The sequence below is a fragment of the Ursus americanus genome, chromosome 14 (genome assembly GCF_024610735.1).
Source record: "Ursus americanus isolate L20-20 chromosome 14, mUrsAme1.1.p, whole genome shotgun sequence".
Lineage (NCBI taxonomy): Eukaryota > Metazoa > Chordata > Mammalia > Carnivora > Ursidae > Ursus > Ursus americanus.
In genome coordinates this window covers 11,193-82,526 of record NC_142140.1, presented here as the reverse complement: position 1 = coordinate 82,526, position 71,334 = coordinate 11,193, and the positions used below count along the sequence as shown (strand labels likewise).

The window sequence follows — 71,334 nt, the reverse complement described above, 5'->3', positions numbered from 1 at the left end:
TACCTCCTTCCCAGTGTGTGGGTGGGGGGGCGGTGGGTAAACTCGATGGCCCATCGATGCCACACCGCTTGCACTCTGGTTAATAGAGGGCAGGAATAATGGGAGGGGGCGACATGGGAAAGAAGAGCTGGGGGTGGGGGAGAAGAGGCCACATTCATGGGCAAGGGAGAGGGAGGACCCAGTTCTGTGCAGGCAGGGGCGTGTTGGAAGAGGAAGTGAAGTGGGGACTGCAGCCTGAGGTCAGTGAGGGAACAGAGTAGTCTTCAACTGAGGTGGGGGATGGAGGGAGTGTTGGGAATGGGGCCAGGGCCAGCTGGGGGAGAATCATCAATGGATGGGAAGAGCAGAGATGTGGAGGAAGTGGTGGGTAAGGAAAGGGGACAGATGGGGTGGTGTGGGGGGTTGGGGATTGGGGGTTGGGAAAGGAGAGGCTCAGCCCAGAGCAAGGGCAGTTTCCTTTAAGACCTGAGCCTGCCCAAGCTGATTTCTCTGGCCTTGGGTGGGTGGGGTAGGAACCAGGTTGTATTACTGGGGACAAGATGATTCTCTCAAACCTTCTAGTAGGTAGGAGGGCATTCTAGACTGGCAGTGCCTCTCACCTGTCACCCTAACCACTCCGAAGATCAGTCATCCCTTCACTCCCTCCAAGCTGAGTGTGAGGCTGGGATAAATGAATGATTTGAAAAGACATTGTGGCCATTAAAAGGCTCCTGGTTGCATAGGCCTGCCGTGCTCCTGTTGGAGGACAGCATGGGAATGTATAAAAGGAAACCAGGCAGAAGGAGTTAAGATGGTGGAGGAGTAGGGGGCCCTAATTTCACCTGGTCTCTGAAATTCAGTTAGATATCAAATCATTCTGAACATTGGTATGCAATCAACCAGAGATCTCATAAAAGAATTGCTGCAATTCTACAAATAGAAAAGTGACCACTTGGGGTGCCTTGGTGGCTCAGTTGGTTAAGCAACTGCCTATGGCTCAGGTAATGATCCTGAAGTCCTGGGATTGAGTCTCACATCGGGCTCCCTGCTCAGTAGGGAGTCTGCTTCTCCCTCTGAGCCTCCCCTCTCCCATGCTCTCTCTCATTCTCTCTCAAATAAATAAAATCTTAAAAAAGAAGAAAAGCTACCACTTTTTGCAAAGTAGGAGGTGCAGAGAAGTGAATCCCAGGCGATATATTGGAAGATAAACCATGGGTAGAGGGAGCCTCTATAAGTTGGGTAATGGAAAGTGTTATAAGCAGTGGAGCACAAAATTGGAACCTTTAGAAGTCTGTGTGAAAGATGTTCAGGTAGTGAAGTTGGAGGGAATCCCAGGTGGGAGAGCATGGTCCTAGAATCCCCAGGGTGAAAAAAGAAGGAGGGTTCCAGAGTGTGGTACAGTCCCCAACCATTGGAGAGGAAAAGCTAACTGAAAACAGCAAGTTCCAGGATCAGCTTACAGATTAGTATTTCCATAGACCAAAAGTCATTGTACAGTTGGGCAAATATTATCAAAGCAGAGGCCCAACAAGAAAGAGAACTGTGGCAAGACCTTCAACTTAGTTCTGGCACTACCCGGCCCCAAATAGTAATTCTAAGGAATGACTGGATTAGGGACGCAAGACTGGTGCATGACAAATACCCCAAGAATACAGAAGTAAGCCATGCCATGGGAAACACTACAGTGAAGCTAATAGCATGGTTCTAGCAAAAACCTAAGCCTCCACCCCATAATGTGCCTAGTCCCTGAAACCAAAACTTAACCCTGAGCTTCACCCTAGAGCTCATGCTCAACTCAGACCTCAGAGCAGTTCTCCACACTGCTATCAGATTGACTCCTACTATGTCCCAGAAAAGAACCCTAACCCAAACCCTGGCTGTGCAACTTTTTGTACTTGAACCCAAGTTATGGGTGGGGGGGAGCACAAAACATTGGGTCACCTGACTGATACCAGACTCTTGAGTCAGGAACACAATGGGAAACCATGCCCCTTGCAATCCTGGGATGATGCTGGAGAACAAGATCATAGGGAAAAAACAGAAACTCAACAACCCTAGGATCATCCCCCTGAGGCCAAACCTGAAGACCGAGACTCACCCTAATGCTAGCCCTCCACTCAGCCCTCAGGATAGGACTCGGCACTGCCATCAGATTGATGCTTAACGTCTTCAGGACTATAACCCTAATCCTAGCCCTAGAGCTGGCCCAAATCAAACCCAATTCCGAGATGGGAGGGTCCAAAGGACTGGACACGTGGGCAGTGCCAGGCTAATCAGTCAAGAACAAAGAAGTAAACCAGGAGACTTGCAACACCTGGGTTGTGGCCGGTGACCATGATTGTACCGAAAAGCCAAAACCTCAGGAACACTAGGAACATCTCCCTGAAGTCAAATGGGAAGCTAGATTCTCAACCTACTGCTAACCCTCAACTCAGCCCTCAGGGCACTTCTATGCACCTCCACTGGTTAGATGCCTACACTCTCCTGGTTTTTCACCCTTACCATAGGTTTGGCTCTGGCCCTGCCCAGGCCCCAGTTGTAATTCTGAGGAATGATGGAATTTGGGACACACGACTGCTGCAGGGCAAATCCCCCAAGAAGACAGAAGCAAGCCATGCCATGGGTAACAACAGCAGTGAAACTAATAGCATGGTTCCAGCGAAGACCTGACACTCCACCCCACAATGTACCAAAACCTTGAAACCAAACCCTAACCCTGAGCTTCACTCTAGAGCTTAACCTGAACTCAGGTCTCAGGTTAGGTCTCCACACTCCCATCAGATAGATTCCTACTATCTCCCTACCAGAACCCTAACCCTGGCCCTTGCTGTGCAATGTCATGTGTCCGTACACAAGTTCTTAGGGCACAATCAATTTGGTACACGTGACTGATGCAAGACTCATCAATCAGGAACACAGACGGAAACCGTGCCTCCTGCTACTGGAGAACATGATTCTAGTGAAAAACCTGAAACTCAGCAACACAAGGAATGACTGGATTTGGGACACAAGACTAGTGCACGACAAATACCACAGAATACAGAAGCAAGCCATACCATGGGAAACACCGCAGTGAAGCTAATAGTATACTTCTAGCAAAAACCTAACCCTCCACCCCACAATGTGCATCGTCCCTATGACCAAACACGAATCCTCAGTTTCACCCTAAATATCACCCTCAGTTCAGGCCTCAAGGCTAGTCTCCACACTGCCATCAGATTGACTCCTACCCTCTACCAGACCATAGCCCTAACACTAGTCCTGCCTATAAAAAGAGCCTACTGTGCCCGAACCCTAGTTCTGAGAGTGTAATGGATTTGAGTCACCTGATCTATGCCAGACTCATCTGTCAGGGACAGAGAAAGAACCCATGCCACTTGGAACCCAGAGATATTGCTGGAGAACATGATTCTAGCCAAATGCCTGGAACTCAGCCTCACCAGGAGCATCCCCCTGAGGCCAAATGCAAAGACTGAGCCTCACCCTAATGCTAGCCCTCCCCTCAGCCCTCACGGTAGGACTCTGCATTGCCATCAAATTGGCCTCTGGTCTTCAGGACTGTAACCCTAACCCTGGCCCTGGATGTGGCCCTGACCAGACCCAAACCTTAGTTGTGTGCATCAGATGGATTTTGGACACCTGGGCAGTGTCAGGCTAATCAGGCAAGAACAAAGAAGGAAACCGGGTGACTCGCGACCCCTGGGATGTGGCTGGCAACCATGACCGTATTGAAAAGCTGAAACCTCAGGCACACAAGGAGTCTCTCCCTGAGGCCAAACGGGAAGCCTGATACACTTTTTTTTTACACTCCATCAAGAATGAATATATATATAATTGTGTTCAGTTAGCCAACATAGAGTCCATCTTTAGTTTCTGATATAGTCTTCAACAATTCATTAGTGTGTATAACACCCAGTGATCATCACAACACATGCCCTCCTTAATATCCATCACCTGGTTACCCCATCCCTCCCACATCCTCCCTTTTGTAACCCTAATTTTATTTCCCAAAGTCCAGAGTCTCTCATGGTTACTCTCCCTCTCTGATTTCTTCCCATTCAGTTTTCCCTCCCTTCCTCTGTGGTCCTTCACAATATTCCTTATGTTCCACATATGAGTGAAACCATATGATAATTGTCTTTCTCAGCTTGACTTATTTCACTTGGCATAATCCCTTCCAGTTCATCCCTGTCAATGCAAATGGTAGGTATTCATCCTTTCTGTTGGCTGGGTAATATTCCATTGTATATATGAACAACATGTTCTTTATCCAGTCATCTGTTGAAGGACATCTCGGCTCCTTCCACAGTTTGGTTATTGTGGACATTGCTGCTATGAACATTGGGGTGCAGGTGCACCTTATTTACACTACATCAAAGACATAGAATTCAAGTTTTAACTAATATCTTGTTTCATGAAGATAGAAGCGTTGACAAATGTATGTGTGGAAGCATAAGGCAAGTGGCATATACTTAAAATCTAATAAACAACACTAGAGAAACTGGCTTTCCACTAATTTCTCCTTACCTGAAGATAGAAGCATTTTCAAAAGTGTGTTGGAAAGAATAAGGAAAGTACCATATACTTAACTCTGAGAAACAAGTCTGTGTAGAATGCAACTTTCACTAACCTCTTGTATCATGAAGATGGACGGGTTTACACATGTATGTGTGGAAGCATAAGGAAAAGTGCCACAAACTTAACTCTAAGAAAGATTACTGTAGAGAAACCGTGTTTCAACTAACATCGTCTTTCCTGAGGTAGAAGCATTTTCAAAAGCATGCCTGAAAACATAAGGAAAGTACCATATATACTTAACTCTGAGATACAAGTCTGCTTAGAATGTATCTTTCAACTAACATCTTGTTTCATGAAGAGAGAAGCATTTTCAAATGTATGAGTGGAAAGTGTAAGGAAAGTGCCCTATATGTAACTCGAAGAAATAACACAGTAGGTGAACTGTCTTTCAAATAACATCATCTTTATGGAAGATAGAAACATTTCAAAAATGCATGTGAAAGCATAAGAAAAGTACCACATACAGAACTCAAAGAAACAACCCTGTAGAGGAACTGACTTTTCACTAACATCTTATTTCATGAAGATAGAGGCATTTTCAGAAGTGTGTGTCAAAACATAAGGATAGTGCCATATACTTAACTCTGAGAAACAAGTGTGGGGAGAAAGCAACTAGAGGTTTCTTTAGGTTCAAAATGAGTCTCCTGTAGACAGCATATGGATGGGTCCTGATTTTTTTTATCCAATCTGAAACCCTGTGTCTCTAGATGTGAGCATTCAGCCTGTTCACACTGAAAGTAACTATTGAAAGATATGAATTTAGTGCCATCGGATTGCCTGTAATGTCCCTGTTACATTGTCTGTAGAGTGTCTCTGATAATTTCTGGTCTACATTACTCTTAGGGTGTTTCTTCTTTTATAAGACCTCCTTAACATTTCTTGAGGGGCTGGCTTGGTGGTCACATAATCTTTCTGTTTCTCCCAGTCCTGGAAGCTCTTTATCTCTTTGTCCATTCTGAATGACAGCCTTGCTGGTAAAGTACTTTCTTTTCTTTTCTTTTTTTGTTAATTTATTTTTTTTAATTTAAATTCAATTAGCCAAGGTATAGTACATCATTAGTTTTTGAGGTAATGTTCATTGATTCATTAGTTGACTATAACACCAAGAGCTCATCATATTACCTGCCCTCTTTAATTCCCATCACCCAGTACCTCATCCCCCCACCTACTTCCCTTTCCACAACCCTCAGTTTTCTTCCTGGAATCAAGAGTCTCATACGGTTTCTCTTCCTCTCTGATTTCTTCCCGTTCAGTTTTCCTTCCCTCCCCCTATTGTCCTCTGCACTATTCCTTATGTTCCATATATGAGTGAAACCATATGATAATTGTCTTTCTCTGCTTGACTTATTTCACTTAGTATAATACTCTCCATTCCATCCATGTCAATGTAAATGGTAGGTTTTCATCCTTTTATGATGGCTGAGTAATATTCCATTGTATGTATGAACCAATATTCTTTATCATTTCATCCATTGAAGGACATCTCAGCTCTTTCCACAGTTTGGCTATTTCAGAAATTGCAGCTATGCACATTGGGGTGCATGTGCCCCTTCTTTTCATTATGTCTGTATCTTTGGGGTAAATACCTAGTAGTGCAATTGCTGGGTCATAGGATATCTCTATTTTTAATGTCTTGAGGGACCTCCATACTGTTTTTCAGAGTAGCTGTACCAGCTTGCATTCCCACCAACAGTGTAAGAGGGTTCCCCTTTCTCCACATCCTCACCAATATTTATTGTTTACTCTTTGTTAATTTTAGCTATTCTAACTGGGATAAGGTGGTATCTAATTGTGGTTTTGATTTTTATTTCCCTAATGACAAGTGATGTGGAATATTTTTTCATGTGTCTGTTGACCATTTGTATGACTTCCTTGGAGAAGTGTCTATTTACATCTTCTGTCCATTTCTTGACTGGATTATTATCTTTTTGTTTTGTTAACTGTTTCCTTCACTGTGCCAAAGGTTTTTACATTGGTGCGGTCCCAATAGTTTAATTTTGCATTGTTTCCCTTGCTTCAGGGAATGTATGTAAAAAAATGTTTATATGACCAATGTCAAGAAATTACTGCCTATGTTTTTTCTAAGACTTGTATGGTCTTAGGTTTTACATTTATGTATTTAAAACATTTTGAGTTTATTTTTGAATATACTGTAAGAAACTGGTCCAGTTTTATTTATTTCTTTATTTATTATAATAATTTTTTATTATGTTATGTTAGCCACCATACAGTACATCCTTAGTTTTTGAGGTAGTGTTCCATAATTCATTATTTGTGTATAACACCCAGTGCTCCATGCAATATGTGCCCTCCTTAATACCCATCACCAGCCTATCCCAACCCCCATCCCCTCCCCTCTGAAACCCTCAGTTTGTTTCCCAGACTCCACAGTCTCTCACTGTTTATTCCCCCTTCTGTTTACCCCCCCTTCATTCTTCCCTTCCTTCTCCTACTGATCTTCCAGCTATTTCTTATGTTCCATAAATGAGTGAAACCACATGGTAGTTGTCTTTCTCTGCTTGACTTATTTCACTTAGCATAAACTCCTCCAGTCCCGTCCATGTTGCTGCAAATGTTGGGTAATCATTCTTTCTGGTGGCTGAATAATATTCCATTGTATATATGGACCCACATCTTCTTAATCCAGTCACCTGTTGAAGGGCATCTTGGCTCCTTCCGCAATTTAGCTATTGTGGACAATGCTGCTATGAACATTGGGGTGCATATGGCCCTTCTCTTCACTATGTCTGTATCTTTGGGGTAAATACCCAGTAGTGCAATTGCTGGATCATAGGGTAGCTCAATTTTCAACTTTTTAAGGGACCTCCACCCTGTTTTACAAAGCAGCTGTACCAACTTGCATTCCCACCAACAGTGTAAGAGGGATCTCCTTTCTCCACATCCTCTCCAACATTTGTTGTTTCCTGCCTTCTCCATTTTTGCCATTCTAACTGGCATAAGGTGGTATCTCAATGTGGTTTTGATGTGAATTTCCCTGATGGCTAATGATTTTGAACATTTTTTCATGTGTCTGTTAGCCATTTGTATCTCTTCATTGAAAAAGTGTCTGTTCATATCTACTGCCCATTTTTTGATTTGATTATTTGTTTCTCATATATTGAGTTTGAGACATTCTTTGTAGATCTTGGATACCAGTCTTTTATCTGTAGTGTCATTTGCAAATATCTTCTCCCATTCCGTGGGCTGCCTCTTAGTTTTTTTGACTGTTTCCTTGGCTGTGCAGAAGCTTTTGATCTTGATGAAGTCCACAAGTTCCTTTTTTCTTTTGTTTCTCTGCAGCAACATGGATGGGACTGGAGGAGATTATGCTAAGTGAAATAAGTCAAGTAGAGAAACACAATTATCATATGGTTTCACTCACTTATGGAACATAAGAAATAGAAAGATTGGTAGAAGAAGGAAGGGAAGAAGAAAGGGGGGTAAAGAGAAGGGGGAATGAACCATGAGAGACTATGGACTCTGGGAAAACAAACTGAGGGCTTGAGAGGGGAGGGGGGTGGAGGAATGGGATAGGCTGGTGATGGGTAGTAAGGAGGGCACGTATTGCATGGTGCACTGGGTGTTATACACAAGTAATGAATCATGGAACTTTACATCAAAAACTTGGGGTGTACTGTATGGTGGCTAACATAACATAATAAAAAATTTTTATTAAGAAAAACTGTGGTTTTGGACATCTAGGTGAAAGGATGCTGGGTTTGAGTGTGAAGATTAAAGTATTGCTTCTGGCTGCCCCTAACACAGTACTTATGCTGTAGGGAAGAGCACCGATGGCCGTCTGGAAGAAGCAGTGCCTGTGCTTTCTGAATAACGGTCATGCTCCTCCAACACATGCATGAGGAACACAGACTAACATGTCCTTATCTTGGGGCCCCTGATGCTCAAAAGGCACCTTGGGCCTGCATCTCTTTAATCAGCCCCTGGCTATGTGATTCCTAGAGTGCTTGCAGAGTGTGTCCTAGGTCTTTATTCGTATCATCAACATTATTGTACAAGGTGCTGAAGGAAGAGATTAACTCTTATGTAAGTACAGATGGAGCTCAGCACAATACCTCCTAGTAACATAAGTGCCAGTATCGCTTTTTCCTCCCTTCTTAGTGCATCCTCCTGATCTAGGGCTCTTATCTCAGTCCCCACAAAGAGGAAAGAGATAGAGGCCTCCTGTTCTCATCCTTCAGAACCTCGTTTTGTTTGCCTTGCCAGCTCCCTTCTCTCCTCACTCTCCACACCTGTGCCTGCCTTCAAAGTTATTCTCAACAGCCTGGTTGCCTTTCATGCCGATGCTGAGCACACTGCTCCCACTGCCACCATTCCACTCCTTCTCCACCCTCCCCTCTCCACACGTGACCTCTGTGGTCATGGGGTTGCTCTCCTGCTCACACTCACCAGGGCCTCTCTCTACCCTGCGGGACAAATGCAAATCCTGGAACCTGAGAGGGAAAGTTACCTCTCTCCCAAATGAGAAAGGAAAAGGGTCCATGTGCCATAACGCACTCAGCATCCCCAGCCAGTCCCGCAGCTGCATCCACAAATCCAAAACATTGAGATCATTGGGGCAAAATACCTAGAACCCTGGGTCAGTTTTAATTTAGAAAGAGTCTACATGGGTTCTCTTTAGTCGAATCATGTTTGCTGTTATTTCCATTATGGTGCCATCTTCAAGAAGAAAGCAGGCCCTGTGAGAGATGTATGAATTTAGAATTGAGGGCTTCAGAGGGGAGGGGGTGGGGGATTGGGATAGGCTGGTGATGGGTATTAAGGAGGGCACATATTGCATGGTGCACTGGGTGTTATACGCAAATAATGAATCATGGAACATGGCATCAAAAACTGGGGATGTACTGTATGGTGACTAATATAACAAAATAAAAATTATTTAAAAAAAAAGAATTGAGGGAAGGAAGATACATGGAATTGTGCCTGGAGACAGTGTTATGTTTCTTCAGCAGGACCCATCACCCTTCAGGTGAGCAAAGAGCTGGAAGGAACCAAATAGGCTTGACCTTGTTCACTGCTAAGTTTCCAGGCTAAAAGGGAAAGTGATCACCAGGCACCTTGTACACAAATCCATCAATAGATACAAACATGTGCACTGCTTTATGGGAAAAGTGCAGTATTCTCTAGGGGCATACCAGTCATGCATCTTAATGTATGACAGGAGGATAAGATTCCATGATGGAACAACATTTAAGGTAGATGTTGACTTTCGTGGTCTTATCATCATTCTGTAAGGCCTACTAAACCTGTTTACTTCTCAGGCAGCACATACGGATGGAGGCAGGAGTCCAACCTACATTGATCTTGACCTTGACCTTGACCTTGTACGGAAATACAACATGTCCTGTATCACACACTTTGGAGTGGTAATCCTGCAAGTGGCAATGGTTTACACTGGCATATGCATGTGGAAATTTTAAAACCCTGTTGAAATTTCCTTTGCCTTGTTCCCATTGAGAAATGTGCTTTAAATTGGCAACACTCTCTTCTTTATACTATCATGTTCACTTGTACTGTTTTTGGGGGTTGGGCACATATCTTCCATGGCAAGTTCTCACCACCACAGGATCAGGATGGGTGTGATTAGGTGTAGAATCAGGATCCAGAGCACACATAATCCCAGAGTGTTGGGTATCTGAAGCATGTTTACAAAAGCATTGATTCTGTGTTTTCACCCAGCCTGCTGGTGAACACATATTCTTTTTTCTTCATTGCTCTGAGAATAACCATCCCTTCACTTCCAGACAGACAAGGGAAAATGTTCAGGGCATGCACACAAATGAGCTACCCTAATGTATAGATTTTGCTGTGTACAGGAAAAAAAAAGAACATATGTCACACAGAGGGTAAGAAAATGTATATAATTTGAGAATCATATGATGAGACAGAGTAAATAGGACATTTAAAACTCAAATTTCTACTAATGCTTATTTTTTCCTCTGGAATACATTTTAATTCTTTGCTCTGGAAATATCTGGTAGCTCAGGAATAGGGGAAATGGGTGGAGATGGTGTTTTAAATCCAGAAGGTATCTTCTCCTTATTCTCCACATGCCAGCTTTATCCCCTGAATCACAATGAAATTTTCTGTCAACTCTATTTGGGGGGCAGGACATTTTCTCTCATAAAACTTTTCTTAAACACAATAACAACGTGTGGGCATGGAATCAGTTTGTGAAACAAATCTGTCCTCCTAAATGCCACACATGCCCTTTTTTTTTTAATTTTTTAATTTTTATTTTAATAATGATTTTTTATTATATTATGTTAGTCACCATACAGTACATCCCCGGTTTTCGATGTAAGGCTCGATGATTCATTAGTTGTGTATAACACCCAGTGCACCATGCAATATGTGCCCTCCTTACTACCCATCACCGGTCTATCCCATTCCCCCACCCCCCTCCCCTCTGTAGCCCTCAGTTTGTTTCTCATAGTCCATAGTCTCTCATCTCATAGTCCATAGTCTCTCACACACATGCCCTTCTATACAGACACTAGTCTCCACAGCAGCACCTGGACCCCTACTAGGTAGAGGAACAATCACCCTGAATGTTTTACAATGACCGGTTGCCATATAAGGATGTGATGCTGCACCTGAGGGTGTTCATGTTCCCCCTTCCCTGGGGTGGGGGTGCTTACCTGGTGGCCCATCTGCGGCTCCAGAAGCTTGATCTGCTGAGTCACTTGCGACTTGAGCTGAGGAATTGATAAAGACAACAGAATGAATGCTGGAGGTTGTCTGTATCATTTGGACTCAGACAACTCCGTGTAGCTTTCGAACTCTTCACCTGTGAGGCGATATTTTCTGAACGTGCAAACCCTATCATAAGTGGTTCTGGGAAGGTAATGAAAATTCCATAAACTTATCTGTAAGAAACAACAGTGTACAGAAACACTCTTAGCCCTAACATCATCATTGTGCTTTTGGTACCATGATTTAACCCGACAAACATAGCACTGAGAAACAAAATTTGGGAGAAACCTGCTTCCAATGAAAAATATTTTCTTAACATGCAAACCCTATCATAAGTGGTCCTGGCAATGTAATGAAAATGCCATACACTTATCTGTAAGATACAACAGTCTACAGGTACTGTCTTAGCTCTAACATCATCATGGTGCTTTTAGTACCATGAGTAAAACCCGACGAATGTAGCTCTGAAAAACATTAGGCAAAAACCCAATTCCAACAAAGAATTTTTTTTTAAAGATTTTATTTATTTATTTGACAGAGATAAGACAGCCAGCGAGAGAGGGAACACAAGCAGGGGGAGTGGGAGAGGAAGAAGCAGGCTCAGAGCAGAGGAGCCTGATGTGGGGCTCGATCCCATAACGCCGGGATTACACCCTGGGCTGAAGGCAGACACTTAACCGCTGTGCCACACAGGCGCCCCAACGAAAAATATTTTCTTAACGTGCAAACCCTATCATAAGTGGTTCTGGCAATGTAACGAAAATGCCATACACTTATCTATAAGAAACAACAGTGTACAGTGACTGTCTTAGCCCTAACATTATCATTGTGCTTTCGGTACCATGATTTAAACCCCACGAACATAGTACTGAGAAACAAAATTTGGAAAAAACCCGCTACCAACGAAAAATATTTTCTTAACATGCAAACCCTATCACAAGTGGTTGTGGCAAGATAACGAAAATGCCATACACTTATCTGTAAGATACAACAGTGTACAGGAACCTTCTTAGCCCTATCATCATCATTCGTGAATATGGAAGTATGAACCAAAGTGATCTTGGAAGCCTAACGAAAGTGCCAAACACTTATCTGTGAGACAACACACTATACAGGGAAAGACCAATGAACATCATCTTTCACGAGTAGGAAGCATTAATGAAAAGGTTCTGGAATTTCCAGGACTCTGACCCATCCTTATTGGTAATAAACCACCGGGTACAAGAAAACAATTTCAACTAACTTCAGCCTCCTCAATGCTGATCCCGATTCCACATTTGGTGTGAAGGCCTAGGGAAAGGTCCACATCCTTATAGCTAAGACAGTCGGTGTCAGGATAATGCCCTTCAAGTCACATCAGCCTTCCTGAAGACAGAAGCAGGAATCAAGGTGGTTATGTTACCATGAGGTAAGGAAGATGAGCATATAAGTGAGAAACAACAGTGGGCAGGACCTCTCTTCCAAGGAACAGTATCTTTGCTTAATGTTGAATCCCTATGGTAAGTGGTTGTGGGCACTTGTGATGTCAAAATCTTAAGTGTTTTGTAAAACCTCTGGGTCATTCACAGATGAGACTAAGGTAGTTGGGGACTTCTAGGCAGTGATTCATCCACTGTCGAAAATATGAAAAGATAAAAGAGACAGATGAGGTCTCCTCAGGCATTGTCCTTTATCCTCATCCTCCATGAGGATGGCCATCTCTGGACAGCTCAGTGGCAGGGTCTCATTCACAGTGGGGGCATCTGTTCCTCACAGACATCAGGCAGGGAAATGGATTTGGTTCTCTGTGCCAGCCCAGCCACAGCTGAGTGTCAAAGCACCCTCTCGTGGGCTCATAAGAGTTTCACTGTCACCAGGCAAGTCATTGTATTTGATAAACCACTGTGAGATTTTGCAATTGCCTTCATCTGCAACCTCCTAGAGGCAAATGCAGATCTCTGGTACCATGTGAAGTCATGTGAAGGCATCGTGAGAAAGTGTCCTTTTGCTTAAAACATGGCTGGGGCTCCTGGCTGGCTCAGCCAGTTAAGCATGTGCCTTTGGCTCAGGTTATGATCCCAGGGTTCTGGGATCGAGCCCGGGCTCCCTGCTCAGCAGGAAAGGAGGTAGGGAAATAGCTTAGAACCCACAGAGAATCTGAATAAAGGGGAGTGAAATGGAACTTGTTCTGTGTTTTGCTTTAGGGATTGGAAGTTAGTTTTTTCTCAATTGTGACTGTTCTTGAAACAGAAAAGCTGTATTGGTCTTTTTTTTACCTTTAATTTTTTTTCTAATAATAATTTTTTATTATGATATGTTAGTCACTATACAGTATTTCCTTAGTTTTTGATTTAGTGTTCCGTGATTCATTATTTGCATATAACACCCAGTGCTCCATGCAATATGTACCTTCCTTAATACCCATCACTGGCCCATCCCAATCCCCCACCCCTCTCCCCTCTGAAGCCCTCAGTTTGTTTCCCAGAGTCCATAGTCTCTCGTGGTTCATTCCCCCTTCTGTTTAGGGTCCATTGTCTAAAGGGGCAGACAGTGGAAGTTCACCAAATATAAGATCGAAATTTCATTGTTCATTATAGATGCCGCCAAGTAGTTCCCAGACATTTCATTCTACTGTAGTAATTCATTATACCTGTGCAGGTGCACGTGGAAGACAATTGATGCATGCATAGTGGTAATAAAACATGCCCCTCAGTAGTAGAATAATAGAGGATGCATATGTGTAAAATTATTCGACTACAGCTTCCATGCTTTCCCTTTGGTTCCTTATTATCTATGAAATTGGACAATTTTTGTTCTCTAGGCTTAAAACTCATTGTCAGTATTTAGAGTTTTTCAATGCTGATCTTCTCCTGTATGAGTTACCAAAAACCTAAAATATGTATGAACTTTAAAAAATGCTATATTGAAAATTACAACAGGGAAGTTCCATTTTGTGAATATTGTGTCGATGGCTCTCTATTTTGACATCAGTGTTCATTAGAAATGATGACATTTCATGTGAGTATAAATATCAATCTGAAAAAGAAAAGGTAGGAAGAACCTTGAATGTTTAAGTAATTGGTGAAATGACAGCTGTGCGTGTGTGTGTGTGTGTGTGTGTGTGTGTGTGTGTGTAATTGATTTTCAGTGAATGGTTCAGCTTCTTGTAGGGCTGTAATTGGAGTCTTAAAGTTGCTTTGGAAATGCATGAAATCATTGCATTTCCTAAAGCCCAAGCCTTGGAGGGTCTGAGAGCAGCTGACCTTGCCTGGAACCAGGCACACCCCAGCAGGGAGGGCTGGTGCAGAAAGGGCTCTGAGGGTCTTCTGCAGCTAGAGGGTTCCCCCGGAAGGGGTCAGGTGTGTGAGTGGGGCCCGGCCCACGACCCCACCCATGCCTGCGCTGGGTGTTGGGGCAGGGAGGCGCCTCCTGGACCCCCTGCACTGGCAGGGTTGCAGGGCGCCAGGGCGGGTTGCCCGACATCCAAGGGGCTCGGGCACCACCCTCCCCGACCAATCACTGCGTGGGGGTGGAGCTACGTCTCTGTGGGCGGTCCTGGAGTTGCAGCGGGTTGCCGACCTGGGGCAGAAGAAGGGGCGCTGGGAGAGAGAGAGTTGCCCTGCGGAGTTCCCCGCTGGTGAGTGAGCACTGTGCACTGGCGTGGGGGTCCGGGGGTAGGGTGCACCCCAGGTGGGAGGCGGGGTTCTGGAAGGGCGCGTGGAGAGAGTTCATCGTGGGGATTCAGGTGAGTTTTCTTTTTCCGTTTAAAGTCTCTTCTGCCCGATGTCCGTCAACTGGCCGTATTCCCCAGACCCGTGAACTCCAGGGCACCCGCTCACCTGAGCTTTTGTGGGATGGGTTGCAGAATGTCAGGGTTTCCCGTGTTCCCCGGGAAGAGTGTGAGTAAGGGCCGCACACAGTCCCCATCTTCAGTGGAGTGTCTCCCGGTTCCCTGACACAGTGCAGGTGATGGACCTTGAGCAGTACCCCGAGTTCAGCAGGGTGTTCCCTGTTCCCCCAAGCATACGTTTGGTGGTAACAAGCCCCAGAGCCATCCCCCAACTTCAGCATTATGCCCCGTGTGCCCCCAGGTTAGTGGTAATTGGCTGTTAGAATCGTGCTGGAAAATCCTCCAGGTGGGGGCCTGGAGGCGGGTGTAAACCAGTTGCATTTGGAATAGACGAATTGAGGGCTTCTTTAGAAGAGTAAGTCCGCTTTCCAGAAAAGGCAAGGTCATTGTCTATTTAGAATGAAGATAATTGCTGCTAAACAACAAGCATGTGTTGCCCCTTCTCCCAGAAACCGAAGCAGGTGTGCAGGCTTTAGGTCAGAGGTGCCTTCTTCTCCCCAGCTGACAGCACTTCTCTGCTCTGGCTCCAGGAGACCCGAGGCTTTGAACGTCAGCATCTGAGTCAGGCAGCTTGTCACAGGACGCCAGTGTTCAGAGAAAACACAGCTATTTTGGCATAATGTCCTATCTATGTCAGGACTGGAGGTAAAACCTCTCATTATCCCAAAACCTCCTGGGCTTTTCTCTTTTCTCTAGTTGAGCCTCAAAGTAAAACTTAAGTAGCTGTCAGCATTCTGGGTTTGGTGCAAGAATTACTTAGTTTCCCTGCAGGTAGAACTTTGCAGGGGATGACAATTTCTTTGTCCATTTATTGCTTACAAATGTATTTTGAACATCTGTTTCCTAGGAACCCTCTTATTAGAAAGGGAAGGTGAGATTCACTCTGTGCGTGTTTGTAACATCTAATTTGTTCCTTCATCTAACAGTGTTTATTCAGTTGGGCCTAAGATATGGTTGAGTGGCCAGCATCTAGAGTTAGGTGGCTTTTTGTCATCAGATACAGACTTGGATGATGTCATTTGTCAAAGGTGATGTTTCATCATTGATTAGTCTTTTCATTGGAAGAGTTACAATTAGGGTCGCGGGAACATTCAAAATTATCCAAAGTGGACTGTTCCTGTTTAAAAGTTGAGCTTGACTTTCTAGTTTTACTAAATGTATTATCTCGATATTTTGAGGTGCCATATTCTCTCTGTAGTTTCTTTGGTGGTGGAGTCAGAAGGAGAGTCTGGGAATTCTTTTGGATAGAGGCATGCTGGTGGTTTCAAGGGGCTTGGTGTCAGGAGCCCTGGGGTGAATTGTGCAACTGCTTGCCTGACCCTGGGTGTATCTCACAGAATTTTTGGTTCCTCTTATGAAATTGCCGGCAGATAATGTTCTGCTTAAAGGGGAACCCTCCCATCCTGTTGGTGGGAATGCAAAGTGGTGCAGCCAGTCTGGAAAACAGTGTGGGGGTTCCTCAAAAAGGTAAACATTGAACAACCATATGATCCAGCAATTGCTCTCCTAGGTATTTACCCAGAGGATACAAAAATGCAGATTTGAAGGGGGTACATGCACCGTGATGTTTATAGCAGCAATGTCCACAGTAGCCAAACTATGGAGAGAATCCCAAAGTCCATGCACTGATGAATGGATAAAGCAGATGTGGGATACATATATATAATGGAATATGCCCCAGCTTCAAAAAGAATGAAATCTTACCATTTGCAAGGATGTGGATGGATCTAGAGTGTATTAAGCTAAGCAACATCAGTGAGGAAAGACAAATATCCTATGCTTTCACGCTTGTGGAATTTCAGAAAGAAAACAGATGAACAGAGTGGAGGGGTGATGAGAGAGGCAAACAAGGAAATAGACTCAACCTTGGAGAACAAACTGAGGGTTGCTGCAGGGCAGGGGCGTGGGGGGAAGAGTTAAATGGGTGAGGGGTATTAAGGAGGGCACTTGTGATGAGCACCAGGTACTGTATGCAGATGAGGAATCACTAAATCCTACCCCTGAAGTGAATGTTACATTGTATGTGAACGAACTGGAATTTTAGTAAAAGAAGAAAGGAGAAAGTGTTCCGCTTCCTGAAGAGTGAGGTAAAAATGTAGTGATTTGGGCTGTACTATTCTATAGATGATAGTTGTAAAACACCCTGTTGTAGGATACGCTCATTTCTTATTGCAGAAGGAGTCCTCGGAAAGCTGCAATGAAAGATCCAGATCTCAGAGCATATTCATGCTCCATTGATATGTACCAGTTTGCACAGGTAGGAAGGAAGGTGGAGAGAAATGCAACAGAAGGGGAAAGTAGGTGTGAACCTTTCATTAGTTAGCTTTGTAGCTTTCTCGTGAAAGCCTTGCGCCAGTGTGATTTTAGAAGAAGAGGGGGAATCCTGGAGCTTTGCAGGAGACGGGGGAGTTCCGGGTCTGGGTAAAGCTGACAGGGGTCCCAGAGGAGAGCTGAGTGCATTCTGCAGCAGGGTGTGGGCAGGGTGGGCTCCAGGGGTGGCTGTGGGTCTCCTGTGTGAGAGTTGTGACAGGTGAGGGCTGTGTGCGAGTTCCTGGCTGAGGACAAGTGAGGCACAGGTGGAGAGCTGGCAGAGAACCTTCTTCTGGGCCACCAGCCTCACCCAACACAAACAGCCTCATCGTGTGTCCCTGTCACTCCAGTTCAGACTGTCAGAGTTGCCAGGCCAGATGTTTGGTGGTGCTGCTTTCCTTGCATGCGTGAGAAGTTTCAAACCTGAGGAGATGGACATGGTGGGTCCTCAGAACATCTGTTACTCTTTTATTTCCTGCTCTACTTTTGATCAGTGAAGTGAATCGGACCTGCTAGTGGAAGGGGCTATCTGTGCATTTTTATTTCGTGGTTTAATTAAACAATGGGAAAAGTCTTCTGAAATATTAAGAGAATCCTTTGTGGGTGTTCATGTTTTTCTCTTCTGCGAGCCACATTCCGATATGAGAAATTATTTGTTAAAACAGCCTCAGAGCTGTCACAGGGTTTGGTGGCCTTTGTGGGAGGGAGAAAGGGAGAAGGAGTGTGGGTTCTTTAGGAGCTCGGGGAGTGCCACATTGTGCTCCCAAAGGAAATCGAGCCCCCCCCCATTACCTTTCCCGGGGTGGGGGCGGGGGGGTTGCTGCTTACCTGGAGGCCCATCCTGGGCTCTGGAAGCTTGACCCAGTGAGTCACTTGCGACTTGAGCTGGGGAATTGACGAAGAAAACAGAATGAATGCTGGGGGTTGCCTGTACCCTTTGGACGCAGACAACTCCATGTAGCAAAGGAACTCTTCACCCATGAGGTGTGTCGGGATCCCTGAGGATGTGGGGTTTACTTCATGGGCTGAGGTTGTGTCTTCATCCTTATCTGGACCAGAGCCATGTTGTCTGGCTGTGGTGATCCTAACCCTTAGGTGACCATGTCATTATTATTATTGATGTTTTAAGAAAGTACTACAGACATTGACTTTGAGATACACATAGCAAAAGGAACAACACAAGGTCAAATATATAAGTCATGATTGAACTTGTGGTGTCTCTCACTGGTGTGGGTCTTGTAGGGCTGCCCGAATGAGAAAGACCAAGGAATTCTATGTGGATAGAAGTGTGCTGTGCACAGGGAGTGTTTTATTCCATCAGTTAACTTCTCTCTCTGAAGGGAAACTAGAGTGGTGTCTGGAGCTGGGTTTCTGATTGGAAGGACTGGGAGGCCAGTGAATGGAAAGAGCAGTGCTCTTGCTGACATGGTGCTTAGTGCCCAGTGAGCGAGGGTTGGAAGCTTGGACTCAGAAGCGCTGGTGTTCAGGGAGGATGTTGTCCGAGTTTGCAGCACATCAAGTCACTTGCCTGGTCTGCCTAATCGGGCCAGTTTCTTCCTTTCTAAGGGCAGCTTGAAAATGGCTTGCAACCCTAGGGCATCTGCGGTGTGGTCTGCATGGAACTCCTGTGTGGGCCAGTGTAGACACAACCCAGGGAATTCCAGAGCTAATGATGAACACGTTTGTGAGGCTGGAGATTGCTTCTCTGTGAGAAGGATTGAGCTGGAATGGAAAGAAGTCTCTGGGTCTTAGGACTCACTGAGCGGGTGCCAGCCTGGCAGGGTGGTTGGATCAGATAGCTGGGGGTTGTGACATCGTGGTCTTGGACTGTCGCTCTTGATGGGCAGGCCAGGTTGCTACAAGGATTGGGACTGGGGTTTCTTCAGCCCACCCCCACCCCCACCACCCGCCCGGGCAGCACTCAGGCTGCATATGTGATAAGACAGTTGGTTCCTGATTGGTTCTCAAGCCCTCGGCTCAGCAGGGTGGTCAGTGGGAAGCAGCCCCCAGGCAGCATTATGGATTCTTGCCCAGTGTGCCACCCATTTCCTCAGAGGACACACAGTTGAGTTCAGCCAGCAGAAGTACTTCCTCCAGAGCCACACCCCTGAGAAATCCTCTCTCCGCGTTGCTGTGCTGTGTGGAAGAGGTCAGTGTTCCTTTGGACCTGAAATCTCCGCTCCTGCCATTAGGTTCTGAGGCCACACAGGACACCAGTCTCCGTGAAGGTCCAGTTCCGCGAGGGGCCGATGTACGGGACTGAGGCTGAGCTGGGCGGCCTGCTGACGCTGCTGCAGGCTCCTTCCTGAACACCGGTTTGTGAGGACGTCACAGGAAAGAGGGACAGGAGCACCGCTCTGCCTGAGCACAGGAGGATTCCGGACACCAATCCCAGGTGGTTGGTGCAGGGAGGAGAGATGTCTGTTTCCCAGGACCTCAGCCAGAGGTTAGATTTGGACCCTGGGATGTGTCTCTGCTCAGCTTTCTCGGATGAGCCCTCAGGCAAGGGGAGGAAGCTCACCTGTCATCGAGGAAGGTGTCTGGTTTCAGGTTTCGTGTGCAGGTGGATTCCTCCTATGGCTCCCTTTCATGATGGTGTTCAGGGTGCAGGAGGTGGACCCCCGTGTCCCAGGCATCCTGGCTGTGCAAGAGCCTGGGGCACCTTCTCCCCTGGGGATTTGGAGCATGACATTGGGGGGAGTCGGTGGTTAAGTGAACAGTTTTTGCCTCAGTTTCTTGCTTGCCGAGATGGACTGGAGACATTTGATAAGTGCTATGGAAATATGAAACAGGAGACAGACAAGGGGAGGTGGGGGTGGTGTTTGCTATTCACATAAGGGCCAGGTGGGACTTCACTAAGAAGGTGTTACCTGAGTCAAGATATAAAGAAGGTGAATGATATCACATCAAGAGCATTTTTTAATAATTTTTTATTATGTTAGTCATTGTACAGTACATCCTTATTTTTTGATGTAATGTTCCATGATTCATTATTTGCGTATAACACCCAGTGCTCCATGCAATACCTGCCCTCCTTAATACCCATCACCAGCCCAGCCCAAATCCCCCACCTCCCTCCCCCTGAGGCCCTCAGTTTGTTTCCCAGAGTCCATAGTCTCTGGTGGTTCATTCCCTCTTCTGTTTACCCCCTCTTCATTCTTCCCTTCCTTCTCCTACCGACCTTCTTATTTCTTATGTTTCATAAATGAGTGAAACCATATGATAATTGTCTTTCTCTGCTTGACCTATTTCACTTTGCATAATCTCTTCCAGTCCTGTCCATGTTGCTGCAAATGTTGGGTAATCGTTCTCTCTGATGGCTGAGTAATATTCTATTGTGCATATGGACCACATCTTCTTAATCCATTTGTCTGTTGAAGGGCATCTCGGCTCCTTCCACAATTTAGCTATTGTAGACAATGCTGCTAGGAACAGTGGGGTGCCTATGGCCCTTCTCTTCACTACGTCTGTATCTTTGGGGTAAATACCCAGTAGTGCAATGGCTGGATCATAGAGTAGCTCTATTTTTGACTTTTTAAGGGACCTCCACACTGTTTTCCAGAGTGGCGGTACCAACTTGCATTCCCACCAACAATGGAAGAGGGTTCCCCTTTCTCCACATCCTCTCCAACATTTGTCATTTCTTATTTTGTCCATTTTTGCCATTCTAACTGGTGTAAGATGGTATCTCAATGTGGTTTTAATTTGATTTTCCTTGTTGGCTGATGATTTTGAACAGTTTTTCATGTGTTTGTTAGCCATTTGTATGGCTTCATTGGAAATGTGTCTGTTCATATCTTCTGCCCATTTTTTTGATTATTTGTTTCTCGTGTATTGAGTTTGAGATGTTCTTTGTAGATCTTGGATACCAGTCTTTTATCTGTAGTGTCATTTGCAAATATATTCTCCCATTCCATGGGCTGCCTCTTAGTTTTTTTGATGTTTCCTTGGCTGTGCAGAAGCTTTTTATCTTGATGAAGTCACAAAAGTTCATTTTTTCTTTTGTTTCTCTTGCCTTTGGAGATGTGTCATGAAGAAAGTTGCTGTGGCTGATGTCAAAGAGGTTGCAGCCTATGTTCTCCTCTAGGATTTTGATGGATTCCTGTCTCACATCGAGGTCTTGCATCCGTTTGGAGTTTATCTTTGTGTATGGTGTGAGAGAGTGGTCAAGTTTCATTCTTTTGCATGTAGCTGTCCAATTTTCCCAGCACCATTTCTTGAAGAGACTGTCTTTTTTTCCACTGGATGTTTTTTCCTGCTTTGTCAAAGATTAGTTGCCCAAAGAGCCGGGGGTCCATTTCTGGGTTCTCTGTTCTGTTCCATTGGCCTATGTGTCTGTTTTGTGACAGTACCATGCTGTCTTTGTGATCACAGCTTTGTAGTACAGCTTGAAATCAGGCAACATGATGCCCCCAACTTTGTTTTTCCTTTTCGACAATTCCTTGGTGATTCAGGGCTTTTTCTGCTTCCACACAAATTTAAGGGCTGTTTGTTCCAGCTCTTTGAAAAATGTTGTTGGTAATTTGATCGGGATGGCATTGAAAATGTAGATTGCTCTGGGTAGCACAGACATTTTAACTGTGTATTCTTCCGATCCATGAGCATGGAACGTTTTTCCATCTTTTTGTGTTTTCTTCAATGTCTTTGAAGAGTGATCTGTAGTTTCTAGAATATAGATCCTTTACCTCTCTGGTTAAGTTAATTCTGAGATATCATGATTTTTGGTGCTATTGTCAATGGAATCGATTCCCTAATTTCTCTTTCTTCAGTCTCATTGTTTGTGTATAGAAATGCACTGATTTCTCTTTTTTTAATGTTTTTTTTTTATATTATGTTAGTCCCCATACAGTACATCCCTGGTTTCTGATGTAAAGTTCAATGATTCATTAGTTGCGTATAACACCCAGTGCACCATGCAATACGTGCCCTCCTTACTACCCATCACCAGTCTATCCCATTCCCCCACCCCCTCCCCTCTGAAGCCCTCAGTTTGTTTCTCAGAGTCCATAGTCTCTCATGCTTCATTCCCTCTTCTGATTACCCCCCTTTCTTTACCCCTTTCTTCCCCTACTGATCTTCCTAGTTCTTATGTTCCATAGATGAGAGAAATCATATGATAATTGTCTTTCTCTGCTTGACTTATTTCACTTAGCATTATCTCCTCCAGTGCCATCCATGTTGTTGCAGCAAATGTTGAGAACTCGTTCTTTCTGATACCTGAGTAATATTCCAATGTATATATGGACCACAACTTCTTAATCCAGTCATCTGTTGAAGGGTGTCTTGGTTCCTTCCACAATTTAGCTATTGTGGATAATTCTGCTATGAACATTGGGGTGCATATGGCCCTTCTCTTCACTACGTCTGTCTCTTTGGGGTAAATACCCAGTAGTGCAATGGCTGGGTCATAGGGTAGCTCAATTTTTAACTTTTTAAGGAACCTCCACACTGTTTTCCAGAGTGGCTGTACCAACTTGCATTCCCACCAACAATGTAGGAGGGATCCCCTTTCTCCACATCCTCTCCAGCAATTGTTGTTTCTTGCCTTGTCAATTTTTGCCATTCTAACTGGCGTAAGGTGGTATCTTAGTGTGGTTTTGATTTGAATTTCCCTGATGGCTAATGATTTTGAACATTTTTTCATGTGTCTGCTAGCCATTTGTATGTCTTCATTGGAAAAGTGTCTGTTCATATCTTCTGCCCATTTTATGATTTGTTTATTTGTTTCTCGTGTATTGAGTTTGAGAAGTTCTTTGTAGATCTTGGATACCAGTCTTTTATCTGTAGCGTCATTTGCAAATATATTCTCCCATTCCGTGGGCTGCCTCTTAGTTTTTTGACTGTTTCCTTGGCTGTGCAGAAGCTTTTTATCTTGATGAAGTCACAAAAGTTCATTTTTTCTTTTGTTTCTCTTGCCTTTGGAGATGTGTCATGAAAAAAGTCACTGTGGCTGATGTCAAAGAGGTTGCTGCCTATGTTCTCCTCTAGGATTTTGATGGATTCCTGTCTCACATTGAGGTCTTTCATCCATTTGGAGTTTATCTTTGTGTATGGTGTGAGAGAGTGGTCAGGTTTCATTCTTTTGCATGTAGCTGTCCAATTTTCCCAGCACCATTTCTTGAAGAGACTGTCTTTTTTCCCACTGGATGTTTTTTCCTGCTTTATCAAAGATCAGTTGCCCAAAGAGCTGAGGGTCCATTTCTGGGTTCTCTATTCTGTTCCATTGGTCTCCGTGTCTATTTTTATGCCAGTTACATGCTGTCTTTGTGATCACAGCTTTGTAGTACGCTCGAAATCCAGTGTTGTGATGACTTCAGTTTTGTTTTTCCTTTTCAACAGTTCCTTGGCAATTCAGGGCCTTTTATGGTTCCATACAAATTTAAGGACTATTTGTTCCAGTTCTTTGAAAAATGTCATTGGTATTTTGATCGGGATAGCATTGAAAGTGTAGATTGCTCTGGGTAGCATGGACATTTTAAGTATGTTAATTCTTCTGATCCATGAGCATGGAATATTTTCCCATCTTTTTGTGTCTTCCTCAATGTCTTTCAAGAGTGATTTATAGTTTCTAGAATATAGATCCTTTATGTCTCTGGTTAAGTTAATTGCAAGGTAATGTATGGTTTTTGGTGCTATTGTAAATGGGATGGATTCCCTAATTTCTCTTTCTTTGGTCTTGTTATTCATGTATAGAAATGCAACTGATTTCTGAGCATTGATTTTGTATCCTGCCACATTACTGAATTGCTCTATAACTTCTAATAGTTTGGATGTGGATTCTTTTGGGTTTTCCATATAGAGTATCATGTCATCTGCTAAGAGAGAGAGTGTGACTTCTTCTTTGCCAATTTGGATGCCTTTGATCCCTTTTTGTTGTCTGATTGCTGTTGCAAGGACTTCTAGTACTATGTTGAATAATAGTGGCGAGAGTGGCATCCTTGTCGTGTTCCTGATCTGAAGGGAAAGGCTTCCAGCTTTTCCCCGTTGAGAATGATATTTGCTGTAAGCTTTTCATAGATGGTTTTTATGACATTGAGGAATGTACCCTCTATCCCTACACTCTGAAGGGTTTTAATCAGGAAAGGATGCTGTATTTTGTCAAATGCTTTTTCTGCATCTATTGAGAGAATCATATGATTTTTGGCTTTTTTCTTGCTGATAAAATTTATGACACTGATAGTTTTGCGAATGTTGAACCACCCTTGCATCCCAGGGATGAATCCCACTTGGTCATGATGGATAATCCTTTTAATGTAGTGTTGGAGTCTATTAGCCAGGATCTTGTTGAGGATTTTGGCGTCCATATTCATTAGGGAAATCGGTCTGTAATTCTCCTTTTTGATGGGGTCTTTGCCTGGTTTGGAGATCAAGGTAATATTGGCCTCATAGAATGAGTTTGGTAGTTTTCCTTCTGTTTCTATTTTTTGAAATAGCTTTAGGAGAATAGGTATTATTTCTTCTTTGAATGTTTGGTAGAATTCTCCAGGAAAACCATCTGGGCCTGGAGTTTTGTTTTTTGGAAGGTTGTTTATCACTGACTCAATCTCTTCATAATTAATTGGCCTGTTTAAAATATCAATTTCTTCCTGTTTTAGTCTTGGTAGTTTATAGGTTTCCAGGAAGGATTCCATCTCTTCCAGATTGCTTAATTTATTGGCATAAAGCTGTTGATAAAAGTTTCTAATAATCCTTCCAATTTCATTGGTGTTGGTTGTGACCTCCCCTTTTCCATTCATAATTATATTAATTTGGGTCCTTTCTCTATTCTTTTTTTTTTAAAGATTTTATTTATTTATTTGACAGAGGTAGAGACAGCCCGCGAGAGAGGGAACACAAGCAGGGGGAGTGGGAGAGGAAGAAGCAGGCTCCTAGCGGGAGAGCCTGATGTGGGGCTCGATCCCAGATCGCCAGGATCACACCCTGAGCCGAAGGCAGACGCTTAACTGCTGTGCCACCCAGGCGCCCCTCCTTTCTCTATTCTTTTGGATAAGTCTTACTGGTGGTCTGTCAATTTTATTGTTTCTCTCAAAGAACGAGCTTCTAGTTCTGTTGATCTGCTCTACTGCACTCCTGGTTTCTAATTCATTGATTTCTGCTCTAATCTTGGTCAACTGCTTCCTCATGTGTGGATTAGGTCTGTCCCTCTGTTGCTGTTCCAGCTTCTTGAGGTGAGAATATAAAAACTGCATTTTAGATTTTTCTATTCTTTTGAGTGAGGCTTGGATGGCTATGTATTTCCCCCTTAGGACTGCTTTTGCAGTATCCCATAGGTTTTGGACTGTTGTGTTTTCATTCTCGTTGATCACCATAAATTGTTTAAATTGATTTTTGATTTCCTGGTTTATTGAGTCATTCCTGAGCAGGATGGTTCTTAGTCTCCAAGTGTTTGAGTTTCTTCCAAATTTTTCCTTGTGGTTGAGTTTCAATTTCAGAGCGTTGTGGTCTGAGAATATGCAGGGAATAATTTCAATCTTTTGGTATCGGTTGAGACCTGTTTTGTGTCCCAGAACATGGTCTGTTCTTGAGAATGTTCCATGGGCATTAGAATAGAATGAGTATTCTTTAGTTCTGGGGTGTAATGTTCTATATATATCTATGAGGTCCAACTCGTCGAGTATGGCATTCAAAGCCTTTGTTTCTTTGTCGATTTTCTGCATGGGTGCTCTGTCTATTTCTGATAGTGGAGTGTTGAGGTCTCCTACTATTAGTGTATTTTATCTATATGTCTCTTCATTGTGGTTAAGAGTTGGCTTGTGTATCTTGCTGCTCCCCTGTTGGGGGCATAGATATTTATAATTGTCATATCCACTTGTTGGATACATCCTTTAAGAATAATATAGTGCCCTTCTGTGTCTCTAACTATAGTCTTTACTTTAAAATCCAATCTGTCTGATATGAGAATTGCTACCCCAGCTTTCTTTTGAAGTCCATTGGCATGAAAGATGGTATTCCATCCCTTTACTTTCAGTCTGAATGTATCTTTAGGTTCAAAATGAGTCTCTTGTAGACACAAATGGAGGGTCATTTCTTTTTATCTAATCTGCAACTCTGTGGTATTTTATGGGAGCATTTAGGCCATTTTCATTGAGACTGAATATTGAGAGATATGATTTTAATGATGCCATGTTGCCAGTAAAGTCTTTGTTTCTATCGATTGTGACTTTCTGTTCTGTATCACTCTTGGGGCCTTTTTACCTTTATAGAACCCCCCTTAATATCTTCTGTAGGGCTGGTTTTGTGGTTACAAAATTGGTCAATGACTGGCGATTCTGGAAGGTCTTTATTTCTCCATCAATTCTGAATGACAGCCTTGCTGGATAAAAGATCCTTGGCTGCATGTTTTTCTCTGAACGAGCTTTAGAAATGCCCCCCCCAACCCTTTCTCTCATTCCAGGTCTGTGTCGACAGGTCTGACATAATTCTGATACATTTGCCTTGGTACGTGAGAAATTTCTTTTCCCTGGCCACTTTCAATACTGTATCCTTGGATCTAATATTTGCGAATTGCACTATGACGTGATGTGGCGTAGGTTTGTCATGGTTGAGCTTGGGAGGTGTCCTCTCTGCCTCTTGGACACGAATGTTTGTTTCCCTCGTTAGATTAGGGAAGTTTTCAGCTACAATTTGTTCAAATATCTCTTCTAGACCTCTGTTTTTCTCCACCCCCTCGGGGATGCCGATGATTCTGACATTGGAAAGTTTCATTGAGTCAGTAATCTCCTGTAACCTACATTCTTGAGTGTGGATTTTTTTAAGTCCAGATTCTATTTTAGCTTTTTCTTCTACTAACCCACCTTCCAATTCGCTGGTATGTTCTTCTGCCTCATTCACCCTGGCCGTCAGAGCCTCTAGTTTTGACTGCATTTGGCTCATAGAATTTTTAATTTCTTCCAGATTCACTCTCATTTCTGCCCGTAGAGATTCTATATTCTCATTAACATTTTCGTTAATACTTTTTTCAAGTCTACACATCATCTTGACCATTGTTACTCTGAATTCCATTTCTGATAATTTGGTTATATCCATATCCATTAGTTCTGTGGCAGAGGTCACAGACTCATTGTCTTTTCTTTGCTGGGGGGGATTTCTCCTTCTCGTCATTCTGATGAGGAGAGGTTGCGGGGTTGTCCAGAGCCCAAATTATTGACCGGGACCCAGGCCGTGAGCCCTTTTTGTATAGCAATCTTAGGGATGTGGGCTTCTTGATTTTTCAGCCTGCCTTCTGGGGGAGGGGCCTGCCACGCCGATACTCAGGCAACCCTGTTTGGGTAGAGTCTCCATGTCCCCTGCGAGGGGTGATGGGGTGGGCACCCTGAGAGCCGGTATTTCCAGGCTTTTGTAGAAATGCAACTGATTTCTGATCATTGATTTTTGTATCTCGCCACATTAATGAATTGCTCTATAACTTCTAATAGTTTGGGAGTGGATTCTTTTGGGTTTTCCATATAGAGTATCATGTCATCTGCTAAGAGAGACAGTGTGACTTCTTCTTTGCCGATTTGGATACCTTTTATCCCTTTTGGTTGTCTGATTGCTGTTGCAAGGACTTATCGTACTATGTTGAATACTAATGGTGAGAGGTTATCCTTGTTGTGTTCCTGATCTGAAGGGAAAGGCTTTCAGCTTTTCCCCATTGAGAATGATATTCGCCGTAGGCTTTTCATAGATGGTTTTATGAAATTGAGGAGTGTACCCTCTATCCCTACACTCTGAAGGGTTTTAATCAGGAAAGGATGCTGTATTTTGTCAAATGCTTTTTCTGCATCAATTGAGAGGATCCTATGGTTCTTGACTCTTTTCTTGTTCATATGATCTATCACACTGATCGATTTGTGTATGTTGAACCATGCTTGCATCCCAGGGATGAATCCCACTTGGTCATGATGGATAATCCCTTTAATGTACTGTTGGATCCTATTAGCTAAGACCTTGCCGAGAATTTTGGCATCCATATTCTTCAGGGATATTGGTCTGTAATTCTCCTTTTTACATCAAGAGCATTCTAAACAGAAGGGAAAGCATGTGCAAAGGCCACGGGGCAGGAGCATAGCAGGTGTTTCCAGGAGCAGCAAGAAGGCCCTGTGGCTACAGGAGACAGCTTAGGACATGACCTCAGGGAGGTGACAGAGCGTGACAGGAAGCCATTGCAGGGCTGTGACCCCATGGGACCCTGTTTTACCAGGCCATCCTGGCTTCAGTGTTGAAAACAGATGACAGAGGGTTGAGGATGGGCAAGGAAGGTCAATGATGATGCTTTTCTAGGAACTCAGGCAAGAGATGAGCTCCAGTGTCGACCAGACTGGTGGCCTTGGAAGGACTGGTTAGTCCCGTTCTGGGTACATCATGAAGATGTAGCTCACAGGAGTTGCCGATGGCTTAGATATTGGGAATGGGAGAAAGGAGGAACTGGGGTAACTCCCAGCTGTTGTGGGTTGTCCTGAGCTAGGGGAAGGAGGACGTTTCTGGGGGTAGGAGGTAGTCCGTGTTCCACATGCTGAGGAAGGTGCCTTTCCCAGTGGATCTGCTGAGGTTTGTGTCTGGGAGAACCTCTCACATGTCCTCCCTCAGCAACGTTCAAGTACAGTTATCCCCCACTTTTTAAATGTTCACGGTAAGACACTTGGCTTTCTTGAAAGAACTACGTTATTACCCAGCTTCAGTAAGAGGAAGAGACCTGAAGAGGATTTCCCTCTTATGAAAAGTCAAACAGTGAGCATTGCGTTCAGCATCTGTTTTGTGGGGAACCACTACAGAGGCAGCGTGAACCCCAACCAGCTCCTTCCGCTGGGAACCACTCCCTGTGTCCAGCCACCAGCACTTTGAATTGTGTCTGTGAGCCTCTGCTGTGCTTTATCTTCATTTATGCTGGGCCTCCGTTAGGAAGTTGTGTCCTGAGGCCTAAGAAAAGCCAAAGAGAAGGGATTTTGGAGTCTGAGCACACTCTCTAATTTTTCCGTATAAATTAATGGTAGTTCCTTCTTTATACCATTTCTGCTGTGGAAGGTTTCCTAGGAACACTGTACTTTCTAAGAGCAGGGAAACTTATACCCCATCCTGCGGGGTTCATTTTAGTCTCCCTGCTGCACAGAACATTCCATGACTGTCGGATTTTATCACTCAAACATTGCGCCTTTGACCACCTTCACCTGTTTCTACCAACCATCCTCGAATCAGGCACCCACCCATCTGTTCTCAGTATCTATGCGTTCAGTATTTGTTTATTCCACGTGGAATGTACATGAGAGCATCTAGTATTTGTCTTTATGTCTGAGTTACTTAGCATAAGGCTCCCAAGGTCTCTGTTTCTATGTCTGGTTATTGTGAATAATGCTGCAGTGAACGTGGGAGTGCATCTGTCTTTTTGAGGCAGTATTTTTGTGTTCTCCAAATCAATACTCAGTAGAGCCATTACTGGGTCACATGGTAGTTGTATTTATTTTTTCAGGAACCTCCATACCGTTTGTCACAGTGGGTACACCCATTTCCATTCCCACCAACAGTGCACAGGGTCCTGTCATCTGCACACCCTTGACCACACCTGGTGTCTGTCTTTGGGACGATTGCCGTTGCAACAGTTGTGAGGTGATGGCTGATTATGGTTTTGACTTATGTTTCCCTGATGATGATTAGTGATGTTGAACAACTTTTTCTGTCTGTTGGCACCTGTGTGCCATCTTTGGAAAGTATCTATTCACATATTCTCCCCATTTTTTATACAGTTTTTTTTTGTTTTGATTTGTAAGAGTGTTGTGTGCATTCTGGATATTAGCCTCTTCTCACACATATGATTCGCAGATATTTTTTTCTTATTGGCTCAGTGGCCTTTTAAGTTTTTGCTGGTTTCTTTTGCCGTGTGGAAGATTTCAGTTTGATGTTGTTCCACTTGTTTATTTTTGCTTTTGTTGCCTTTGCATTTGGTGTCTGATCTAAACACTCTTTGCCCAAACCAACGTCGAGAAAGTTAGTACCTGTGTCTTCTTGGGGATTTATGGATTCAGGTCTTATGTTCAAATCATTCATCCATTAAAAATTTTGTATGTGGTATAAGAAAGTGACCCAGTTATATTCTTCTGCATTTAGTGCCCAACTTTCCTGTTACCGCTCACTGAAGAGACAGTCCTTCCCTCATGGCATATCTTCTGCTGCTGTGTCATAAGTTAGGACCATCTACATGTGGGTACGTTTCTGAGCTTTCTGTTCTGTTCCACTGACCTGGTGTCTGTGTTTATGCCAGTACCATCCTGTTTTGATGACTACAGCTTTGTAATCTAGCTTGAAATCCAGGAGTGTGTTGACTGCAGCTTTCTGTCTCCAGGTTGCTTTGGGTATTTGGGGTCTTTTGTGATTCCATACGAGTTTTAGGACTGTCTTCTATTTCCTCGAATAATGCCACTGGAATTCAGATAGGGATTTCATGACATCTGTCGATTGCTTTGGGTACGATGGACATGTTCACATAATTAACTCTTCCAGTTAAGGAGCATGGCGTATGCTTCCATTTGTTTGTGTCGCCTTCCAAATCTTTGACCCATGCATTCCTCCCCCCCCCCCGACACATGTTTTTCCTTTCTTTTCTGCCATGTGTTGAGTGTACCATGTCTTTCTCATTCTTGGTTGCTTTTATTCCTAGATTTTTTTTGGATGCAATTGTAAGTGGCATTGCTTTTTAAATTTCTCTTTGCAAAAGTGTGTCATCAGTATATAGAAATGCAAGAAGTTGGGTCATCTGGGTGGCTCCATCGTTGAAGCATCTGCCTTCAGTTCAGGTCATGATCCCAGAGTCCTGGGATCAAGCCCCGTGTTGGGCTCCCCGCTTTGTGAGGGTTTGCTTCTCCCTCTGTCTGACACTCCCCCTGCTCGTGCTTTTTCTCTCCCTGTCAAATAAATAAATAAAATCTGAAAAAAAAAATAAATGCAACAGGTCTCTGTATACTGACTTTATATCCTGCAGCTTTACTGAATTTGTTTATTCTAACAGTTTTTGGTGGAATCTTTAGGGATTTCATGTCATTTGCAAATGGTGACAGTTTTTCTGTGTGGATTTCATATCTTCCTCTTTTTTAAAAAAATTATGTTAGTCATCATACAGTACTTCATTAGTTTTTAATGTAGTGTTCCATGATTCATTGTTTGCATATAACACTAGTGCTCATTATGACATGTGCCCTCCTTAATACCCATTACCAGGATAACCCATACCCCTACCCCCTCCCTTTCTGCAACCTTCAGTTTTTGTCTTTCTCTGCTTGACTTAATTTCACTTAGCATAATCCCCTCCTGACTTGAGGTTTGAATTGAAGATTGAAAGAAGGGGGCATGAAGTCCACACCCAAGAACTAGTTATCTCCCATGGGCAGAGAAAATAAGACAGCTTGTCACAATTATATGTTATTACAAAGGGCTACATGCTCAGCTTATGGCATAGTAGAATAGTGAAGATCAGATGATTCTGGTATGTGGTTAGGAAATAAGGTGTAGATTCCGGTTTGGGCTTAGGGTCAGGGTCTGGGATTAGGGGTTTGGGTTAGGGTCAGGGTTAAGTTTAAACATAACTGGCCCTCTCCCCCTTTCCATCTCCCTGGGCCTCCAGGGTGGACAGGACTTGTCCAGGGTTACACATGAGTCCAGGTTTGACCTGAAGCCTTGTTTTTCTGGGCCCTTCAGTTCTGGGCTTTAATAGAAGAGTGAAATGTCTACTTGGTCACTGAGTGTTTCAAATCCAGCTCAACCAGTTAAGGGTTGTGGAGGGTGTCAGAGATCATGTATTTTTCTTTCCAGTTTCCGACCTGGGAAGAGTGCTGCTGGCCCCATTCTGCCTGGGCAGCTCCAGGTGCCAGCAAAACCCTGACCCATGAGAGCACTCAGTAGGCACGTGTAGATTTACACAGGACTGGGTGCAGGGGCCCAGCCATCCCCATGGGCACCCTTCTTGCAGACTGGTGGGGCCTCCTGGCACCCTTCATGTGGATGCACCGCAGTTTGCTTATGGATTCATCTGTGGAAGGACACCCTGATCTTCAAGTTTTTAGCAATGATGAATAGAGCTACTGTGCATAACTGCATGCTAGTTTTTGTGAGGAAACAGTTTTTCAAGGCAGTTGTCTAAATACTAGAAGTGTGATTGTTGGATATTCAGGTGACATTTATTTAGCCTTGGAAACACTGCCAAACAGTCTTCCCAAGTGGCCTTACGGGTATCCCCAGCATGAAGAAGTGTTCCTGTCATTCCTCACCCTTCAACAACAGGTACCCTCATTTTCTGGTCTCTAGCATTTCTCATAGGTGTGCTGCACTATCTCACTGTTGTTTAAATTGGTAACTTCCTAATGATAGAGGATGTAGAGCCTGTTTATTATCTGTACATCTTCTTTGTCCAGGTGTCTGTTCAGATATTTACCCATTGATAATTAGGTTATTTGTATCCTTACTGTTGAGTTCTGAGAGTTTTTGGTACATTTTGAATACAGATCCTTTATCAAATGTGTGTTTTGCAAATATTTTCTCACAGTTTTTGGGTTGTCTTTTTGTTCTCTGAGCAAGGTCTTTCACAGAGCAGAAGTTTTGATTTTATAAAAGTTCACATTATCAATTTTTTTCTTTTCTGGATTGGTGTTTGGTGTTGTGTATTAAAACTCATCCCCGGGATGCCTGGGTAGCTCAGTGGGTTAAGCATCTGCCTTCAGCTCACGTCATGATCCTGGGGTCCTGGGATCGAGTCCAGCATTGGGCTCCCTGCTCAGCAGGGAGTCTGCCTCTTCCTCTGCCTGCCCCTCCCCCTGCTTGTGCTCTCTCTCTCTCTCTCTGACAAATAAATAAATAAATCTTATATAAAAAAAACCTCATCACCAAACCAAAGGTCATGTAGATTTTCTTTTATGTTTTCTTTTTGATATTTTGATAGTTGTATATTTTAAATTTATGTAAAATTTTGAGTGAATTTTGGTGGAAGTTGTAAAGGTTTTGTCTACATTTCATTTCATAGTATATGGTTTCCAAGTCATTGTTCCTTAAGTATTTCTGGAGAAGCCGGGATATTGTACTCCATTTCAGTTAGAAATTTTCAAGGTTTTTTGGGTTCAGCTGGACCCGGGAAGGGGACAGGTGCGTCCGTGGTACTGAGTGCACTGCACTCTGCGCTGCCTCCTGCACTGCCTGTGCCGCCCGCAGGGGGCGCCGGAGCACAGCTCCCTGACCCGGGCGGGGCCTGCGTGCTCAGAGGGCTTGTCCGCCTGTAGTAACCGGAGCCGCTCCCACTGCGGACACTTCCGGAGGAGGTGGGGCCGCGTGCACGCTGACAGGAGCCCGGCCTCCTCAGGACCCGCAGTGGACAGTTCAGGCGGACCTGGGTGCGCGTCCACACCCACAGGAGCCCGGCCTCCTCAGGACCCGCCTCGGGAGGAGAAGGTGAGGAGAAGCCGCCTGAGCGGGGACTGCCGAGGGCTCCGTGCTCACAGGACCCCGCGGAGGAAGGGCGTGCTGTGTAGACGGTGGGGTTTCCGTGGTTTGTGTGCGGTGCCGTGGGGTCGCTGGCGGGGCTGTGCGCAGGGCTGTGGGGTCTCCCCTCCCTGGGCTCGGATCCTCTGGGCTGGTCCGCGGGTCCGTGTTTACGCGCACACGGATCCGGTTCCGGGGGCTCCGCAGGCAGTCTGCAGTCAGGGAGCCTCCGGCCGCCTGGTGCTCGTGCTCCCCCGGCCTCGGCCCCGCAGGGTCCTCCCCGCGTCCACACCCGGTCCGGGCTGTCGGTTCGGTGTCTGGAGGTTCGGTAGCGACAGCGTGCGCTCTGCAGACAGACGGCTGTGGGGAGAGCAGGTGTTCTCACGGCGTCGGTTCTTCCTGAGCACAGAGTGTCTTCCGGTCTCCGAGTGTCTCCCTCGACGTGTGTCGTCGGTGTCTCCCGGGTGTCCGAGGGCAGGGCTGTCCGACTCCCTCGACGTCCATCGTCGGTGTCTCACGGGTGTCCGAGGACAGGGCCATCCGTCTCCCTCGACGTCCATCGTCGGTGTCTCACGGGTGTCCGAGGACAGGGCCATCCGTCTCCCTCGACGTCCGTCGTCGGTGTCTCACGGGTGTCCGAGGGCAGGGCTGTCTGTCTCCCTCGACGTCCGTCGTCGGTGTCTCACGGGTGTCCGAGGGCAGGGCTGTCTGTCTCCCTCGACGTCCGTCGTCGGTGTCTCACGGGTGTCCGAGGGCAGGGCTGTTCGTCTCCCTCGACGTCTGTCGTCGGTGTCTCAGGGGTGTCCACGGACAGGGCTATCCATCTCCCTCGACGTCTGTCGTCGGTGTCTCCCTGGTGTCCGTCTTTCGTCGGTGTCTCCCGGGTGTCCGAGAGCAGGGCCGTCCGTCTCCCTCCACGTCTGTGGTCAGTGTCTCATATGTGTCTGAGGACAGGGCCGTCCGTCTCCCTCGACGTCTGTCGTCGTTGTCTCAGGGGTGTCCGAGGACAGGGCTCTCCGTCTCCCTCCATGTCTGTCGTCGGTGTCTCCCGGGTGTCTGACGGCAGGGCCGTACGTCTCCCTCGTAGTCTGTCCTCGGTGTCTCTTGGGTGTCTGAGGACAGGGCTTTCTTGTCTCCTTCTACGTCTGTTGTTGGTGTCTCACGGGTGTCTGAGAGCAAGGCTGTCCCCTGTTGAGTATTTCACTGAGGAGGAGGAGGAAGTTGAGAGGGTTGTTTTGAAGGAAAGTCCCCTGGAGAGAAGCAGGTTTGGGGTGATGGAAGGTTCTCACCCACTTAGCTGCAGGGGTGGTGATTTCTTGGAGGAGGTGAAACTGACGTCTTCCCCTTTGGGGCCTGTGACTGATGAGTCTCTGTTGTGGAGCTTCAATGTGGGGTCTGTAATTGACAGTTGTTTGTGTAATTGACACTGAGCGGTTGGCTCCCCCGCGCAGCCCCCCTTCTGGCGACCCCAGTCCACTTGACTGAGCCTTCCCTTCATGCATTTGCACAGTTCTAACCAGTTTTTGGTGGAGCGTTGTGGAAAATTGGAATTCCAGATCCTGCTGCTTCTCCTGTACCTAAGACACAGGGGTCGCCGATGTCATCCTCCCACGAGTCTCTTGCTAACCTGTGGCCTCTCCACAGTGGGTGAACTGGGTCTGGGAGGACTTGGCCTCCATCAGGAAGCTTGATGTGGTCTCTGCTCCTGTGACATGGTGCTGACCTGGTTGGTTGACTCTGCGGTGATTTCAAGGTGCAGTGAACCTGTCACAGCAGCACAAATACGCTTTATCTCCACACTCGGACTCCCCAGCTGTCGTTTCTTTACCACATTTGTCACTTCACATGGGATACTTCAGTGCGTTTTATCCTGAACAGGGACACTCTCCCGCGGAACCACCACATAGCCCTGAACAAGGATTATAATCCAGACCACAGGCCCACTTGAACTGTCGCCACCTGCCCCACTGTCTGAAATGTCCTGCTCCATTCGGATCCAGTTTTCTTCTTCTGCAACTGCTCCCGAGACTTTCCTGTATTTGCACAACCCTGATGGATTTAAGGAGCACAGATGGCTCCAATCTGGGTGGCCTTTCTGGATGGCTTATGTCGCTTGGGCTATTTTCGGTGTCTGTCCACGTGGTGACATGCATCAGTCCTTCATTTTTTCACTGTGACTAAACATAAATAATGTTTACCACTTAAAACATTTCAGGTTCACAGTTCTCTGGCCTTAGCTGAGTTCACACGGTTGTACATCATTCTCTAGAACTTTTTCTTTCTCCCCGAGGGAGACTGTGTGCATGAAACACTAACTCCCCATTCCCCTTTCCCCTCGGCCCTGCTGCCACGTTCAGCTTTCTGTCTCTAGACACCTCAAGAGGTGAAATCATACAGTATCTGTCCTTCTTTGAAAGCCAGCATCCTGTCCTTGTTGCCGATTTCGGAGTAGAGCTGTCAGTCTTCAGACTTGAGCATGGTGTTTGCTATAGATTTATTGAAAAAAATTACCCCTTTTTCCTGTTTTCAGGAGTGTTTATATCAGCAACAGCCATTGGATTTTGGTTAGAACCTTTTCTGCATCAATTAATAGGACCACATGTTCTTATTTAAAAATTTATTGCGGAGTATAACATTGCTTGGTTTCACTATATTGAACAACCTTTGAGATGTTTGTGAAGAGACCCTTGCTTATGATGCACAATATATTTAAGAGCTCTTAGTTTTGCAGTTTCTCTGATGAGGCTTCTTATATTTATTTTAAGACAGGTGTAGAAATGTATTTGCTGATTTTGTGATGATTTCATTGGGGTTGGTATTAGTGGTTAGGATTGGTGTTACGGGTTGTTAGGGTTATGGTTGGGTTAGGGTTAGGGGTCTCCCTGTCCTCTTCCGCACAGAGCCCATTCTCCAGTGACCAGATTTCGACACATAACATTTGGGCCTCTCTGTGGTCTGCTCCCCTCCTGCCCATCCTCTCCAGCCTCACCTCTCCCATCACAGCCTGCCCCTCTGTGGGCCACCCAGAGGTATGATTGTCCCTCGTGTGCCTCAGGCCTGAGTCCAAGCCTTTGCATTCACTGTGCCCTCTGCCAGGAGCACTCTTCTCTCTCCCTGCTTCATGTTTGGCTTGTTTCCCCATTGGCTGGGCCCCGAATTGCCCCCTGATGACCTGACTCATGTCTGCTGGTTGAATGTGCCTGTCCGCTATTTAAATGTAGTGCCCACCTTCCCGATGTGGGCAATTTGCTAACCTGCCCAAGATGGGGCAGGCGTAAGGAAGTAGCCTTAGTGTCTGCACAAAAAATCAGTCCCAGAGGGGCTCACCACACTTGCCTGATGATGGGGGAGCTGCTGTCCCCATGGTGGGGAGCAGGTAGTCCCCTCAAAGGGGGACCAGTCATGTGAGGTGGTTGGACAAGACTCCCAACTTCTTGTCTGGGGAGATGTAGACCTGGACCTGGAGGCTTACACCCTTGGATTCAAGGCTGGGGCCTAAGCAAGCTCCTTCTTCTTCCAGAGGTCCTCTTTCCCCTTCCCTGCACGTGGACTGGACCAAATCTGGGGGAGTTCGAGGGTGACCCCTCCTAGGAATACCAGTGGTTTACTGAGGACCTTGTCAGCAGGATGCCCAGTAGCCTTCAAGGGAGGACCCTCCAGGAGGTGGAGACAGCTCTGTGGGGGCCGGTGACATCCCACTCAAAACAAAATGGGGCTGGTGGCTGGCCCTGCTGGTTCTACCCAGACTGTAGGGCATAGAAACAAGGTCTGTGCCCCAAGGTGCTCCACTCCTGGCAGATGGGGACAGGACCTGGGGGTTTGCCCGGGAGCTCAGCACAGGGGGAGTGTTCCTGGCTCCAGCATGCTAGAGCCCATGTGGGGCTGCATGGGCTTCCAACCTCTTAAGCCTTAGGCACCCCTTTGTAAGATGGGGTGCTGATGGCCCCCATCTCTGGGAGCAGAAGGTAGGGAGGCCCCATGGGCAGACTCACTCAGGAGAGGCCAGGAGAGTGGCTGTTGCTTAAAGCAGCCCAGGGCCTGACCCCTTGAAGAAGGTACACAGGTCTATGGCCCTCAGCTTCGGGGTCCTGCGGCCAGCCTCTGTCAGTGACCCTCCTTTCACCCTGTCCCCTGTCCCCGTAGCTATGTGGTCTTCCTGAAGCTGGTCCTGCAGACGGCGAAGAAGCACTTCATGGTGGGACACAGGGTCACCTACTAGGTCTTCACTGACCAGCTGGCTGCCGTGTCCCGTGTGCCCCTCCGTGAGGGCCAGTGGGTGGTGGTCCTCAAGGTCCGCGGTGCCTCATGGCGGACACAGGGTCACCTAGTACGTCTTCACGAACCACCAGCTGCCGGGCCTGTGTGCCTCTCCGGGAAGGCCGGAGGGTGGTGGTCCTCGAGGTCTGTGGTGCCCCTGCTCTGGCAGGCTGTGTCCATGCAGCACATGGCGATGATCAGCCGCTTCTGTGAGCAGCGCTTCCTCCGTGAGGTGGACGACCTGGTGTGCACGGATGTGGACATGAAGTTCCACGACCACGGGGGTGTGGAGATCCTGTCCCCCCCCCTTTGTCACTTTGTACCCCAGTTTCTACTGGGTGGCCAATGAGAACTTAAGCTACGCGCGCCGGCCGCAGTCCCAGGCCCACATCCCCAGGCACCAGGGCAACTTTTACTATATGGGGGCCTTTTTGGGGGGGTCAGTGGTGGAGGTTCACTGACTGACATTGGCCTGTCACCAGGCAATGGGGGTCGACCTGGCCAATGGGATGGAGGCCATGTGGCCTGACAAAAGCCACCTGAACCACAAGCCCACCAAGCCCCGGAGGCCACATGGGACCTGAGGCTGCTGGGCTGCCCTCCCCCACCCGGGTCATGAAGATGCTGAGATTCGGGCAGTGCCCAAGAATCACCAGGACATCCAGAACACACGAGGGGCTCGCCCCGTCTCTGTCAGGGTGGCCTCTCTGAGCGGAGCCATAAGAGCAGATTCCTTCTTCTGTCCCCTCAACTGTGGAGTCCAGCACTGCCCGCTCGGACATGTCCAGGGCCCCTAGCTGCCCCCATGCACAGGAGGCCTGCCTTGGGCACAAGTTCCTTTCTTTGTGGTCAGTGCATTTCGATCATTTCTGGGTCATTTGCAGCTGCGAACGGCTCCAGTTTTATGTCGAATGTTTTTCTGTGTCAGTGCTGAGCAACCATCTTTAAAAAGAACAATTGAGGGAAAAGGTTTTCTCCCTGGTTCTAAACAGACATCGCCTGATGGGCTGGGAGCGGCCCTGCAGCAGCCTTGGAGCCAGAACGGGCCCTGGCTGGGTCTTCCTCCCAGTCCCTGCACCTCGCGGCAGCCATGGGCCTTCAGGGTCAGGGGTGCGCCGAGCCACCTCTCAGAACCCCAGTCCCCTGACCGCCAGAGGCTGTGACCGCTAGCATGGCCTCCAGGAGCATGGAGCCCTCTGGGTTATTTCTGGTTCCTGCCTTGGTTTTAAATGGCTATTTCTGTGCTGGTGTTTGTGAGATGTGGGCACTGGCTCTGTCTGGATGCGCGTCCTGTTGGGATCCCTCAGTGCCCACTGGAGGGTTTGCACTTGTGGACTCTCTCTGCACTATGTGTTAGCAAGCATTCACTGAGTGCCTACTGTGAGCTCGGTCACCAACAAGGGGCAGAGCGTGAGAGCGAGAACCAAGATACAGGATCCCTGCTCCAGGGCCCTCCTGGGACTCGCGATGGCCCCGTCCTCCTGACTCACTACCTTCCTATTGTGGTGTAGTGGACATATGACTGATACCGTTAAGCACGTTTCAGGGTACAATTCAGTGGCAATACGTACATTCACTGCTCTGCACCTGCCACCTCCATCCATCGCCACAACTTCATTGTCATCCCAAACTGAACCTCTACCCACGAGACCCTAACCCCCATTCCCCCTCCCCAGCCCTGGCACCCAGCAGCTCCTTCCACCTCTGTGAATTGGAGTGCTCTCCGTCCCTCACGAGTGGGGTCCTCCAGTGTCTGTCCTTTAGGGACTGGCTTATTTCACGTAACACAGTGGCCTAAGGTCTGTCCCCATGAGCCTGGACCTGACCCACTTTTCCCCCAAAGGAGTGGCTCAGCCCTCTTCTGTCTAAGCTGAGCCTCCTCTGCTCTCCTTTGCTCCCCTCATCTTCCTTCTCAGCCTGAAGATGATCCCAACCAATCTGCAGCTTTGAAGACCTGTTCAGTCCAGATGCCGGGTACACCCCCCCGGGGCCCCGGGCCTCACCTACCCCATCTGTCCATGTTAGGTGCCTGCAACCCCCACCAGCCGGCCACCTGCACCTTCCACAGGTGTCCCCATCTCAGAAGAGGGAAACACCAAGTCCAGACCCTTGGAGACCTCAGTGACTTCTTGCTTACTACCAACTGTAGTGAGGTGGCTACTGGAGGGCATTCGATATCCTAAACATTTAAAGGCATATGTGAGTCTCTGCTGCCCAGGGTAACAGTTGGGGCAAACAGAAACCAAGCAGATTCACTGGAAGAAAGGCTGAGTGATGAGGAGCGTTAGGGAATAGGGCCTGGAAGCTCTGACTGTCCCCACCTGACGTTCAGATGCTCCCCAGTTCCTCCTGTGCCTCTGGTGTCTTCCTGGAACCCTGACCTGGCTGTTTTCAGACAGCTCGCCCAGTGGTACCCTCACTTTATGGGGGGGGGGAGGTTTGCTGAAATCCACAGTGTGTCCTGCTGCCCCACCTGGATCACATCGTCTGGGCCATCTGAGGACCCAAGACTGTGGGTCTGTGGCCTGGAGGAATTCTGAGCAGAGCTGGTGGGATGGGAGGGCTGCAAGGCACAGAGACAGGTTTCCAGAAAGCTACAAAGCTACCTTCCTACAGTTTTTGAATCCAAGCCTTGAGATCTTTAAAATGCCAGCAGTGTTACAGCATGGGCCAGGAAAACAAATGTCCCTGTGCACCCAACACCACCTAAACTATTGGCCATTTCCTGTCACTTGAGCTGAGTACAAAGGATTGGGAGTGGGTGCTTGAGGGAGGGGTCCTGGGCCAGACTTTGTGTTTCAGGGACAAAGGCCATCCAATCTCGTGCTGGACCTGAGGCAGGGGCCTGTGTGGAGACCCCAGCTGCAGCCACTGCTGTCTGCTGATGCCCCCTCAGCCCTCCCCAGTGCACCTGCTGCTGGGGGAGGGCCTGCCCCCTCCTCCCTGTGGAGGGTTCTCTCCTGCACCAGCGGTGCCTCCCCCCTGCAAGTCACTGCCAGCCTGCAGCCTGGGAGTGTGGATACCCGGATGGCCTCCAGTCCTGGGGACAGAGCCAGTGCATGTGGGACCTGGTCTCCCAGCAGGCCTGAGCACCCAGGCCACCACGGTGCTCGCTCTCCTTCTGCAGGCTCACTATGCCATGCCCTCCCTCAGGCCCCCTGGGCCAAAGTCCTCCTCTGCTTGGGAACCACCCTCGGCCCATTCTCTACATGCTGGGACTGGGAGTGGGTCATCTGGACCTTCTAGACTCATGCTTCGGTGCCCGTGACATGGGCACAGTCCGGCCTCACAGACTGCTCATAGGAGACCCAGCTCAGGAAGATGCAGCCCGCTGCAAGGGGGGATGCCAAGTGACCCAGAGTGAGCACACAGGCCTCGCACAAAGCACGAGGCTCGTGGGGCGCAGCACAGGATGCGGGCACCTAGCCACAGGTCACGGGAAATCCCGGTGAGGGTGGCCCTGGTGGGGAGGCCACAGAAGGGTTCCAGAAGAGGCAGGCGACAAGGAAGACAACAGGACAGAGCTTCCCAAGGAGGTCGATGGAAGAATCAGAGGATTGCAGAGGCCTTGGGAAGACTTGAAGGCCCTGGAGATGTTGGCTGAATCGCTGTCATTTGGTCAGAAAAGTTGTGTCACAAACCCCCATCAACACTGGATGATTTACTCTTCGTTGGTTCTAGGAATCAGTGCGTACCTGCCATGAGAACTCACATTGCGTTAAGTCTAGGACATACTTACTTTTCAGGACTAGATTTTTCTAGACGAAGTGCTAAGCATGGGTCTCTCCATTCTTTGCGCAACTGGCCTCTGTTTTCAGGAGCAGATTCCTGGTGCTCATCACCTCTGCTCACCCTGAGGACTGGCCCCTGTCACCACCCACAGTGGACATGACGGTATGGGTTGGGGGGGTTGCTCACTGATGAAGCCCCAGTGCTCAGTACACAGCAAGGCCCCCAGATCCTCTGCTGAATGAGGGAGGGCCTGAGGGAGGATGGGAGTGAGGGAAAGAGGGAGGGAGGGAGGATGGAAGGGGTGGAGGGGAAGGAAAGAGGCGGGGGGAATGAATGATGGAGTGAATAAATGATGTAGGGAGGGAGGGAGTGAAACCACGGAAGTAAGGTCCCTACATCAGGAGCCATTATTTGGGGTGAGGTCCGAGGGCATCATAGCCCGGGCCCTGGATGGTGGCTCAGGGCACGTCCAACTGTCCTCCCAGTGCTGACCATCCTTCTCCTCAGACCTGCTGTCATCCTGGATCCTCTCCACCTCCTCCTCAGACAATTCTGAATGTTCCCAGGAATAGGGTGGCAGGAGGGGAGTCTCAGGAGGGGCTTCCCCGATCCTGTGCCCCAGAGGAAGCTGTGACAGTAGCTACAGGGCATTCTATCATGAGGACTGGGACCGAGGATCCCATCCATCTCCTTGGGCATTAGTGTTGGAGCATACCCTGCTCTCTCCACCACTGCTGTGATGAACACTCCTGAAAATACATCTGTGAAAAACCGAGTGAGAGTTTTCAGGGGTGAGTCTGAGGACGAGCATGCTAGGTAATGGGTGCACCTGCGGCCTGGGATGGCTGCGGCTCACTGTTCTCCCAGACAAGGGTGCCCGTCACCCTTCTCTCCAGGGGACCTGTGGGAGACTTCTGTGTCCTCACATTCTCCCCAGGGCTGCTGGTCCCCGGACCAGACACCTGCCAGTCTGAGGTTGACCAGTGCTGCCTCCATAGGGTTTCCTTTGCCGGAGTCCTTGCCCGGGAGCTCCCGCATCTCTGACACATACTCCCCGCGTGCCTATCCTCCCCCTTGGACTTGCATGTGTTTGGTCTCTGTCCCTGTGGAACCCAGTGACTTGGAGCACGGTTTGGACCAGAGGCAGGGGAAACCTTTCTCTGGCCTTGGGTTGTGAGCAATGCTTTTGCCCTTTATGGTGTGTCTCCTAGCTTTCTGCATTTCCCTGGTTTCTGTGTGGGTCACAGGAAGAGCCAGCTGTTTCCTGTCTGAGGTCAGGCCGTGGTGTCCCAGCAGGAACAGGGGTCTCGGCCCTGAGATTGTGCCCATAATTCCTAAAGTGGTCTCTATGATTATGTCTGATCTGTAATCCATTGGGGATTTCAGTATCGAATAAGGGAAATGCTATGTCAGATAAACACAGAAAAAAAGAGTCCCCTTTGAAAATAGGTGGGCAGACACGAAGGTACCTATTGTGATTCCACTTACAGAAACATCCGAACAGGTAAAGAAACAGAGCAGCTTAGGGGGTTTTGAGGGTGTGGGCTGGGGGAGAAACGGGCAGGGAGGGCTTCTGGTTCAGGGACTCCTTTGGGGAAGGAGATATTCTGCAGCAATGTTCTCTGGTGGGGTGGCACAACATTGTGAGTATACTCAATGTGCATGACGTGTTCAATTGAAAGCAAGTAATTTTACTTAAAACAAATAATAAACAGTATACAGAACATGAAAAGATAAAGTAACAGTCAATATGTACCAGAGAGAAAGAACATAGGGGGAGGGGATGAAACATTCTGGCGGGACATCGGGTTCGGGTGAAGGAACTAAGGGTAATTGTATAAGGAGCTCTCCCTGCAGGGCTGTGGGCTCTGGATGTGGCTCTGGGAGCCCTGCAAGAGCAGGAGTAGGGGCAGGGGTTGGGATAGGGGCAGGGACAGGAGCAGGGACAGATGAAAGAGCAGGGACATGGGCAGGAGCAAGGGGAGGGACGGGGTCAGCAGCAGTGGCAGGTGCAGGATCCAAGGCAGGAGCTGGGTGAGGGGCAAGAACAGGAGCACAGGCAGGGGCAGGGGGAAGGGGCAGCAGTTCTGGGAGGGGAGGGGGCAGGGTCTGGGGCAGGAGCTGGGTCTGGGGCAGGAACAGGAGCACAGGCAGGGACAGGGGAGGGGGCAGGAGCTGGGTCTGGGGCAGGAGCTGGGTCCAGGGCAGGAACCAGAGCACAGGCAGGAGCAGGGGAAGGGGCAGCAGTTCTGGCAGGGGAGGGGGCAGGATCTGGGGCAGGAGCTGGGTCTGGGGCAGGAACCAGAGCACAGGCAGGGGCAGGGAAAGGGTCAGCGGTTCTGGCAGGGGAAGGGGCAGGAGTTGGGGCAGGAGCTGGGTCTGGGGCAGGAGCTGGGTCCAGGGCAGGAACCAGAGCACAGGCAGGGGCAGGGGCAGGAGCTGGGCCAGGAGCTGGGTCTGGGGCAGGAGTTGGGTACAGGGCAGGAACCAGAGCACAGGCAGGGGCAGCAGTTCTGGCAGGGGAAAGGGCAGGAGCTGGGTCCAGGGCAGGAAACAGAGCACAGGCAGGGACAGGGGAAGGGGCAGGAGCTGGGCCAGGAGCTGGGTCTGGGGCAGGAGCTGGGTCCAGGGCAGGAACCAGAGCACAGGCAGGGGCAGGGAAAGGGTCAGTGGCTCTGGCAGGGGCAGGGGAAGGGGCAGCAGTTCTGGCAGGGGAAGGGGCAGGAGTTGGGGCAAGAGCTGGGTCTGGGGCAGGAACAGGAGCACAGGCAGGGAAAGGGGAAGAGTCAGCGGCTCTGGCAGGGGCAGGGGAAGGGGCAGCAGTTCTGGCAGGGGAAGGGGCAGGAGCTGGGGCAGGAGCTGGGTCCAGGGCAGGAACCAGAGCACAGGCAGGGGCAGGGAAAGGGTCAGCGGCTCTGGCAGGGGCAGGGGAAGGGGCAGCAGTTCTGGCAGGGCAAGGTGCAGGAGGTGGGGCAGGATCTGGGTCCAGGGCAGGAACAGCAGCACAGGCAGGGGCAGGGGAAGGGTCAGGGTCTCTGGCAGGGGCAGGGGAAGGGGCAGCAGTTCTGGCAGGGGAGGGGGCAGGATCTGGGGCAGGAGCTGGGTCTGGGGCAGGAACCAGAGCACAGGCAGGGGCAGGGAAAGGGGCAGCAGTTCTGGCAGGGGAAGGAGCAGGAGCTGGGGCAGGAGCAGGGTCTGGGGCAGGAACCTGAGCACAGGCAGGGGCAGGGGAAGGGGCAGGAGCTGGGTCTGGGGCAGGAGCTGGGTCCAGGGCAGGAACCTGAGCACAGGCAGGGGCAGGGGAAGGGTCAGCGGCTCTGGCAGGGGCAGGGGAAGGGGCAGCAGTTCTGGCAAGGGAAGGGGCAGGAGCTGGGTCTGGGGCAGGAACTGGAGCACAGGCAGGGACAGGGGAAGGGTCAGCGGTTCTGGCAGGGGAAGGCGCAGGAGTTGGGGTAGGAGCTGGGTCTGGGGCAGGAACCTGAGCACAGGCAGGGGCAGGGGAAGGGTCAGCGGCTCTGGCAGGGGAAGGGGCAGGAGGTGGGGCAGGATCTGGGTCCAGGGCAGGAAGAGCAGCACAGGCAGGGGCAGGGGAAGGGTCAGGGTCTCTGGCAGGGGCAGGGGAAGGGGCAGCAGTTCTGGCAGGGGAGGGGGCAAGAGTTGGGGCATGAGCTTGTTCTGGGGCAGTAATGGCAGCACAGGCAGGGGAAGGGGCAGCTGCTCTGGCAGGGGTAGAGGAAGGGGCAGGAGCAGGGGCAAGAGCTGGAGGGTAGGAACAGGAGCACAGGCAGGGGCAAGGGCAGTGGCTCTGGCAGGCGCAGGGACAGTAGCTGAATCTGGGGCAGCAACAGGAGCACAGGCAGAGCAAGGGGTAGGGGCAGGAGTTTCATCCTTTGCAGGATCAGGAGCACAGACAAGGGCAGGGGCAGGAGCAGGGGCAGGATTTGGGGCAGGGGCAAGAAAAGGAGCACAGATAGGGGCAGGTGGGGGGGCAGGAGCAGTGCCGGGCTCAGGGGCAGGCTCTCCGTGGGCAGGTTCTCCAGTAGGCTCTTCCTGCACAGCTTCAGGCTCTCCGTGGGCAGGTGCCAGGTCACCCGCTGGCTCCTGGTCTCCTGCTGAAGTCGCTGCAGGCACCACCCCTCCCTCTGGAGCTGCCCATGAACTTGAAGCCGGCTCTAGTTCCTCAGATGGTGGAGCAGCTGTGAGAGGAGAAAAGCTCACCCATGTGCCTGCCTCTCGTGGCCTTTGCAGAGACAGAACCCAGCCCAGGGGCTCCCAGAGAAGCTGCAGCCAGGAAGGAACCCTGACCAGGACGTGTCCCCGACTGCAGTCCACCCACTGGGTGCTCTGAGCCCGGTCCTTGCTCCTGGACCCACACCAGCCTCTGGGGGCTCCTCCCTGTGGGGCCAGCACTGACCCATCCCCACACACCACACACACCCAGCCCCAGACTTCTCACCCTCGGGCTCGGCCTCCGTGGGCTCTGGCTCCTGGATCATAGTCACTGAGTGAACGACTACTGGGGACAGTGGCCTGGGCAGAGTCAGAACCCTTCCCAGATGATCCCCTGTCCCTGCTCCTGGAGAGGAGGGCGTGTCCACCAGCTTCCTCTCAGTCTCATGAATGGTCTTCTGCAAAGACAGGGACCGGTAGCCGGCCCAGAGGCATCACAGCCCTGCCCGGCTGTCTTCACTGTCCTCCTGCCCAGGCCCCCTGCTGCTCCCAGATCAGACACAGACCTGTGCGTGCACAGCCCTGCACCCGGGACAGTGACCCATCCCTGCAGGGCTCGGGATAAACCTTGGGCAGAAGGGCGCAGCCCCCGCACACCCTGTCCCACCCAGCCAGGCTTGACCTGGGGTGTGAACATGACCTGCCCACTGGACATTGACCCCTCATCAGCCTGCTCCTGCTCGGAGTGGCCCCACCCTACAAGACCCCTCTTACACACACACACACACACACACACACACACACACACACACACACACGGAGGGGACCTGGGGCTGCACAGTCAGATCAGAGTGTGTGGGGCTGGGCTGGCCGGCTCTGGGCCTCATGGTGTCACCTTTTGGTCCTTCCTGCCAAATGGCCAGAGGCGTCGGGGAGCCCTGACACGACATCCCCAGCGAGGGGAAGTGTTTGCAGGGCGCGCTTTCCTCAGCCTGCAGCCTCCGGACTTGGGGATGCAACACGCAAACATGTTCTTCGTTCGAGGATCTCCAACGAAATGAGCTGGGCAGGGGGCTGGCTCTGGAATGTGGGTGCCTGGTTACCCGAGTTCCAAATTCTGTTGGGCTCCGTTGTCAGGGAAGTGAGGTCACCACTGCCTGGGGCTCCCTTGCCCGACTTCCTTCTCCCACGAGAGCCCCCAAGGGCCCCCCTCCCCCAGCTGCTCTATGCTCACCCTCCACCCCATGCCTCATCCATACAGTGACACCCACACCGCCCACCCACAGCCCCCAGGGGGCCTGGGTGCAGCCAGTGTCCCCGCTGTGAGGACGCAGAGCTGGGTTCAGACCGGGCTTCTGCTCGTGACCAGGGCCGTGACCCTGGACAGACCCTGTGCCTCTCAGGGCCTCCCCAGGCTCCCCATCTGCACAGTGGGGTGTTCTGGCTTCTACTTCTAGGGACACCATCAGGGGTAGGACTTCTACATACATTTCGTACCTGCTATCACAGGAGGCTGGGGCACGCACTTGGCAATGCAAGGATGAGTCAGGGGCTGGGTGGGGCATGGAACACAGCTCATAGGGGCTGGGTCTGCTCTGGGGTCCAGGCAAAGCCACCCCTTTGTCCCAGGCCCCGTGGGAAGGTTGCAATGAACTGATTCCAACCTTTTCCCCTGGTGACACAGACTTCCAGGGGCTCCCATTAAGTTGAGGCTCAGGTCCCCGGGCCTTGTCTGTGCCCATGTGCGGGGCAGTCTCCACAGTGGTTCCCGGGCATTCCCAAATCCTGGTCACACATCCCTGGGGAGTCCCCTCCCCTCCAGGGTGGATGGCCTCTGTGACTGCGCTCTAAGGAAGAGAATGGAACAAATGGATGGGATGTCATTGGAGGAAAGTCTGTGACTTCTCCTGGTTTCCTCTCTCCTGGTTTCCTCTCTCCTGTGTTCAGTCTCTGTCTCTGTCTCTGAGTGTCTCACAGGAGCAGTATCTGAGGGCTCCGGGGACGATGTGAGAAACCCTCAGAAGTCTCCCTCGTCCCTGTTTCCCTTTCCTGTCCTGGTGCTCAGTTCCTTCCTAAGGCCTCCTCACCATGCCCAGAGCACTGACTCTGGAACCTCTTCCAAATGGGAACCCTGAGGCTGCACCAAGGAGGGTCCTGACCTTGGTCCCCCGAGCAGTGGTCAGTGCTCTGCCACGTTCTGCATACCCAGGTCCTCAGCCCCCCAAGCCCCCAGGCTGCCCTCTGCTCAGAAGGACCTCGAGGGAGTACAAAGCATTTTCCCAGGACTGGGAGCACAGTGGGTCAGGGACGGAGATCCAAGGCCAGCAGGCTCTTCTACAAGCCTGTGGGATCCTGGGGACACCCATCTCTACAGCCCAATTGATAGAAGAGTAAGCTGAGGCCTTTTGTGCTGTAGCCCCCTCCTAGCGGGGGGTTTCTGTTCCTACTTCCAGGTGCCCAGGGAGGTGATGGACACCGGACCCCAGACCCTGTCCTCTCCCAGTGCCCTGGCAACCCTCCTGGGCCCCTTGGGGACCCCCTGACTATCAGCCTGACATGTATCCCCTCCCCATGCTGTGGATCTGGGGTATGGCCAGGAGTCCTGATGCCCCTGCCCCATGGCCCAGCTGTCTCCGACCTCTTTCTTCTTTTTGTCACCCACCTCGCTCCCAGGGTGTCCTCCCCTTCTGACCCCCAGCTGGGCAGTCAGAGTATATGTGTGTGTGTGTGTGTGTGTGTGTCTGCGCACACAGTACACATGCTTCTACCTGCCTGGGGATGCCCAAGGTCATGTCCCCACATGGGACGGAGTGGGGAGCTATCCCCAAGGATCTGAGGGGCTCTCATCCCCAAAGCAAACCTCATGGGTGGGTTGATGCTGGCCTAGGACTGGAGAGCAGCCCTGCTCCTTGGACTGTGCACCCCTCATTTGTCCTGGGCCAGTCCCTGCCTCTCTGGACCTCAGCTTCCCAACTGTCCCTGAGGGTTGGGCATGGAAATGCTTGAATGTGGCCGCTCTTCTGGGGTAGGTGGAGGACAGGTGCACCAGTCACACAGGCCTCCCCACTGAGAGGGTTAGGTGTTCACAGGGGACCTGCACACAGAATGTGTATCATGACCCAGTCCTGCTGTGGACATGCACAAGACCCATGGCTCCACACCTGACTGGTCCCTCATGTTCCCTCACCACCGCCAAGTGCTCTGTGACCCCAGAGTCCGCTGAGCCCCAGAACCATGCCCACGCTGGGCAGCAAGTCTCAGGGTGCAAGGCCAGGTGGGTTGGATATCTGGCGATGCAAAGGTCACTGAATACCCCCTGCCCCACCCAGCTGGCCTGGAATGCAGACTCCCTCCCAGGGTCTAGCTAAGTGCATGGCTGGGCCAGGGGACCTGGTGGCAGCAATGGAGGCTGACTCAGGGCAGGGAGAAGATTGGTCCATCCCTTCCCCTTCTCTTCTCATTCTGCCTCATCTTCCTGGCAGGACCCGGGACAGAGGTCCAGCCTGCCCCTGGCTGCAGCCCTGGCTAGAGTCAGAGGGACAGGAAGGAGGCCAGGGAGGAGGGGCCCACCACCAGGGTGCCCGAGTGTGAGGGTGTTGTTACTCTAATGAGGGACCCCGTGGGCCTTCAGGGATTTCAGCCCTTTTTAGATATGAGCAATGGCCCCAGGACTTGCCCCCTGCCCCATCCTACCCCCCCCTACGAGGCCCTGCATCCTCCCCAGCCCAGTCCTTGACTGCAGCCAGTCCTCCCTCCAGCCCCAGGAAATCCAGCTGCTCCGGAGGCTGCAAAATCATTACAAGCTGGAGCCCGAGGAGCCCTATGGGGCCTGGTTCTGGGTCTCGGAGCCCCACAGTGAGGAGAGGTGAGGACGGGCAAGAGCGGGGAAAGGAGAGTGGACTATCCCTGAAGGCCACGGCTCCCTGGTCAGCAGAGACTCTGTTGCATGCTGGCCCCTAGGGCACCCAGATTCCAGCTCCCGGGCAGGCTCTGGGAGGGAGACCAGAGTGTGGCTCCTGCTAGCTCAGACGTGTCTCTCTGTCCTGTAGCTACAGCCCGTCCCGCCAGCTGGACTCCCCCTCCTAGTCGACCAGCAACACCTTCAGAGCCAAGAAGAACAGGCCGTCATCAAACTCAGGGACCAGTGAGTGGCTGGGCAGGCAGGGGAGGGCTCACTCTGGGCTCAGGGAGTCTCTGGGTGGGCTAGTGGGGGCTTGGGAGGGCTGGCCTTCCAGCTTCTCTGCGGAGGAGCCCTGTGGCTGGAGCCATTTGCCTCCCCTCTCTGGGGCCCGCTCTCCTCCTCTGTGCAATGGGGTGATGCTGAATGATTGCTCCCATGGCAGGAACATGTGGGGTGCTGGTGATTGACCTACGCTGGGCACAGAGCCTGGATTGCAGACCACTGTGGGGGATGGTGAGTGGGGTCACCAGTGAGCACCCCTCCCCCCAAAAGCAATTTAGGTGTTCCACGCAGCCGCCAGGCCCCTGGCTGGGACCCAGGAGCAGTGGCAGACCACACTCCTGACATGAGGTCCCTGGGTGGCTCTTCTTCAGGAGTGGGGGCACAGTGGGGACCCCAGGAGCATGAGGCCAGCCCCTCCCTCTGAGGGAAGGAGAGCAAGGAAGACTTTCCCTGGGGTCCCCCAAGGCCACGTAAGAGGGGAGGAGGCTGTCCCCATGCCCAGACAGCCCTTCCCCAGCACCCACTTACCTAGTGGGGAGGGGCAGGCGTCCTTGCTGCGCACAGTGAATCTGGACTTGAGTACATGGAAATTCTGCTTTGGTTAGAACCTGAGCATTGGGGGGGGGCTTGGTTCTTTCACTTGCTGGGGTGACGAGACACGCATGCTCTCCAGGACTCCTCGAATGAAGAGTTCTTACAGAGTCCTGGGCATCCTGGACCTGGGGAGGGGAGAGGGGCATGTCCTCCCAAAGGCAGAATGGTTTCGGGTCGTGATCCTGGGCCAGGGCCAGAGACAGCCCCTCACTGCTCCCGACTCTAAGGCTGAGGGGGCCTTTCTCAGGCACAATGATGCCCACTGAATGCGGGGACTTCAGAAAGGACACACACCTGGATCAGGTCCTGCCCCGGGACAGTGGCTGCCTTCCCCAGCTCTGGAGGAAAAGGGACATCCTTGGCTTCTTTGGGTGGGAATCCTCCTGGAGTCTCATCTCCGCCCTCGGGGCTCCCTTCCTGCTGGCTTCAGGACGGAGGGAGAGACTGTGGTGTGGCTGGGAAGGCTCCGCCCCTGCCTCCTTCCATCTGCACACATCACTGCTCCCCAGGAAGCAGGGGCTGCTGCTCCTGCCTGCCCCGCACACGGCTGGTGTAAGGCACACATTCCCTCCAAGGCCCAGCCGCTCTGGCTCCGTCACATACACGGTGCCCACGGCTGCCTGGCTGGGCCACGAGTCCCAGGAGTGCTCTCCTTTCCCAGGATCAGGGTTCCTATTCCTGGTGAGAAAGAATTACCATCTGTTCTCTGTGGGAGAAGGTGAATTCCTGGGCCGGGTGGCCCTCAGGTGCCTGAGGACATGGTGGCCCCGACAGCTGCCCTGGAGAGGAGGGTGTCGGGCACCCCTGTCTGGGAGAACAGTGGGCAGCACGCATCCCAGGCCGCAGGTGCACCCATCACCTAGCACGCTTGTCCTCGGACTCCCCTCTGGGAACTCTGGTCCAGTGTTTCGGTTGTATTTTCAGGAGTGTTCAGCACAGCAGTGGTGGAGACAGCAGGGAACGGAACAACACTAATGCCCAAGGAGATGGATGGTGGCTCAGTCGGTTAAGCCACTGACTCTTGATTTCAGCTCTGGATGTGATCTCATGGTTATAGGATCAAGCCCCACACAGGTTCAGTGCAGCGTGGGCTCACGATTCTCCTTCCACCTCCTGCCTCTCTTGTCACTCTCGTGCCATGCGCTCTCTCTCTAAAATAAATAAATAAAATCCTTATTAGAAAATGAAATCTTACAGAATGTACTTTTAAAAAATTGTAAGAAATCATAACATTAATTTTGCCATTAAATTTCTAATTTAAATTTTAGTTAACATACAGTGCAATATTGGTTTCTGGAGTGCAATTCTGTGATTCATCACTTAATAGGACACCCAATGCTTACACAGCAAGTGCCCTCCTTAATCCCCATCACCCATCTAGCCCCTCCCCCACCCCCTCTCTCCAGGGACCCTCAGTTTGTTCTCTATCATGAAGATTCTCTATGGTTTGTTTCCTTCTCTCCTTTTTTTTCTTTTCCCTGTTCCCACATGTTCATCTATTTTCTTTCTTAAATTCCACATATGAGTGGGATCATATGGTATTTGTCTTTCTCTGACGGGCCTTTGAATGTCTGCACCCATTAAATCACAGCTTCCCCCTTTTCCCCCTTCCCTGAATCTCCTGGTTACTACCAGTCTAGCTTCTATTTCTGGAAATATGGCTACTTTGGAGAGCTCCCAGCTGTGGATTCCTACAGTATTTGTCTTTCTGTGAGGGCTTATTTCACGGAGCCTCGTGTCCTCAAGGTTCATGCATGTTGTAGCAGGTGTCAGGACTTCCTTCCTCGGTAAGACTCAATGATATTTCATTGATGGATAGACCACATTTGGTTTATCCATTTATCCATTGGTGGACATTTGAGTTGCTTCTGCCATTTGGCCGTTTGTCTATTGTGAAGAGTGCTGCTGTCACATGGGTGTGCAAATATCTCTTCCAGAACCTGCTTTCTAGTTCTTTTGAATATATACCCAGAGGTGGGATTGCTGGATCATACTGTACCTGCATTTTTAGTTTTTGAGATGCTTCGATACTGTTTTCCATAGTGGTACACCATCTTACAATCACACCAACAGTGCACAAAAGTTCCAGTTTCTCCACATCTTTGCCAACATTTGGAGTTTTCTGTTTCTGGTTGTCTTTTTTTTTTTTTTTCAGTACCCATCAGAATGAATGTGAGCTGATATCTCTGTGGTTTTGGTTTAGTCTCCTCTGATTATTAGTCATATGAGTGTATTTTCATATGCTTGTTGGTCATTTGCATACATCTTTGGAGAAGTCAATTCCTTTGCCCATTTTAAAATCAAGTCATTTGTTTTGTTATTGTGCTGTATGAGTTCTTTTTTTTTTTAAAGATTTTATTTATTTATTTGACAGAGCAAGAGACCGCCAGGGAGAGAGGGAATACAAACAGGGGGAGTGGGAGAGGAAGAGCTGGCTCCCAGCGGAGGAGCTCGATGTGGGGCTCAATTCCAGAATGCCAGGATCACACCCTGAGCTGAAGGCAGACACCTAATGACTGAGCCCTCCAGCACCCCATGAGTTCTTTATTTATTCTGGATATTAACTCACCATCAGATATATGATTTGCAAACACTTTCTCCCATTCTGTAGGTTGCCTTTTCACCTGTTGTGTCCTGTGATTCACAACAGTTTTTTACTTTCATGTGTCCTCTTTGCCTTTTATTTTTGTTGTTGCTATGTTTTTGGTGTCCTATCTAAGAAATCATTGTCCTATCCAGTGTCATGAAGCTTTCCCCCTATGTCTTCTTATGGGAGATGGACAGTTTTAGGACTTTCATTATTTAGTTCATTTCTGTAAAAGGTGAAATGGAAGAGTCCATCTTTATTCTTTGACATGGGAATATCCAGCTTCCCAACACAATTTATTTTGTTAAATTGTATTTTATTTTTTTTATTTATTTGTCAGAGAAAAAGAGAGAGAGAGAGAGCACAGCAGGGGGAGTGGCAGGCAGAGGGAGAAGCAGGCTCCCCGCTGAGCAAGGAGCCTGATGCGGGACTTGATCGCAGGATCCTGGGATCATGACCTGAGGTCAAGGCAGACACTTAACTATCATTGCTGCTATAAACATTGGGGTGCAGGTGCCCCTTCAGATCACCACGTTTGTATTTGGGTGGTAAATATCTAGTAGTGCAATTGCTGGGTCATAGGGTAGCTCTAGTTTTAACTTTTTGAGGAACCTCCATACTGTTGTCCAGAGTGGCTTCACCAGCTTGCATTCCCACCAACAGTGTAGGTGGGTTCCTACATCTGTCCCATTCCTGAGGATGTCCCACATCCTCGGCAACATCTATCATTTCCTGACTTGTTCATTTTAGCCATTCTGACTGGTGTGAGGTGGTATCTTATGATTCGTATTTCCCTGATGGCAACTGCTGTGGAAAAATTTTTCATGAGTCTGTTGACTATTTGTATGTCTTCTTTGGGGAAATGTCTATTCATGTCTTCTGCCCATTTCTTGACTGGATTATTTGTTCTTTGGGTGTTGATTTGGTAAGTTCTTTATAGATCTTGGATAGTAGCCCTTTATCTGTTAAGAAATTTGTAAAAATCTTCTCCCATCCTTGGGTTGTCTGTCGGTTTTGTCGACTATGTCCTTCGCTGTACAAAAGCTTTTTATCTTGATGAAGTCCCAATAATTCATTTTGCCTTTGTTTCCTTTGCCTCTGGAGACATGTCTAGCTAGAAGTCGCTGCAGCTGAGGTCAAAAAAGTTGCTGCCTGTGTTCTCCTCTAGGATGTTGATGGATTCCTGTCTCCCGTTTAGGTCTTTCATCCATTTTGAGTTTATCTTTGTGGACAGTGTAAGAAAGTGCTCCAGTGCCATTCTTCTGCATGTGGCTGTCCAGTTTTCCCAGCACCATTTGTTGGAGAGACCATCTTTTCTTCCACTGGATATTCTTTCCGCTTTGTTGAAGATTGGTTGACCATAGACTTGAGGGTCCATTTCTGGGTTCTCTATTCTGTTCCATTGATCAATGTGTCGGTTTTTGTGACAGTACCATGCTGTCTTGATGATGACAACTTTGTAATAGAGCTTGAAGTCTGGAATTGTGATGCCTCCAGCTTTCCTTTCTTTTTTCAACATTCCTTTGGCTGTTTGGGGTCTTTTCTGGTTCCATACAAATTTTAGGATTGTTTGTTCCAGCTCTGCGAAAAATACTGGTGTTATTTTGATAGGGATTGCATTGAGTGTGTAGATTGTTTTGGGTAGCAAAGACATTTTAACATTTTTTCCCTCCAGTCCATGAGCATGGACTGGTTTTCCATTTCTTTGTGTCTTCCTCAATTGCTTTCATAAGTGATCTATACTTTTCTGAGTATAGATCTTTTACCTCTTTGGTTAGGTTTATTTCTGGGTATCCTATGGCTTTTGGTGCAATTTTAAATGGGATTGATTCCTTGATTTCTCAAGCTACTCGACCTTTCCGTTGACCCAGTGGTAGTTGGGTTGTAGAGTAAGTGGAAGTTCCACGTTATCCCTTGTTCCTTAGCCTACTGTTGTATTTGCTTTCCTGTGAAGCGGGTGCCGTGATCTGATTTGATAATGATTGGGATACCATAGCAATGAATCCAGATTTCTAATGCTTTGATAATAGTGTTTAAAGCATTTTTTTCTGGCAAGAATAGGAGAACACTATTTTTGACCATGTGTCTATAATGGTACATGGGTATAGTTTATTCTTTGATACAGACAAGGGTTGGTTATATTCAATTTGTATATTTTGGAAGAGTCTGTCGGCTTTGACTTTATGTGGGGTATTCATTAAAGATCTCTTGGCTTTAACTTTGGCAATCATGGCATTCTCTCTCTCTCAGTGAGTCGTTTGGTAACAGTATACATTTTGCTTCCTCTATGTTCTCTGTTATGCCAGCATGACCTCCTTGGTGATGTGCCCATGCAATGATCATATTGATTGCCATATCTATGTGTTCCGGTTTCATATTCCATTATCCTTCGTATTCATGGATGGTTCCATTTTGAATTGTTTTCCTCTTCTGCCAAAAATCATTGGTTTTTTAAATGATGTTTTTAGGTATTTTGGCCTCACTCATTTTCCTAATGAGGTTCTCTGCCTGGTGTTTAATTTGGTTACTTTAGAGTTATTCTTCTGATGTACAGAAACATGCATGATGAAGATGGAAATGTCAGCCAGGGCTAATTTTTAAAAAAGATTTTATTTATTTGACAGAAAGAGACAGCCAGCGAGAGAGGGAACACAAGCAGGGGGAGTGGGAGAGGAAGAAGCAGGCTCCCAGCTGAGGAGGGAGCCCGATGCGGGGCTCAATCCCAGAACTCTGGGATCATGTCCTGAGCCGAAGGCAGAAGCTTAATGACCGAGCCACCCAGGCGCCCCAGCCAGCGCTAATTTCTGCCATATGTTCTTAACTCCTATGTTCTTATTTTCTACTGGCAGTCATTTTTCTGACCTATTTCCAACCACAGTTTTGTGTCACTAGTTACTGCCATGAGTCTGAGAACAGGTACACCTCATTCTGGTTTTCTTGAACAGATTCATCAATCACCAGTTTTCTAGCTATTTGTTTTGCATGTTGTGCTGACCCTCATTGGATGCGTAGGACTGTCTGTCTGTCCTACTCAGAAAAGTATCATTTCCATAGTAGGACTTAAGGTCAGGAGTGGTTCTGCTTTGTTCATCTGGGATCTGCTTTTCCCACTCCAGAATAGCCTTTTGGAGTTTTTGTATCATTGATGTCTTTTCTTTTTCTTTTCTTGTCTTTTTCTTTCTTTTCTCCCTTTCCTTCCTTCCTTCCTTCCTTCCTTCCTTCCTTCCTTCCTTCCTTCCTTCCTTCCTTTCTTTCTTTCTTTCTTTCTTCCTTCCTTCCTTCCTTCCTTCCTTCCTTCCTTCCTTCCTTCCTTCCTTCCTTCCTTCTTTCTCTATTCTTTCCTTTCCTTTTCTTTTCTCTTTTCTTTTCTTTTCTTTTCTTTTCTTTTCTTTTCTTTTCTTTTCTTCTTTCTTTCTATTGATTTTCAGTGAATGGTCCAGCCTTTTGTAGGGCCTCTGAGTGAGCCCAGGTGAGCCTCCCAATTAGTTGGTATCTGTTCTCAGAACATGGGAATCTCTTAGTCCAGGAGTCAATCAGGTAAACTTTGAGGTCTTGAAGAGTTTCAGTCCTCAGAGACCATGTTGCAAACTCTTGTGAGTATAGGCATTCTAGGGTATGCTCAGAGCCCTCATTAGCTAGTACCAATGTGTGACATTGTCAGACAGCATTTTCCAAAGTACCTCTTGAGTCTCCGTCCATGTCAGTTCCCTACACTTCCTTACACTAGTTATGTTATCAGTGTGTTTCAGGATAATCCCCACATGTGTTTTCTGCTATTTCCTATCAATCCTATCTCTTTCTGATCTTCTTCCTTTATGGTAGGGGTTGGTAAGCAACCTATGTGGCATATGACGTGGTGTGGCAGTTGTCTGCCTTCAGAGGATGAAATTATGCCTAGAAATTGTACTGTAGTTTGAGATCCTGAGCCCTAACTTAGGTCAATTGTCCATCCTCTGAGTGTCAGGAATTCCATCACTGGACTTGGATGCTCGTCTGTTCTCCAAGTTGTCCTCAGAAATAAGGATGTCATCCATCTAGGGAATACTGGTTTGTGTGTATGTTTTTGTTTTAGAAAGGTCCTGGATGTTCCTGAAAATAATACTGTTGAGTACCCTTTCCAGTCTTATTGGCCGTCTTTTGAGAAACATCCATTTTAATTTAATTTAATTTAATTTTTAGCCGAGGTATAGTACATCATTGGCTTCTGATATAATGTTCAGTGATTCATTACTTCAGTATAATACCCACCATTAGTCATATCATGTGCCCTCTTCAATGCCCATCACCCAGTTACCCCTCCCCCACCTCCCTTTCCTCACTCTCAGTTTGTCTCCCAGAGTCAAGAGTCTCTATGGTTTGTCTCCCTCTCTGATTTCTTCCCATTCAGTGCCCCCCATACCCCTATCGTCCTCTGCGCTATTCCTTATATTCCACATATGAGTGAAATAATATGATAATTGTCTTTCTCTGATTGACTTATTTCACTTAGAATAATCCCTTCCAGTTCCAACCATGTTGATGCAAATGGTAGGCATTCATCCTTTCTGATGGCTGAGTAATATTCCATTGTGTATATGGACCACATCTTCTTTATCCATACATCTGTTGAAGGACATCTCAGCTCCTTCCACAGTTTGGCTATTGTGGACATTGGGGTGCAGGTGCCCCTTTGGATCAGTACATTTGTATCTTAGAGATGAATACCTAGTAGTGCAATTGTTGGGTCAAACGTCTTGAGGAGCGTCCATACTGTTTTTAAGAGTGGGTGTACCAGCTTGCATTCCCACCGACAGTGTAAGAGGGTCCCCTTTCTCCACATCCTCTCCAACATTTGAAGTATTCATTTTTAAATAGACTGTCTTTTATGGTTGATGCATAGGAATTCTTTATTGACAAGTCTTTGTCCATGTGTGTGTTGCAAATCTTTACTTCCCAGTCTATGGCTTGCCTTTTCATTTTCTTAATGGTCATGAGATAAGGAGAACCGTCACATTTTTATGAAGTCCCACTGAATCTTTTCAAAAGGTTAGTGCAGTCCGTGTCCCACCCAAGATCAACATTTTCTACACATCTTCCAGAAGTGGTCTAACATTAAGCTATGGTCCATCTCAAATTTCTAAATTCCATTTTTAATTCTAATAGTGTATTTATAGACTATTTTGGATTTTCTGTGTACACCATCATATTATCTGTGTATAGTGACAATTATCCCCTCAATTCTTATACCTTTTGTTTCTCTTGCCTTATAACTCTGGGTAGATTCTCCAATGCAATGTTGAACAGAGCAGCATTGTTTGAGGATTTTAATATACCTTTCTCAGTATCTGCTAGAAAAAGCAGACAAAACATTGGTAACAAATGTCACCTAATTGACATATATGGAACATTACCTAATAAGTGCAGAATACATTCTTTTCTAGTGGTCACAGAATATTACCCAAATAGATGGTATGCTGGGTCACAAATCAAGTCTACAATTTTAAAAGCCTGAAATTAACTAGATTCTATTCTTAGACCACAGGGGAATTAAGCCTGTAGTCGAAAAGAAAACCAGGAAGTCCCTCAGTGTTTAAAAAATTAAATGTAACTTTGCTGCATATCCTAAGGGTCAGAGAGGGAATCAGAATGGAAATTCTCCACCTTTCCATGTCAGGGCTCACAGACAATGGCCCTCTATCTGTGAAGAGCCCTCACTATCCTAATCTAGACGGGAGTTCAGCTTCAGAGCTCTGCCTGACCCAGCCACGCTTAGCAGCCTTGGCCTGTGCCTCCGCCCCCAGCTGCCCTTTCTGGTGGCCCTGAGCTAAGGGGGACAACATGGCCATATGGTAATGGGAAACTCCCCACTCCTAGTGATGATGGTGCTGTTGTATTGTCCTCACCACTGCAAAAACATGATTTCTCAGAGAAATATGACACAGAGTAGCTTCTTGACCTTCCTTCAGGTTTGAAAATCATCTTGTGAGTCATCTATTAGAAATATGAATTCGACATGTGTTCTTTCTTCTGGAAAAGAAATAGACCCAATAGTAATTATGGCTTCCTGAGCACCTGTTCTTGAGAGACATCATACTGGCTCTTTGTAGCATTCTCCCTCTTAAACTTCTCAGCTAGGATGTAGATATTATTAGGCCCCTTTTCAGATGGTTAGATGGGGACTCAGACAATACGAGCCACAGAGCATTTTAGTGTCAGAAACCTAAGTGGGATCCCCAAATTGACTCCAAATCCCTTGTTATTCCATACAGTGTACTATTTCCCTCTTATCTCTGGTCTTCTCTATTTGGAAACCTATCAGGTATCAGGATTTTCTTGTCGTGTGGCCAACTGGAACAGATTCAGCTGGTCTTTTAACCTCTGCCCATCATTAACATGAAGATAATTATCTCAGTGGAGGACCTCCGGGTGAGATACTCAAAGATCCCTAGGAATAGAGACAGTATAATATTTTTCTGGTATTAAAGTTACTGAAAGGAACTATTTTTTAGTTGACTCAGGCTCTGGTATGTTCAGAGTGTGCTGTAAGACAGGTTTGAAATAGTATTTAAAAACAGTCATCTCAGCCTCTTCTACAAAGTGAGCCAATGTTTATAAAAATGGCTAAAATATTCCCTTACCTGTGATTATTTACTTCCCAGCCATCGCAGTGTTTATATGGTATGACTGTGACTTACATTAGTCAACATTTGCAGAGAAAGAACTTAGTGCATCCAGGGGGTACTTCATGTTTAAGTTAGTTTGTGACAATGAGCTACTCTGTTTTACTCTGTAGTCCAAGGGAATGGTGCCAGACATCTCTAAGGTGTCTAGCAGTTCTAAAATTCTGATTTTATTTTATTTTTTAAAAAGATTTTATTTATTTATTTGACAGAGATAGCCAGCGAGAGAGGGAACACAAGCAGGGGGTGTGGGAGAGGAAGAAGCAGGCTCCCAGCGGAGGAGCCTGATGTGGGGCTCAATCCCAAGGTGCCGGGATCACGCCTTGAGCCGAAGGCAGACGCTTAACGACTGAGCCATCCAGGCAGGCCTCCTAAAATTCTGATTTTAAATGATCTGTGTGCTTCCAAGATTTGGGCAGGAGATGGGCAGGAGTCCAGAGACTGTGAACACTTCTGTTACCTGTGTTGACCATGGAGCAGGTAACCTTCTGTAGGCATCATTTCGATTTCTTGGTACTCTTGTGAAAGGTGCTTTTGTCTCAAATTCCTCCATTTAGTAGTAATTATAATGATAAAAGTAATTTTTATCTTATATCATCTGTGGGCCCTGATCCTGGGCTCCCAGGGAAGCTATCCTTTAACATTTTACCCAGCTCAAAATGACTGGGCAAAACCTCAAAGCATGGGCCCTATTTCTGCCCCCAGCACATATTGTCCATCTGCTTCAGAAAGAAAAAGAGAACCAAAAAATGCCTTTGCCAACATCAAGGTAAGAACACAAAAGAACCTCTCTGGCTCCCGTAAGATGAAAGTCATACTGACTTGTACATACTGAAAACTAAGAAAAAGTCTGTCACTTTCTGGAATCTTCTTCCTCATCGTGATGTGTAACTCTGTACGTAACACAAAACAGAACAAATATATAACCCTGCCCCACATATTCCTTTCCTGGAGCACTCCCTTCTTTGTGAAGATTGTGTCTCCCAGGCAGCTGTCCTGACTTGGGTTTGAATAAAACTCTCTTCCTGTCTCTCTAAAATGTTTTAAAAGGTTCCTTCATTTAGTGTCGACAATAACACTGTTTCCTTTTTAAGTGTAAAATAAATGTTCCTGGTTCACAACAGCGACAGCACGGAAGGGCACTGTTCTCCATCCTCGACACTTTCCTGTAGAACCAAGCATGTGTACATAGATTCCAGCACAAATGGGCTCATCCTAGAAGGATGCTTTGAAGGTCTGAGAAGCACTATCCACTCCATGGGTGAGACCAGAAGGCGAAGCTATTCCCGCTTGGAGCATTCCTTTTTGGGCTTAAAATTGCCTTGGAAATGCATGAAAGCATTGTGTTTCCTAAAGCCCAAGGCTGGAACAGTCTGAGAGCAGCTGACCTTGCCAGGAACCAGGCACACCTCTGCAGGGAGGGTTGGTGCAGAAGGGAAGGGACAGGGCTCTGAGGGTGGTCTGCAGCTAGAGGGGTCCGCGGAAGGGGCCCTGCGTGCGCGCGCGTGCGTGTGTGTGTGTGTGTGTTTTTGGGGCCCTGCCCAGGATCCCACTCATGCCTGCGCAGAGCACTACGCCAAGGAGGCGCCTCCTGGACCCCCTGCGCTCCCAGAGTTGCGAGTCAGGGGGGCGGGTTGCCTGGCATCCAAGGGGCTGGAAGCGCCACACTCCCCAACCAATCACCGTGTGGGGGTGGAGCCACGTCTCTGCGGGCGGACCCGGAGCAGCCCGAGGATGCAGACCTGGAGCCAGAGACCCGGAGCTCTGAGAGAGTCGACCTGTGGAGTTCCTGGCTGAGTGAGTGTGTGCTGTGTGCCAGGGTGGGGGTCTGGGAGTAGAGGGCACCCCGGGTGGGAGGTGGGGTTCTGGACCGGAGTGTGGAGAGAGTTCATCGTGGAGACTCAGGTGAGTTTTCTTTTTCCCTTGCAAGTCTCTTCTGCCCAGTCTCTGTCACCTGGCCGTATGCCCCAGACCCAGGAACTCCAGGGTGCTCACTCAGCAGAGCTTTTGTGGGATGGGTCGCAGACATTCCAGGGTTTCCCGTGTTCCCCAGCAAGAGTGAGAGTAAGGACCGCACAGTCCCCAACTTCAGTGGGGTGCCCCCTGTCCCCCGACACAGTGCAGGTGATGGACCTTGAGCAGTTCCCTGCGTTCAGCAGGATGTTCCCTGTTCCCTCAGGCACAGGTGTGGCAGTAAGAGGCCCCAGCGCTGTTTGGGGGCTTCAGCATTGTGTGCTCTGTCCCCTCAGGACAGAGGGAATGGGCTGTGAAGATAATTACTACTTAAAGGCAAGCGTGTGTTTCCCCTTCTCCCAGAAACCGCAGCAGGTGTGCAGGCTTTAGGTCCGAGGAGCCGCCTTCTCCCCAGCTGACCGCACTTCTCTGCTCTGGCTCCGCGAGACCCAAGGTTTTGAACGTCTGCATCTGAGTCAGTGAGGCCACTTGACACGGGACACTAGCGTTCAGAGAAAGCGGCAGGTCCATTTGGCGAAATGTCATCTCCACATCAGGACTGGAGGTAACACCTCTCATTAACCCACCGTCTCCTGGGCTTTTCTCTTTGCTCTAGTTGAGCCATGAAGTAAAACTGAAGTAGTACTTGTCAGCGTTCTGGATTTGCTGAAAGAGGTACGTAGTTTCTGAGCAGGGAGAACTTTGCAGGGCATCCCATTTTTCCTGTTTGTTTATTGCTTATGAATGTATTTTGAACAGCTGTTTCCCAGAAACACCCTTTTATTAGGAAGGGAAGGTGAGATTTACTCTTTGTGTATTTTTAAGATATACTTTGTTCCTCCATCTCACAGTGTTTATTCCGTTGGGCCTAAGATATGGTTGAGTGGCCACCATTTAGAGTTAGGTGGCTTTTTGTCGTCAGATACACACTTGGATGATGCCTTGTCATTTGTCAAAGGTGATGTTTCATCCAAAGAGTTACAGTGTGGGTTGAGGGAAAATTCAAAATTATTCAAAGCAGCCTTTCCTGTTTAAAAGTTGAGCTTGAATATCTAGCTTTCCTAGATGTGTCATCTCAATATTTTCAGGTGCCATATTCTCTCTGTCATTTCTTTGGTGGTGGAGTCAGAAGGAGAGTCTTTGGGCATTCCTTTGGATAGAGGCATGCTGGTGGCTTCAAGGGGCTTGGCGTCAGGAGCCCTGGGCTGAGTTCTGGAACTGCTTGCCTGATGCTGGGTGAGTCAGGTTATCCCACGGAGTTTGTTTCCTCCTTATGAGATTGCTGGAAGGTGAAATGTCAAGGAGAGAAAGACAATTATCATATGGTTCCACTCATTTATGGAACATAAGAAATAAGAGGGAGATCAGTAGGAGAAGGAAGGGAAGAATGAAGGGGGGGTAAGCAGAAGGGGGAATGAACCACGAAAGACTATGGACTCTGGGAAACAAAGTGAGGGCTTCAGAGGGGAGGGGGGTGGTTGATAGGGATAGGCTGATGATGGGTATTAAGGAGGGTACATATTGCATGGAGCCCTGGGTGTTATACGCAAACAATGAATCATGGAACACTACATCAAAAACTAATGATGTAGTGTATGGTGACGAACATAATAAAAAATTAAAAAAAAAAAAGAAGTTGCTGGAAGGTCATCTCTATGGAAAGGCTTTTTACACAGAAATTGTCCTGCCTAATGAAGAGCAACTAAATACGAGGTGATTTGGGCTGTATTTTTCTGTAAATAATAATTTTAAAACACCCTGTCCTAGGGATACGGTATGTGATTGCACAAGGATGCCTGAGAAAGCTGCAATGAAAGATTAAGATCTCAGAGCGTGTTCATGTTCCATGGATACGTCACTTAACAGTTTGCACAGGTAGGAAGGTAAGTGGAGAGAAATGACAAGGGGAAAGAAGGTGTGAACCATTTATTAGGTAGCCTTCTCCACTTCTCATGAAAGCCTTGAGCCAGTGTGATTTTGGAAGAAGAGGGGGAATCCTGGAGCTTTGCAGCAGACAGGGTTGTTCCAGGTCTGGGTAGAGGTGACAGGGGTCCCAGAGGAGAGCTGAGTGCATTCTGTAGCAGGGTGTGGGCAGGGCAGGCTCCAGCGGTGGCTGTGAGTCTCCCGTGTGACCGTTGTGACAGGTGAGGGCTGCAAGCAGGTTCCTGGCTGAGGACAGGTGAGGCACAGGTGGAGAGCTGGCCGAGCCCCTTCTTCAGGGCAATCAGCCTCACCAAACACACACAGCCTCATCGTCTGTCCCTGTCACTCCAATTCAGACTGTCAGAGTTGCCAGGCTGAGATGTTTGGTGCTGCTTCCTTCCTTGCATGCGTGAGAAGTTTCAAACCTGAGGTGATGGACATGGTGGGTCCTCAGAACATCTGTTACTCTTTTATTTCCTGCTCTACTTTCCATCAGTGAAGTGAATCGGACCTGCTAGTGGAAGGGGCTATCTGTGCCTTTTATTTCCTGTTTTAATTAAACAATGGGAAAAGTCTTCTGAAATATTAAAGGAATCCTTTGTGGGTGTTCATGTTTTTCTCTTCTGTGAGCCACATTCCGATATTAGAAATTATTTGTTAAAACAGCCTCAGAGCTGTCACAGGGTTTGGTAGCCTTTGTGAGAGGGAGAAAGGGAGAAGGAGTGTGGGTTCTCTAGGACCTCGGGGAGTGCCACATTGTGCTCCCAAAGGAAATGGAGCCCCCCCATTAGCTTTCCCTGGGGGGGGGGCTGCTTACCTTGAGGCTCATCCTGGGCTCTGGAAGCTTGACCTGGTGAGGCACTTGCGACTTGAGCTGGGGAATTGATGAAGAAAACAGAATGAATGCTGGCGGTTGCCTGTATCCTTTGGATGCAGACAACTCCATGTAGCAAAGGAACTCTTCACCCATGAGGCGTGTTGGCATCCCTGAGGATGTGGGGTTTGCTTCATGGGCTGAGGTTGTGTCTTCATCCTTATCTGGACCAGAGCCATGTTGTCTGGCTATGGAGATCCAGACCCTTAGGTGACCATGTCATCATCATTATCATTATTATTACTTATTATCATCACTATTATTTATTATTATTATTTTAGCAAAGCAATAGAGACATTGACTTCGAGGTAAAAATACTGAAAGGAACAACACAAGGTCAAGTATATACGTGATGATTGAACTTGTGGTATCTCTCATTGGTGTGGGTCTTGTAGGGCTGCCCGAATGAGAAAGACCAAGGAATTCGATGTGGATAGAAGTGTGCTGTGCACAGGGAGTGTTTTATTCCACCATTTGACTTCTCTCTCTGAAGGGAAAATAGAGTGATGTCTGGAGCTGGGTTTCTGATTGGAAGGACTGGGAGGCCAGTGAATCAAAGAGCAGTGTTCGTGCTGACATGGTGCTCAGTGCCCAGTGAGCGAAGGTTGGATGCTTGGACTCGGAAGCCTTGGTGTTCAGGGAGGATGTTGTCTGAGTTTGCAGCACATCGAGTCACTTGGCTGGTCTGCCTAATTGGGCCAGTTTCTTCCTTTCTAAGGGCAGCTTGAAAGTGGCTTGCAACCCTAGGGCATTTGCGGTGTGGTCTGCACGGGACCCCTGTGTGGGCCAGTGTAGACACAACCCAGGGAATTCCAGAGCTAATGATGAGCACGTTTGTGAGGCTGGAGTTTACTTCTCTGTGACAAGGATTGAGCTGGAGTACAAAGAAGTCTCTGGGTCTTAGGACTCACTGAGCGGGTCTGAGCCTGGCAGGGTGGTCGGATCAGATGTCTGTTTCCCAGCACCTTGGCCAGAGGGAGATTTGGACCCTGGGAAGCATCTCTGCTCAGCTTTCTTGGGTGAGCACCTCAGGGAAGGGGAGGAAGCATGCGTGCTCACCTGTCATCGGGGAAGCTCCCTGGTTTCAGGTTTCGTGTGCAGGTGGATTCCTCGTATGGCTCCCTTTCCTGATGGTGTTCAGGGTGCAAGAGGTGGGTGGACCCCTTGTCCCGGGCATCCCAGCTGTGCAGGAGCCCCCGGGGCACCTTTTCCCCTAGGGATTTGGACTAGGAAACTGGGAGGAGTCGGTGGTGAAGCCATCAGTTTATGCCTCAGTTTCTCCCCTGCCGAGATGGAGTGGAGACTATAATAAGTGCTATGGAAATATAAAGCAGGAGACAGGGCTGGGGGAGCTGAAGGGGAGGTGGGGGTGGTGTTCGCTATTCACATAGGGGCCAGGTGGTACTTCACTAGGAGAGTGATACTTGAGACAAGATCTAAAGAAGGTCAGTGATATCACATCAAGAGCCCTCTAAATAGAAGGGGAAGCATGTGCAAAGGCCCCGGGGCGAGACCATACCAGGTGTATGCAGGAGCAGCAAGAAGGCCCTGTGGCCACAGCAGACAGCATAGGACATGACCTCACGGAGGTGACAGAGTGTGACAGAAAGTCATTGCAGGCCTGTGACCCCATGGGACCCTGTTTTGGTGGGCCATCCTGGCTGCAGTGTTGAGAACAGATGCCAGACGGTTGAGGATGGGCAAGGGAGGTCAATGATGACACTTTTCTAGGAATTCAGGCAAGAGATGGGCTCCAGCATGGACCAGACAGGGGGCCTTGGAAGGAGTGGTTAGTCCTACTCTGGGTACATCTTAATGATGGAGCTCACAGGGTTTATTGACAGCTTAGATATCAGGGATGGGAGAAAAGAGGAACTGGGGTAACTCCCAGCTGTTGTGGGTTGTCCTGAGCAAGGGGAAGGAGAAGGTTTCTGGGGGTAGGAGGTAGTCTGTGTTCCGCATGCTGAGGAAGGTGCCTTTCCCGGGGGATCTGCTGATGTTTGTATCCGGGAGAACCTTTCACATGTCCTCCCTCAGCAACGTTCAAGTACAGGTATCTCCCCCCACTTTTTAAAAGTTCATGGGAAGACACTTGGGTTTTTGGAAAGATCTCCGTTATTATCTGGTTTCACTAATGGGAAGAGACCTGAAGAGGATTTTCCTCTTATGAAAAGAGTCGAACAGTGAGCATCGCGTTCAGCATCTGTTTTGGGGAGAAGCACGACAGAGGCGGCGTGCACCCCAACCAGCTCCTTCCTGGGAACCGCTCTCCGCGTCCAGCCACCGGCACTTTGAATTGTGTTTGTGAGCGTCTGCTGTGCTTTATCTCCATGTATTTTCAGCATCCATTAGGAGTTGTGTCCCGAGGCCTAGGAAAAGCCAAAGAGAAGTCATTTTTGGAGTCTGAGCGTGCTCACTCATTTTTCCGTATAAATTAATGGTCATCCTTCTTTACATCCTTTCTGCTGTGAAAGATTTCCTAGGAGCACTGTACTTTCAAAGAGCAGGGGATCCTGTACCCCATCCTGCGGGGTTAGCTTTAGTCTCCATGCTGCACAGAACATTCCATGACTGTCGGATTTTCTCACTCAGACACGGCATCTTTGACCACCTTCACCTGTCCTCCCCCCCATTCCCCGAATCAGTGAAACACCCATCTGTTCTCAGTACCTATGTGTTCAGTATTTTCTTTCCATGTGGTATGTACATGAGAGCATCTGTAACTGCCTTTCTGTGTCTGAGTTCCTCAAGAGGGAGCCCCATCAGTCGCCTGACATAACACTTCCATGGATCCCCTGTGAGGCGAGGATGATGCCCTGCCCTGGAGGGGGGCCACAGGTCCCCCCTCAGGAGCCACGTCTTCCATTCCAGCCTTCTCAGAATGGACCTCTCACAACCAGAACTAGGGTTAGGGGTAAGGCGTAGGAGAATGGGAGTTCCGATAGGGGGGATGTGTGGAGAATTTCCACGCTGTGGGGGGTGTTGATGTTGTGGGTTGGGGTGAGTGTCAAGCAGTGGGTTTGAGGCCAGGGGACCAGTGAATGTGGGGGATCGAGGTAATTGAGTATGGTAGACATTAGGATTTCTCCCCCTTGACATCCTTTCTGGAGTCCCAAATGAAACGGTTTCTTTCTGGGTGGCATGCCGAGGCCTAAGGTATGACTCAGGTTTCTCCGATCTCCATGGCTTTGGAGCCAGACCTCTGGGAGTGGACAACTCAGAACCCAAACTATGATTCGTGTCATGAAGGGGAGGATGGAAAGCCCGATCAACTGGCTATGTCACCGACTCAGGGGCTGAGTGGCGGGTGTGGGTTGAAGAGAATGTTGGTGTCATGGATGAGGGACCAGGGTTCCCCTGAAAGTAGGGTTTCGCGGGGCTTAGGTCAGGTTTTCACCAAGGTCTCCTTGGAATCCTTTCTGGAGTCCCATATGGCACAGTTTAGTTCTGTGTTGCAGGCTACGTGTCCTGACACTGCTCAGCGGTCCCTGTTCCCTGGGCTTTGGAGCCAGGCGTATGGGACTACACCTCACAGACCCCAACCTAGAGTTAGGGCACAGGTCTAGGGACATGACTATATAGATCAGCCAGCCATTGTGAATTCCAGGGGCCTAAGAGGAGGGCATGGTTTGGGTTCAATGTCAGACACAGCAGCTGGGGGCGGGGGGGCTTGAAAGTGGGGGCTCACTGGGATTAGATCACATGGGCATTCTTATTTCTCTGGCTCTGCATTCCTTCAGCAGGTCCAAATGGCACGGTTTCCTTCTGTGTGGCATGCTGATTCGCAGGTATGGCTCAGGTTTCCCCAGTCAATATGTGTTTGGTGCATGGCACCTGGAATGAACTCTGGGAACCCAACCTCGACTTTGGTTAGAAACCATCTCGTGGTTTTGAGTGCACCATCCTGGGGGCCTGATTTGACTAGGCAGGTTGTGGAGAATGGAAAGCTCAGGGTTTCTGTCCAAGGATCCGCTGAATGCGGGAGTTGGCTGGGATTGACTCAGTGGGACATGCAGATTTCTACTGCTCTGAATATCCTCTGGAGTCCCAGATGGCACGCTTTCTTCCTGTGTGGCATTCTGAGGCCTTAGAAATGGCTCAGGTTTCCCCATTCCTGATGTCTTTGACCCAGGTCTCTAGGAGTGCACCTCTGAGAACCCAACCTACAGTTACTGTTAGGCCCTAGGAGGCCGGAAAGCCCAATCGATTGGCCCTGCAACCCTCTCGGGACTGAGGGGAGAGACAGGGTTGGGGAGATAGTCCGCACAGTGTTTAGGTGCCAGGGATCCGCTGGAAGTAGTTTTCTCTGGGCTTGGGTCTGGTGTTCACTTAGGTTTCTCCTCAAAATGCTTTCTGGAGTCCCAAATGGCACAGTTCTCTTCTATGGCAGGGTATGCATCCTGACATGGCTCAGCGGTCCCCATTCCCTGGTTTTGGAAGCAGTCGTCTGGGAATGGTTCTCGCAGACCCCAGCTTAGAGTTAGGCTCGGGTCGAGGGGCAATGGCTGTTCCGATCAACAGCCTCTGCGCCCTTCCAGGGGCCTGAGAAAGGGCATGGTTTGGGTTGAATGTCAGACACAGGAGTTGCCAGTAGAGGGGGCTGTGAAAGTGGGGGCTCACAGGGATTGGATCAGGTGGGCATTCTTCTTTCTCTTGCTCTGCATTCCTTCTGCAGGTTCAAGCGGCACGGTTTCCTTCTGTGTGGCATGCTGATTCGTAGGTATGGTTCAGGTTTTCCCAGTGCTATGTGTTGGTTCTTGGACCCTGGAATGACCTCTTGGAACCCAACCTAGCATTTAGGGTAGGGCTTAGGAGCATGGGAAAGACCATCGCCCGGTTTTGAGCGAAGCATCCCGGTGGCCTGATTTGAGAAGGCGGGTTGTGTAGGTGGAAGGCTCAGGGTTTTGGTCCAAGGGTCTCCTGAATGCGGGAGTTGGCTGTTATTGAGTCAGTGGGATATGCAGATTATTCCTTCTCTGAATTGCCTCTGGAGTCCCAGATGGCATGCTTTCTTTTTGTGTGGCATGCTGAGGCCTCAGATATGGCTCAGGTTTCCCCATCCCTACATCTTTGTGCCATGTCTCTTTGAGTGCACCTCTGAGAACCCAATCTATGGTTAGTGTCAGACCCTACGAGGATGGAAAGCACAATCGACTGGCTCTTCGACACTCTCATGGCTGAGTGGAGAGAGTGAGTTGGGGAGACTGTCGGCACTGTGTACAGGTGCCAGGGATCTGCTGGAAGGGTTTTTTTCTGGGCTTGGGTCAGGTGTTCACTTAGGTTTCTCCTCAAAATGCTTTCTGGAGTCCCAAATAGCACAGTTATGTTTTGCAGAGATTGTATCCTGACATTGCTCAGCTGTCCCCATTCCCTGTCATATATGTCATAGACCCCAGCATGGAGTTAGCGCTCGGGTCCAGGGGCATGTCTGTTCGGATCACCAGGCTTTGGGACCTTCCATGGGCCTGAATGGAGGGTGTGGTGTAGGTTGAATGTTATACACAGGAGTTGCCGGTAGAGGGGGCTGTGAAAGTGGGAGCTCGCAGGGGTTGGATCAGGTGGGCATTCTTCTTTGTCTTGCTCTGCATTCCTTCTGCAGGTTCAAATGGCATGCTTTCCTTCTGTGTGGCATGCTGATTCATAGGTATGGTTCAGGTTTCCCCAGTCACCTTGTGTTTTGTGCTCGGCCCCTGGAGTGTCCTCTGGGCACCCAACCTCGCATTTGGGTTAGGGATCAGAAGTATGGGAAGGACCATCGCCTGGTTTTGAGCGCAGCATCCCAGTTCCCTGATTTGAGCAGGCACGTTGTGGAGAATGGAAGGCTCAGGGTTTTGTTCCAAGGGTCCCCTGCTTGCGGGACTTGCCTGGGATTGACTCAGTGGGATATGCAGATTTCTCCTCCTCCGAATTGCCTCTGGAGTCCCAGATGGCATGCTTTCTTTCTGTGTAGCATGCTGAGGGCTGAGATACAGTGCAGGTTTCCCCAATCCCTATATCTTTCTGACATGTCTCTAGGAGTGCACCTCTGAAAACCTATGCTACGGTTAGTGCCAGGCCCTAGAGGGATGGAAAGCCCCATCGACTTGCTCTGCAACCCTCTTGGGCTGAGTTTAGAGAGTGGGTTGGGGAGACTGTCGGCACAGTGTTTAGGTGCCAGGGATCCACTGGAAGTGGTTTTCTCTGGGCCTGGGTCATGTGCTCACTTAGGTTTCTTCTTTCAAAATGCTTTATTGATTCCCAAATGGCAGGGTTATCCTATGTGTGGCAGGGTTTGTGTCCTGACATTCCTCAGCTGTCCCCATTCCCTGGTTTTTGGTTCCAGGCGTCTGGGAATGGATCTCACAGACCCCAGTTTACAGTTAGGGCTCGGGTCTAGGGGCATGGTTGTTAGGATCACCATCCCTTGCGACCTTCCATGGGCCTGAGAAAGGGTGTGGTTGGGGTTGAATGTCAGACACAGGAGTTGCTGGCAGAGGGGCTGTGAAAGTGGCTGGCTTGCGCAGATTGGATCCGGTGGGCATTCTTTTTTTCTTTTCTTTTAATAATAATATTTTTTTA

The 71,334-nt window shown here is 48.5% G+C and overlaps 1 pseudogene; it reads left to right on the top strand.

The window, feature by feature from the left end:
• The first annotated feature begins 37,783 nt into the window (after positions 1-37,783).
• LOC148108893 (histo-blood group ABO system transferase-like) lies at positions 37,784-38,898 on the top strand (annotated as a pseudogene).
• The last annotated feature ends 32,436 nt before the right edge of the window (positions 38,899-71,334 follow it).